We start from the raw sequence: 72089 nt of genomic DNA on the forward strand, positions 1-72089 counted from the left end.
CGGACTTTGTATATTTTCGTGGAAAGAGGGCATTTATTATCGTCACAAATCTTTTTAAATAGTTACTTTATTATAGGGGTCGAGTTTATGTTAAATCCACGCCCGGGTTCCCGGGTTCGATTCCCGGCGGGGTCAGGGATTTTCTCTGCCTCGTGTTGGCTGGGTGTTGTGTGATGTCCTTAGGTTAGTTAGGTTTAAGTAATTCTAAGTTCTAGGGGACTGATGACCATAGATGTTAAGTCCCATAGTGCTCAGAGCCTTATGTTAAATAATCCAGCTCAATATGGCGTTTGAGTTGTCTACAAGACCGTGGCTCTCGCCCGGCCCCAGCTGGAGCGTCCTCTCTGACGTCAAACAAAAGTGTTTTCCATCCCAGAACGAGAGGTCTATTGGAGGCTTGGGGACCTGTCTAGGCTGTGACAGCTCGTCGCTGCAGCGGCGCCTCCTAACCATTAGGGGCGGCTGTGTCACTATACTTTAGACGACCAAGATGCGTTTGGGAAAGCTGTCCTTTCGTCTCCTATTTTTTATTTATCTATACATGCTTTTGTGTTCGCAAAGGACCACCGCTTCAAGACAGATGGCGACCAGCACGTGTCGTGAGACTGCTGGCAGAGTAGCTTACTCCCTCGGTCCTTCCATCCCAAGGTGGATTTTCGGCAGTTTGTGATTGTACGTGGAGGAGAACGCACGTTAAAGTGCAGTGTTTTAGGACAACGATTTTCCCCAGTACATGTGCTGCATTATGATCCATTCAATATGGCTGCTGGTTTTTTCATGACAATAATTAGAATTGTTATACATTTTTTTCCATCAGTTGTGATAGCGTGTGTTGGCTTCGGTTAGCTGGGCTGTAGGTTGATTTTTAGTAGGCATGTGTAGTGAACTCTGACATCAAACAGCGATAGATGCTGTATGCTTGCAGGTAATTCACTTTCTTAGACTCGTCTCTGTCCAACATCAGCACGTTGTCAGTTGAACGTATTTCCCACCAAAATAAATGAAGATAGTACCTTACACCTCATCCTTTTTCCCCGCAACTTGTAGGTGTAAGGTAGAGTTTGAGTGTTTCTGTCGCTGGTTTCGAGTGGTATTGCGAAATTTCTTCCCAGCAGGATAACATCAGTGATATGGTATCATTGCGATTTTAAGCCATCCTTGTGCAGTGCTATGCGTATAGTTGTATAATTAGGACCGATCTTTGTGATTAATTACATAACTAAGATTGATATTTGAGTCACTTAGCCGACCGAAATAAATAAAGTACACTAAGCTAACCTACCTCTCCCACATCTGAACAGTTTCTATGTGTTAGGGGGTGCACGTAGGCTTTCCATCCAGTAGAATCAGGGTTAGAGTCGCTGATACATTGCGTTTTTTTATGTGTCCTGAGCGTGTATGCCCTGCATTATCTTCGGTTGTTTAAGCATTGTGAGCATAATGAAACTTTCACTCTGCAGCGGAGTGTGAGCTGATATGATACTTCCTGGCAGATTAAAACTGTGTGCCGAGTCGAGACTCGAACTCGGGACCTATGCCTTTCAGTGAGGCTGTGAGGACGGGGCGTGAGTCGTGCTCGGGTAGCTCAGTTGGTAGAGCACTTGCCCGCGAAAGGCATAGATCCCGAGTTCGAGTCTCGGCCCTGCACACAGTTTTAATCTGCCAGGAAGTTTCATGTCAACGCACACTCCGCTGCAGAGTGGAAATCTCATTCTGGAAACATCCCGGCGAAAGGCATAGGTCCCGAGTCCGAGTCTCGGCCCAGCACACAGTTTTAATCTGCCGGGAAGCTTCATTGTGAGCATGTTTGCATAGCATTACACAAGCATTATTTCGGTGATCTACGAGTAGTTTGCACGTTTGTATGCTGTGTACTGGATTATTTCGGTAATTTAGGAGTTGTTTGCGTCTTTGTGCATGAGTGTACTACATTATTTACGAGTAGTTTCCAGGTCTGTAAATTGTATATTGTGACCCCAAGCACAGCAGGGTGAGTGTTTTGTATCAGCATAATAAATAAACTAGGTGAAATCCGTCCCTAAATAAATTGTTCCAAAAATAAATAAAATACGCTCCTTTCTCTCTCCAGCAGCCCAGAACAGGATGATTCCTGCCAGTTACCGTGCAGTAATAAGACGGTACCATCGTGGCGTTACGCCCAAGTAAGTCCTCTCTTTTTGATATCATCCTTGGTCGGCCCTGCGCTGGTATTCGGGATACTGTTTTGGTCTCTATAAATTGTTGCCATATCTGAGAAACAACAGAACGATTCACATTAGGCCTTCGGGCCACATCAGTTTGCGACTGTCCTGCTTCCATTCTTCTTATGGCCCTCCACCGCAGAGAGTCTTGTAGGTATCTTCTTTGTGTTATACTGCACCGTCTGTGACTGTGTACACAGCTCGTATGGATGTGGGACTACGTGGCAAACACTATCTGTTTGATAGATGCCCTGTCGTCATCGTTGACATGGCTGTCAATTGACCGGAATGTCATCTTCCGTGAAAAACACGATTGACATCTGTTGACATTTTGTGTGAATATAAGATGAACTAGACAAAAATGGGGAAGTACCGGTTTGTTGCTTTAATTTTGGACACCAGTGTATTATTTGCAAAAAGGCTATACCCTTGCTTCACTTATGTCAAATAATTTTTATGCAGGTCTACCGAATAGTACCTCTCGACTGCCATTCTGACAGCTATCAGGTTATCGACGGCTAGCAGACGTATGCTTTTAAGTCGATTGTGGTAGGAAACGAAATGGACGGTAGTGGTTCGAGCAGTGGAGAGAGCTGTTTTTAACAGAAAGCAGGTAGTCCAGTTAAATTACGAGCCTTAAATCTGTTACCACTTCATATCAACCCTTCCCAGAGGCAGCATCTATTAGTACGCAGTGTGAGGTAACGGGAGAGTTGTGGCGCCCTGGAAATATTCCAAGTTCAGAGCTGGCGTGACCACACAGGCCGCTCGGCAAGCCGGGGCTCGTCAGCGACCACGTGGTGCCGAACAGTAGCCGGAGCAAGTGGGGCAGCCCCAGTGCGTGGTCCAGGCCGACCGTGTGGCTCGGAATTCCATGTTGACACTGTATCAAGGAAGGTTCTTTGTGTCGATGAAGGCGATTAGTATGCTGGGAGTGCCAAAGATGGTAGACTTTGTGAAACCATAATGGCAGACATTTCAAACTTCATGTAGAAATAAACAGTAGCCAGAGGAATCATGATACCTCAAAAAGAAAAATGTACATTACCATTATTTGCATTGCGATTCTGATGGTGTCTTCAGATTTTCAGTATCTCTATTAGTTTAAAGTTTAGTATCTGACTGTCAATTATACAAGTAACACCCAGCAACGATTTCCAAAATCTAAACGGTTCATCCGATTTTGTCGATCGACATATCTTTAGAAAGCCATTAGTGTAAACCTAAGTTGGTATGAAGTACAGGCATGTAACTTGAATAGTACATGAGGGATTGGAGGTCAAAGTGGCCGATTACTACTGATCGCGTCAGGCCATAAGTACTCCACAGTTACACGAAAAAACCGTAGCAGCATGCTGATAAACATATATTTATTCATCTGTGTCTTTGTTTATATCCGATATATACTATTCATGAAGAATTTGCTCAAATATTTGCTGTGTCATAGAAAGCACAGAGACATTAGGCTACAGGCGTACTTATGGCTCGGGCTCTGAGCGCTATGGGACTTAACTCCTGAGGTCATCGGTCCCCTAGAACTTAGAACTACCTAAACCTAACTAACCTAAGGACATCATACACATCCATGCCCGAGGCAGGATTCGAACCTGTGACCGTAGCGGTCGCGAGGTTCTAGACTGTAGCGCCTAGAACCGCTCGGCCACTCTGGCCGGCAGGCGTACTTATGCTTTTATTCCTTTGAGATATGTTTATTTAATTTTGAATGTATTTAGAAATGTGTGTTAGAGCGAGTTTTTGGTCCAGCTGTAGGAATATTGATTTAATTTCAAGGTTTTTAAATGTAAATCCAGTATTTCGCATGTGTTTCAATATGTTTGTGAGTGTGCGTTGGCTTGGAGACATGGTAGGAGCGCTCTAGCCGAACACAGCGTTCGTTACTATAGTAGGCGACTACCGAAGTCAATGGAGACAATGTATGGAAGTGGGAGAGGAGCATTGGGTCACAGGGGAAACGGGAGAGAGTTTTGGATGGGAAGACGCGACAGAGGGTCACCGTAGCTTCTGCAATGAAGATGTAGTATGCGTTCAGAAGTGAAAATCTCGTGAGCTATGTTGTTGTTCATAACTAATTACATGAAGTAGGAATATATTGTTTCGCCGCTATTCAACTTATATTTTATTTAATTGCTCGACCATCGACGCCAGTAAGTGTTTGCAGTAATAAATGGCATTCTTAAAGGTACTTCTGCTATCGTACTCATCATTTAAAGTCATTAAAATAGTACCAGCAGATTTTATTTAATTGCTATCTTTCATGTATAAATTTCTATGTTACATTCAAAATTCGCAATTGCCGAGTGATAGGAACTTTCGGTCATTCGATTCATGTGTGTATTCATATTGTATACTGTCGACACAGCAGTATTTGGCATGTAATGCGGCAACTACGTATCCAAGCCCCTGGGCAAGGAAACCAGCGTAAACTTTTGTATTTCAACTCTATGTCTGAGGGTACGTAGTTGAGGGCCACTTTTTTTTTTTTTTTTTTGAAAGCCCGCAGCACCCATGCGGTAGTGGAAGGCATAACACCATAGTCACGAGAACTACTGCGTACAGGACACTACTAACATTCCATAAACAGTCTGAACCAAACCTGTTGTTACAATAAAGACATACGATTAAAGTATGACATTATAAGAAAATAGAGGAATAGTCAGTTAAACACGTCACATATAAAACGATTCATTTCGATAGTTGAATCAGATTGTAGCAAAAACACTAGCACATATTTGAAAAAATACTATTGTTGTTGTTGTCGTCTTTAGTCCAAAGACTGATTTCTTGCAGCTCTACGTGCCACTCTGTGTTCTGCAAGCCTCTTCAGCTTCGAATAACTATGACAGCTTACACCTGTTTACTGTATTCATCTGTTGGTCTCGCTCTACCTCGTTTACCCTCCACACTTTCCACCAGCATTAAACTGGTGAAGCTTTGATGTCCCGGAATGTGTCCCCTTACCGATTCCCTCCTCTAGTGAAGTTGTGATATACACTTCTCTTCTCCCCAATTCTATTCAGTATCTCTTCAGTTAGTTACGTGATCTACCCACATAATATTCAGCATTCTTCTGTATCACCACATTTCAAAAGCTTCTATTCTTGTCTAAGCAATTTATCGTCCATGTTTCACTTCGATGCTTGGCTAAACTCCATACTTATACATTTAGAAAACTGTTTCTGACACTTCTGCGTCTATGTCTACACGATACCCTGCAGTTCACAGTTAAGTGCCTGACAGAAGGTTCATCGATCCGCCTTTAACCTCTATCTCTAACGATCTCTAAAAGCGCGCGAGAAAACTAATACTTAAATGTTTCCATGCGAGCTTCGATTTCTCGTTTTTTATCATGCTAATCATAACCATAATCATAATCTCCCTATGTAGGTAGTCGGCGGAAATATATTTTCACACTCTGAGGAGAAAAATTGGCGACTGAAGTTTTATGAGAAGATCCTGCTCTTCTTTGAACTTTTTGAATGTCCTCCGTGAATTCTATCTGATGCGGGTCCCACACTGCACAGCGACACTCCAGAAGAGGGCGAACAAGCCGAATTCCTACTCCAGTTTTTTTTTTCTTTGGTTCCCTTTACTGCTTGTCAATGTAGAGATTGAGTAATTTTTGGGATAGATTACAACCCTGTCTCACTTCCTGCTCAACCACAGCACCCATTCCATGCCCTTGACTCTTATAACTGCCGTCTGGTTTCTGTTCGAGTTGTAGACAGCCTTTCGCACTCTGTATTTTACCTTTGCTGCCTTTAGAATTGTAAGGAGCATATTCCATTAAACATGGTCAAAAGCCTGCATCTTTTCTTAATCTGTTCTCTAAGAGAAACCGTAGGCTCAGTATTGCCTCCCGTGTTCCTGCATTTCTCCATCCGTCTGTTAGTAGCTCACATTAGTATTTTGCACCCATGATTTAAACTGATAGTTCAGAAGGATTCACACCTGTCAACGCCTGTTTTCTTAGTATTATTATATTCGTTTTGAGGTCTGAGGGTATTTCATCTGTCTGCTATATTCTCGCATACCAGATCGAAAACTTCTGTCATAATCGGCTCTCCTAAGGCTGTCAGTAGTTCTGACGGAATTTCGTCTACTCCCGGGACTCTCTTTCGATTTATGTCTTTCACGGCTCTCTAATATTCCTATAGCAGTGTCATGTCCCCCATCTCGTCTTCATATAAGTCCTCTTCCATTTCTGTAATACTGTCGTTAAGCACATCTGCCATGTTTGGGCCCTCTATGTACTCCTTTCACCATCAAGCTTTCCCACCGTTGCTTAGGACAATAGGTAGGCAGTTTAAAAGGGTCATTATTGTTTATATTGCCCATACAATATCTCTCAAAGAGCGCTACGAAATTCGTTTTTCTCTTAAATAATATAGCACAACGGACGGGCGCACTCATTTAAGTATTCTGCATCGACTGCTGCTCACTACTCCTGACTGAAGTTTGCGGCAATGACAGTGTGAGACAAACTGGTGATTAATTTGCTCTGAGTAGCACTGTGATACCCGAGAAAAAGTATAATCGGTTAAGCACTATACATACATTGATCAGCCAGGTCATAATGACCACCTACCAGACGCGTGGGATTAGCTGAGCGGTCTAAGGCGCTGCAGTCACGGACTGTGCGGCTGGTCCCGGCGGGAGTTCGAGTCAAATGGTTCAAATGGCTCTGAGCACTATGGGACATAACATCTATGGTCATCAGTCCCCTAGAACTTAGAACTACTTAAACCTAACTAACCTAAGGACATCACACAACACCCAGTCATCACGAGGCAGAGAAAAGGAGTTCGAGCCCCCCCTCGGGCATGGGTGTGTGTGTTTGTCCTTAGGATAATTTAGGTTAAGCAGTGTGTAAGTTTAGGGACTGATGACCTTAGCAGTTAAGTCCCGTAAGAATTCACACACATTTGATTTTTGAACCACCTACCTAATAGCCGGTATGTCCACCTGTGGCACGAATAACAGTGGTGATGCGTTGTGGCATCAAAACAATGAGGTTTTGGTAGGTCGCTGGAGGGAGTCTGCACCACATCTGCACACACAAATAACAAAATACCCGTAAATTCTGGGGAATGGGGAGAGGAGGGGGTGGGGGGGGGTGGGGACGCGCTGAGCTCTGACACAATGTTCAGTCAAATCCCAGATGTGTTCGACTGCGACTGAGTTCAATTCGGGAGAGTTAGGGAGCCAATAATGGGACTCACCACTGTGCTTCTAGAGCCACTCCATCACCTTTCTGGCCTAGTAATATAAGTGTTCAAGGAATAGAAAAGCAACTGAAATCACTCATCAGAGGAAAGGCCACTGGACCTGACGGGATACCAATTCGATTCTACACAGAGTACGGGAAAGAACTTGCCCCCCTTCTAACAACCGTGTACTGCAAGTCTCTAGAGGAACGGAAGGTTCCAAGCGATTGGAAGAGAGCCCAGGTAGTTCCAGTTTTCAAGAAGGGTCGTCGAGCAGATGCGCAAAACTATAGGCCTATATCTCTGTCATCGATCTGTTGTAGAATTTTTAACATGTTTTTTGCTCGCGTATCATGTCATTTCTGGAAACCCAGAATCTACTCTGTAGGAATAAACATGGATTCCGGAAACAGCGATCGCGTGAGACCCAACTCGCTATATTTGTTCATGAGACCCAGAAAATATTAGATACAGGCTTCCAGGTTGGTGTCATTTTCCTTGACTTCCGCAAGGCATTCGATACAGTTCCGCACTGTCGTCTGACAAACTAAGTAAGAGCCTACGGAATATCAGACCAGACTGTGTGGCTGGATTGAAGAGTTTCTAGCAAACAGAACACACCATGTTGTTATCAATGGAGAGACGTCTACAGACGGTAGAGTAACCTCTGGCGTGGCACAGCGGAGTGTTATGGGACCATCGCTTTTCACAATATATATAAATAGCCTAGTAGATAGTGTCGAAAGTTCCATGCAGCTCTTCGCTGATGATGCTGTGGTATACAGAGAAGTTGCAGCATTAGAAAATTGCAGCAAATGCAGGAAGATCTGCCAGGGATTGGCACTTGGTGCAGGGAGTGGCAACTGACCCTTAACATAGACAAATGTAATGTATTGCGAATACATAGAAAGAAGATCCTTTAATGTATGATTATATAATAGCGGAACAAACACTGGTAGCAGTTACTTCTGTAAAATATCTGGGAGTATGCGAACAGAACGATTTGAAGTGGAATGATCATATAAAATTAATTGTTGGTAAGGCGTGTGCCAGGTTGAGATTCATAGGGAGAGTCCTTAGAAAATGTAGTCCATCAACAAAGGAGGTCGCTTACAAAACACTCGTTCGACCTTTACTTGAGTATTGCTCATCAGTGTGGGATCCGTACCAGGTCGTGTTGACGGAGGAGATAGAGAAGATCCAGAGAAGAGCGGCGCGATTCGTCACAGGGTTATTTGGTAAGCGTGATAGCGTTACGCAGATGTTTAGCGAACTCAAGTGGCAGACTCTGCAAGAGAGGCACTCTGCATCGCGGTGTAGCTTGCTGTCCAGGTTTCGAGAGGATGCGTTTCTGAATGAGGTATCAAATTATAGCTTCCCCCTACTTATACCTCCCGAGGAGTTCACGAATGAAAAATTAGAGAGATTCGAGCGCGCACGGAGGCTTTCCGGCAGTAGTTCTTCCCGCGAACCACACACGACTGGAACAGGAAAGGGAGGTAATGACAGTGGCACGTAAAGTGCCCTCCCCCACACACCGTTCGGTGCTTGCGGAGTATAAATGTAGATGTAGATGCATTGTCCTGTTGAAAAATGCCACTGCTATGACGAAACATGATTGCTATGAAATGGTGTAGGCGGTCTGTAACCAGTGTATGATACTCCTTGGCCAACATGGTGCCTCGTGCGAGCTCCACTGGACTCACGACTCCCATGTGAATGTTCCCCAAAGGCAAATGGAGCTGCGACGAGCTTGTCCCGTCCCACAGTACAGGTATCGAAGAACTGTTCCCTGGAAGGCGAGCCGGCCGGTGTGGCCGTGCGGTTCTAGGCGCTTCAGTCTGGAACCTCGTGACCGCTACGGTCGCAGGTTCGATTCCTGCCTCGGGCATGGATGTGTGTGACGTCCTTAGGTTAGTTAGGTTTAAGTAGCTCTAAGTTCTAGGGGACTGATGACCACAGATGTTAAGTCCCATAGTGGTCAGAGCCATTTGAACCTGGAAGGCGACGGGTTCGCTCCCTCCCGTCGGCATGATGAAGAAGTCATCGGGATTCACCAGACCATGCAACGCTCTACCACTGCGCCAACGTCCAGTGCCTATGGTCACATGCCCACCTCAATCCATGTTGCTGATATCGTGTTGTTAACATTGGAACATACATCGGTCGTCGGCAACGGAGCCCCATCGTTAGGAGTGTTTGGTACAGTGTGTGTTCAACACACTTATTTTCTACATGGCATTTAAGTTTAATGTTAGTTCCCGCACAGTTAACCGCATGTCCTGTTTTACCAGTCTGCCCAGTCTGCGATGTCTGACATCAGTAATGAGGGTGGCTGCCCAACCCCAAAAATGGTTCAAATGACTCTGAGCACTATGGGACTCAACATCTGAGTTCATCAGTCCCCTGGACTTAGAATTACTTAATCCTAACTAAACTAAGGATATCACACACATCCATGCCCGAGGCAAGATTCTAACCTGTGACCATAGCAGAAGTTCGGTTCAAGACTGAAGCGCCTAGAACCGCTCGGCCACAGCGGCCGCCCGCCCAACCCCACGACGTTTGTACGTGCCTTTACCTTGGTTTCGCCATGTGCTAAAGTCACTCTCCACAGCACTCCTCGAACACCTAATAAGTCGTGCAGTTTCCGAAATGCACTTGCTGAGCCTCCGGACCATCACAATTTGCTGTGTCAAACTCAAAACTATCGCTCGGCTTCCCCATTCTACACACGGACAACACGCTCACTGATGCTAAATGCACCGTTCGTGTGTCTGACCAGCGCTCATTCCTCGCCAGGTGATGCTGCTATCGCCTGGACTGGTTTACATCGATATTAGGTCAGAGGTCATAATGTTCTTGCTGATCAGTGCATACTGAAGATGTATAATAAACCTCTGCGCATTTGATTTCAATAAAGTTCGGTAAACATTTAAAATTTATTACCTGTGACGTATAGAGTAGACGGTAGTAGCAACGAAAATTAATCCGGTAGTCAATGTGCAGGTTTATGGTAATGTGATCTAGGTAGTCAGACAATAAACATTGCATATCGCCTTTTGTATCACAAATAACTTTCGAATCTACGAAGATGTAAACCATTTTCATCTATATGTATAATGGCTAGGGGCACATGAAACAATATCTAACGTACTTTTGGTATTTTCGACAGAGTTGGTATATTTTTTATGAGACGCTCTTCAATTGTAAAGGAGTGATGCCCATATATATCCGGTTATCCACAGGTTTTCCGTGGTTTTTCCTCAATTATGTGTGCCATATCCCAGGTTGAGATTCATAGGAAGAATTCTAAGAAAATGTGACTCATCGACGAAAGAAGTAGCTTACAAAACGCTTGTTCGTCCGATTCTTGAGTATTGCTCATCAGTATGGGACCCTTACCAGGTTGGATTAATAGAAGAGATAGACATGATCCAGCGAAAAGCAGCGCGATTCGTCATGGGGACATTTAGTCAGCGCGAGAGCGTTACGGAGATGCTGAACAAGCTCCAGTGGCGGACACTTCAAGAAAGGCGTTACGCAATACGGAGAGGTTTATTATCGAAATTACGAGAGAGCACATTCCGGGAAGAGATGGGCAACATATTACTACCGCCCACATATATCTCGCGTAATGATCACAACGAAAAGATCCGAGAAATTAGAGCAAATACGGAGACTTACAAACAGTCGTTCTTTCCACGCACAATTCGTGAATGGAACAGGGAAGGGGGGATCAGATAGTGGTACAATAAGTACCCTCCGCCACACACCGTAAGGTGGCTCGCGGAGTATAGATGTAGATGTAGATGTAGATGTAGATGGTTCCCGCAAATACACAAGTGGGAAGTAATTTGTATACAAATTTCAACGGCGAGTGGAAGACGACGCAAGGTTCCAGGTGGCAGTGCAATAAAAAGACCACCACAACAGCACGAAAGTCCCAGTATTTAAAAACGCTTTTTCACCTTACTCGACTGTCAAATCTAGGAAAGGGCTATGTCACGGGATTTGTCTCTGCTTATAGTTTCTCTGTTTTCACAAAGAAGTACATTGTACTTTCTAAGAAATTATAATATGCGCTGGTCTTTATTTCATTGCCATTTCATGATTCCCTGTTTGGCAAGGTGAAATAGATTAAAATGAATTTAACGCGTCAACAATTATTGTAAGTGCAAACATTTAGCGCCTCGCCCAAAATTTAAAAAATTCATGTTAGGTTCATACAGCTGTTCTGCAAAGAAAACGTGGAAGCTGATTTTTCTTTTCAAAAAATATGGGGTAGGTAAAAGTAGTTTAAGAGAAACTTACATGAAGACTGGACTGAGCGAATGTTTGCAGGACTACTTTTCCTCCTGAAAGGGGAAATATTGCCTTATGACTTTCACCCAACCACTCATTTTCTGTAGTAACTGTTTATTAAAACTGGCGCCACTCCCAAAAATATTTAATATGTAGAAGGTAAAGCGATATCCAGGAAGTCGAATCTTTGCAAGAAGGAGTGAGAAACCAGTTCCAGCACCATTGCAGCATATCGCGTGTAAAGTGTTTCCATAGCCGGAAACTGCCCATTGTCCTCGACTTTGGAGCAGAAGTAATAACGCGTATATGAGATCCCTGACACGACTGCTTATTCTCTGAAACTGCGGCCACATCGCAGTGTTGCGCAAGGATTATCCTTAGCCCATTATACGCCACAAGGGAGTGAGATGGTTGCGTGATAGCCCTGTGTTCGCGCTATTCAATTAACTGTTATCACGCGAACGGTAGCCATACATTACGCCAGAAGGCGGCCGCGAGGCAATAAATTACTTCAGTAGACCTAAATACCGCCCAAGAAGTGACTATGTCCAGCATTAGCTTTTTCAACAGTGTGCACGTATTTAAATATTTTTGTCCTAAGGACAGGAAAGAATGTTGAAAAATTCCGAACGGTACTAAATTTGGGTATGTATTCACTGGACGTATAGATTAACAGCTAGTTATAGCTTAATATCTCACATCTTTAAAAATAGTACCTAGAGTTCTATTATTGTATATTAGCGTCAAAATCCAAAATGAAGGCTTTGAATTTTTTATTGGTTTACCCAGTGAAACCCCTCATTACGATGTCCTTTATTGCCGTTAGCTCGTTGGCCCACATTTCGAGTAAATTACCCCGCGTCACTAACAATGTGGATCCCTACAATGAGATTTTCACTCTGCAGCGGAGTGTGCGCTGATATGAAACTTCCTGGCAGATTAAAACTGTGTGCCCGACCGAGACTCGAACTCGGGACCTTTGCCTTTCGCGGGCAAGTGCTCTACCAACTGAGCTACCGAAGCACGACTCACGCCCGGTACTCACAGCTTTACTTCTGCCAGTATCTCGTCTCCTACCTTCCAAAGTTTACATAAGCTCTCCTGCGAACCTTGCAGAACTAGCACTCCTGAAAGAAAGGATATTGCGGAGACATGGCTTAGCCACAGCCTGGGGGATGTTTCCAGAATGAGATTTTCACTCTGCAGCGGAGTGTGCGCTGATATGAAACTTCCTGGCAGATTAAAACTGTGTGCCCGACCGAGACTCGAACTCGGGACCTTTGCCTTTCGCGGGCAAGTGCTCTACCAACTGAGCTACCGAAGCACGACTCACGGCCGGTACTCACAGCTTTACTTCTGCCAGTACCTCGTCTGGAAACATCCCCCAGGCTGTGGCTAAGCCATGTCTCCGCAATATCCTTTCTTTCAGGAGTGCTAGTTCTGCAAGGTTCGCAGGAGAGCTTCTGTAAACTTTGGAAGGTAGGAGACGAGGTACTGGAAGAAGTAAAGCTGTGAGTACCGGGCGTGAGTCGTGCTTCGGTAGCTCAGTTGGTAGAGCACTTGCCCGCGAAAGGCAAAGGTCCCGAGTTCGAGTCTCGATCGGGCACACAGTTTTAATCTGCCTGGAAGTTTCAATGTGGATCCCATTATAAGAGTATATATCCTATAGTACCGCCAAAATTTGAAAATAAATATTTGTCGTAGTTTAAGCCGATAATAACAGTAAGTTCAATTGGTCCGAGCAGCCATAACAGTATCAATTAACTGCCTTCATCACGTTACATTACTTCACTGAACTGCAAGTGACAATAAAGATCATCCTCCAATAATTATTGGGTTAATTGTGTACGATTAGTTCTTAACCGTAACTATCGAATCAAACGTAACAAATACATACGCTAATTTTCGACATGAAGAGTCTCTTTTTACTGGATATGTATAGATGATATGTATTAACATTAATGGATATTTTAACATTTAGTCCTAATAATGCAACAACCATTATAAATAAGTCATTTCAATTGTTTACTGGCTGACAGTTTGCAAACAAAAATTCGTTTATGGAATACAAAGTGATGTCGTAGTGAAATGGTCTTGGATTACATTAAAAACTAGCGTTCTTACCTGTAGGACATTTTGTGCTATTGGAGAAATAATGAAACATTATTGTTGTTGCTTATTTAACTCTTTCTGAGCCACTGAGAGTTTTAATAATGGGCAATAAAGGTCATTCTGTCTTCTAGTATTGTAGGTATGGACATCACAATTCTTGTGATGCCTTATTTATGACGAATTTCATTGCCAAATATATGTATTGTGATGGTACAGTTAAAATGCTTAGCTCCTTTAAGTAGGTACGCGATGAATGCGGGTGAACACCATATTTTATTCTTGCTGATTGCTTTTATGCAACCAGTACTTTCTAATTTCGGCTCCTGTTCTGTCCGTTATTACACCGGTCTGCGCTTGACCCATAGCGCACTTGTTGTGTAATCTTAAACTCTCGCAGAAGTCTCTGCCAAAGATTCTTTGGGGACTTCTAACTCGTTCCCTACTATAAGAAACTCGTGTTCGACACGCACATCGTTATCTATCAGCATAGTATCGCGGATCCACGACCCTCTACTACCTCTCTACTGATCTTTTTAAGTTTTATTACTTTGGTGTGGCTGCCCTTAGTACTCTTTAGTGCTGACTCATTTATCACATCAACCTTAGCGGTACTGTCAACTACGAAACTAGGGTTTCCCTGCGTGTATATTATGTTTACGAAGTCATTCTTGTTCTTACAGTATAATGTGTGTAACTTGGCGGCATGGTTCTACTGCATACTCGTGCAGTTCTTTCGTTTACCGGGTTCTCAGTCTTCGCATTTGCTAGCCTAAAACTGGCGTTACACTATCGGGCTAAGTGTCCTGGTCCTTTAAAAACGTAACATATCACGGGTCTCGCCTAATCACAAGGCTAAATAGCCTTGAAGACAACATCGGTGACATACAGTCGATCGTATGATTCCAATCTCCCTGTGATGACCTTCATATAGTGTTTCTTATAGCCTTCTCAGCGGTGACAAGGGATGGGGTCCTCGTTTCTTTGCTCCAGTACAACTCGGCTGTACGGCGTCCATTTGCCTGGCGTGTCTCTCTGTACAGTTCCACGCGTTATGGCCACTTACATTTAAAGCAGTAATCTCTTGAGCGACTGGATTCACCGAAATTTTCCTTACAATAGGCGTTTGAGACTCCTACTGTTAACGCTAGTTCCACCAATTGGACTAAAGTTAAACTATCTCCTCTTGCTCTCACGACTGTTTAACAACTTCAATTCCCTGTGAGATTATTGCTCGCGACTGATTCCCGATTAGATCCTGAGTACGAGCGACGTGGAGCAGTAGTTAGCACACTGAACTTGCATTCGGGAATACGACGGTTCATACCCGCGACTGGCCATCCAGATTTAAGTTTTCCATTATTTTCCTAAATAGCTCCAGGCAAATGCCGGGATGGTTTCTTTGACAGGACGTGACCGTTCTTCTTCTTCAGCCTTGATTTGATACACTGCGAGCTTGTGCTCCGTCTGTAATGCCCTCGATGTCGACGCGACATTAAACCTATTGTTCCTTCCTTCCTTCCTTCCTTCGTTAGAGCTTCTGGTACTGTCTGATTCCCTCATTACTCCCTGAACGCCCTCCGGACATCGGTGCTGCTATGTGTCAGCCTAGCTCGCCCATTCGGCCATACTTTCGGCTCTGCTCTGTCTGCAAGTGACTAAGAAACGCTTTGTAGGCTAAAGTGCATTTTAACTCATAGTTTCGCAGTAGAATTGCCTTCACATCTACCCAAGAAGCGGTCGAATCGCGTACGACTGGCTTAATTCGTACTGCCCTCACGGTATTTGTTTTAAGAAATTTTAATAAACACTAGGACAACTGCTTGGCGTTAATTCTATTGCTATGTCACAATTGCCTAAGAACTCGCTAACTTCTTCATTTTCCTCAAAACTTCTAGGAATTAACTTCAATGCATCAAATTTTGATTTTCACAATCAGGTTGCATGTGAAGTGTGATGAGATGTGGTTGGTCTCACTGTCGGGCATGTGAGTGGTTAGGTGCAGGGATCGAGGTCTCAATGGTGGGAGACAATCCTAAATAACTTGGATGTCAGAATAAGGAAGTAGATATGGCATTAATAACGAAATGAGAGTATGGATTTTCCTTTTGACATGCTTTTAATGCTTCGTCAAGTGTTTCAATCAACATGCCAAAGAGCACAGACACTAGTTTCTCATTTGAGTCCTAAGGCTCTCTTAACATACGCGTGAAACACAAAAAAAACTCTAACTTCATGCTATTATTAGATGCTTCAGCCAACTGCCAGAATAAACAGAACACCGGCCTAACTCTCTGTTTGGAATAGAGCACACACAGTAATGTCAAGCGCTGGCATTTCACCCTACGAATGATGAAAGATTCCTATTGCTCTAAGGCAAACCTTGTGTTAATTATACGTCACAATGGAAGTGACAAACAGATAGACATACAAAGTCTGACCAGTCTTTTCTAGTATCAAGTTTAACTAAGTTCGAGTCTCAATCAGATACTTCCTGCTGTCGGGAGGGGATCAGCCGCGGCGCTGGTTTCGACAGATATCGTGGTCGAACTCTGCTAGTGGCTGGAACTCTGTCCTGTTTGTCAAATGCTGGCCCCCTCCAACAAATGCCGCAATGGTTCCTTTCGAGAGCTCAAATGGTTCAAATGGCTCTGAGCACTATGGGACTCAACATCTGAGGTCATCAGTCCCCTAGAACTTAGAACTACTTAAACCTAACTAACCTAAGGACATCACACACGTCCATGCCCGAGGCAGGATTCGAACCTGCGACCGTAGCAGTCACCCTTTCGAGGGTCACGGCCGATTTCCTTCCCCATCCTTGACACAATCCAAGCTTATGCTCCATCTCTAATGATCTTGATGTCGACGGAACGTTAAACCCAATTTTCCTTCCTCCCAGTTTGCTTACAATTTTGCATCGTCTGCAATCAGCGAGCGTGAGATCAGGGGTTTGGTAATACTTATGACGTCATATCTAACTGTCAAAAGCGACTGACACAGTATGTCCGCATCTAAATAAGGAAATTTCCTGCTACTGTTCACACCTAGATTATTTTTAAAAAAAGTTTTCTAGGAATACTGCAAGACCCGGTCATTACAGTAGGTCACTTTATAAACGCTTGACTTGCTAAATTGCTCAGCTGACTGTGAGATGGGATACAGCAATTTCTTCCATGAGTTTTGGTGGTGGACAACATGATCCTGATCTTCGTGTTCTTAAACAGCTTAGCTGCTTTGTCTGAAATGAAACTTACCATGGTATTGACACATGCTAAGTTTTCTATATAATGTTGTGGGTGACGGCGATGTCAGCTTACTTACTGTTGATTTTTGATTTGTGTTGTGACAGTGTATCTATGTCATGTTCATAATAACCACCGTTATGTGCAATGCAGACGATAGTGTTACTTTCAGTGTCACAGTCTTCTTCATTTCGATGCTACTCATAAAAAAGCAGCCTGTTTATGTAAGTTGAAATGTGTGGATGACTCATCAGTGACAGTCTGTTTGTGATTTATTAATCACTGTACGTTCATGTACTGGGATTGGTCTGTATTAGATATGGTCATGTAAAAAATATTTATTTTGTCATTTTTCTGGTGCTCTACGATGGAATGGATACTTAAATGCAAGCTATTGAATCTAATTCATAAAATTTCTCTCTCGCCAGACCCCGGCCTAAGTTGCTTTTCGCGAGCCACTTCACCTCGCTCCCCGGCGGCCGACATAAGATTTTGCTTTCGGTAGAACATCGACTCTGAACGATCCGACACGGCTCAGTATCGATGTAAGGTCATTAAGACAAATTGCGAATAATAGCAAGGGCGCACACCGGAGGGAGTCTGCCTCGTTACGGCAGGAGATCGGGAGGTAGTGTCTCCTTGATGAACTTTTGGGTGCAAAGCAGGGTGAACAGAACGTCACTTCTAAGACGTTTCCACGGTCTCCGGGACCGTACAGAATGGTCCAGTGCACTTTCTCAGTAAGATTCATGAGCCCGGACCTTTCCACAGGTAAATTAACGAGGTTTCACACTAGCCAGCTTAAGGTCGCCACCAGGGATCAGGATGCTGGATAGGCCTCTCATACCTTGCCGCTCACGCCGCCACCTGTTTCGCCATAAGGATGTGATGATTGTGCCGTGTAGGTGCAACATCCTTGGCGCTCAAATATCGATAGTATCTGCCCTGCATATGTCTCTGCCCCATTGCCAGGAAACTAAAAGATGACAACCTCAAGAGGGCGTGAGAGCAGAGGCGGGCGGGATACGGGGGGGCATGCGCAGTATGCAAAAGGTAAGGAACTTGCTGGCAACAGTGTGGAGTCTGAGCTCTTCGTTTACCAAAGACATGTGAGCGCACCATTAGGCAAACGTAACTGGGAGGCGGTGGTTGTACTCCACTGTCAGTTACTCGAACGTTGGACGAAATGAGCCTGATCGTGAAACCGTTGCGTGCCTATAATGTGGACTTCATGGTGAGCCCTTTTCTGTAACAGGCTGCAATTCGTTTATTAACTAAGGTAGAAATAGATAAATTATATGACGATATGGAATGGAAAATTACGAGCTATTAAGTGGGCACAAGACCTTACGAGAAGACCTGGGCCTAAGGGATTTCAGATGCTTCATTCACTGGTATAATACTTGCACATAATTTATGAACGAACCTTCGTTACAATTACATACATCATACGACAAAATTTAATGTAAGGCAAGATATACACTATACAAAAACGAAGTAATTACCCCAAGTACGTCGGCCACGGTGGCCGAGTGGTTCTACGCACTTCAGTCCGGAACCACGCTGCTGCTACGGTCGCAGGTTCGAATCCAGCTTCGAACATTGATGTGTGTGATGTCCTTAGGTTAGTTAGGTTTAAGTAGTTCTAAGTCCAGGGGACTGATGACCGCATATGTTAAGTCCCATAGTGCTTAGAACCATTTGAATTACCCCAAGTAACAAATCACTTAAAAAAAGTTATAAGCATTTATAATACAACGAGGCTAATAATTTTAAAGCAGCATTAACTTACTAGTAAAAGTGACGGATTACTAATACGCAAATGCCCTGGATGACATCAACATACAGTGCTCGTTAATGCACAGTACAAGTTTCAAAACTCACGTTCAAATAACAACGGACTTTAACCGTCCATTAACAAAGGCTTCAAAACAGAAACTTTCGGTTTGATTTAAAAAAGTATTAACTTATACTGCAATTTTAAAGCAACAAGGAATTAAGTTAAATTCTTCTGCCTTAGAGAAAATATCCAGGAATATTCAAAGGAATATTACAATATTGGCCACTAAAATTGCTACACCAAGAAGAAATGCTGATGATAAACGGGTATTCATTGGACAAATATATCATACTAGAACTGACATGTGATTACATTTTCACGCAATTTGGGTGCATAGATCCTGAGAAATCAGTACCCAGAACAACCACTTCTAGCCGTAATAACGGTCTTGATACGCCTGGGCATTGAGTCAAACAGAGCTTGGATGGCGTGTACAGGAACAGCTGCCCACGCAGTTTCAACACTATACCACAGTTCATCAAGAGTAGTGACTGGCGTATTGTGACGAGCCAGTTGCTCGGCCACCATTCACCAGACGTTTTCAATTGGAGAGAGATCTGGAGAGTGTGCTGGCCAGGGCAGCAGTCGAACATTTTCTGTATCCAGAAAGGCCCGTACCGGACCTGCAAAATGCGGTCGTGCATTATCCAGCTGAAATGTAGGGATCGAATGAAGGGTAGAGCCACGGGTCGTAACACATCCGAAATGTAACGTCCACTGTTCAAAGTGCCGTCAATGCGAACAAGAGGTGACCGAGACTTGTAACGAATGGCACCCCATACCATCACGCCGGGTGATACGGTTACACGCTTCCAATGTGCGTTCACAGCGATGTCAGCAAACATGGATGCGACCGTCATGATGCTGTAAACAGAACCTGGATTCATACGAAAAAATGACGTTTTGCCACTCGTGCACCCAGGTTCGTTGTTGAGTACACCATCGCAGGCGCTCCTGTCTGTGATGCAGCGTCAAGGGTAACCGCAGCCATGGTCTCCGAGCTGATAGTCCATGCTGCTGCAAACGTCGTCCAACTTTTTGTGCAGACGGTTGTTGTCTTGCTAACGTCGCCGTTTGTCGACTCAGGAATCGAGACGTGGCTGCACGATCCGTTACAGTCATGCGGATAAGATGCCTGTCATCTTGACTGCTAGTCATTCAAGGCCGTTGGGAACTGGCACAGCGTTCCGTATTACTCTCCTGAACCCACCGATTCCATATTCTGCTAACAGTCATTGGATCTCGACCAACGCGGGGAGCTATGTCGCGATACGATGAAGTGCAATCGCGATGGGCTACAATCCGACCTTTATCAAAGTTGGAAACGTAATGGTACGCATTTTTCCTCCTTACACGAAGCTCACAACAACGTTTCACCAGGCATCGTAGGTCAACTGCTGTTTGTGTATGAGAAATCGGTTGGAAAATTTTCATCATGTCAGCACGTTGTAGGTGTCGCCAGCGGCGCCAACCTTGTGCGAATGCTCTGAAAAGCTAATCATTTGCATATCACAGCACCTTCTTCCTGTCGGTTAAATTTCGCGTCTGTAGCACGTCATCTTCGTGGTGTAGCAATTTTAATGGCCAGTAGTCTAAGTTGAATTCCCCTACCTTAAAGAAAATACCCAGATATACTTTCAAAGGAATACTAACTTACTAAAAATGAACTTAGCCACGATAGACGGCAGTAAGAACGGCTGAGGACCCACTTAAACAGGTAATCGTAAGAGACCCCGGGAAGCCCTGGAAGCGGACACTCGTGGAATGCCTAGGAAACCGATATGTTCAAATCACGATTAACTTTTCCACAATACAGGACAGCGGAAATGTGGCTGGTGCCTCACCTCGGCCAACACAAAATGCCGCAGACGTGTGGCGGCTAGAGAGCAGGGGGCGCCTCCGTGCCTAAGCACGAGGTCAGCACGCTTGCAGTACCAGCTTGGCTGACAGCCTCAGGCCGGCCGGTGTGTCCGAGCGGTTCTAGGCGCTTCAGTCTGGAACCGCGAGACCGCTACAGTCGCAAGTTCGAATCCTGCCTCTGACATGGATGTGTGTGATGTCCTTAGGTTAGTTAGGTTTAAGTAGTTCTAAGTTCTAGGGAGCTGATGACCTCAGAAGTCCCATAGTGCTCAGAGCCATTTCAACCATTCTTTGACAGCCTCAGGCTGAGTGGGCCACCTCCATATCCAACCCCGTCATCGATGATCCTCTGAGAGAGATCTCGATGACACGTCACACCGAATTGTTACCTTAAGATATAAATGCACTACCAATTGAATCCCTTCAAAATAAATATTCTATCGCCAGGCACTCCAAGAGAATGAGAATTGTCTGCTTTACATATAAAATAACAATCTAACGCCGGCCGGAGTGGCCGTGCGGTTTCTAGGCGCTACAGTCTGGAGTCGAGCAACCGCTACGGTCGCAGGTTCGAATCCTGCCTCGGGCCTGGATGTGTGTGATGTCCTTAGGTTAGTTAGGTTTGATTAGTTCTAAGTTCTAGGCGACTGATGACCTCAGAAGTTAAGTCGCATAGTGCTCAGAGCCATTTTTGAACAATCTAACGGCCTCAGCAGGGCCCGCAAACACCAAGGAATCTTTTAATTTTTTTTTTTAATTTGTAGCGTTGAAACAAATTTACAACTAAAATAGTGAATTTTTGTGTCACAGTTTATTTGGTGGAGACGTAGAAACGCTTCTGCGATCGGTTCAGCACTTCATAATCAAGTCAGCACTGCGGAGAAACCTTGAGACGCTGGTATGCAGTGTACTCTGGAACAGACTGCTTACTACGTGAGTCACTGTATGACAATAATCACATATCATTCATTCACGGCAGCAAAAACAAAACCTACTATAATTTTAATTTAAGGCTGATATTTAAGAGTAAAAGCATATCTTGACTAATCACCCATTAAATATGCTGAGACGCCCTGCTAAACCCGCAGGACAGGACAGGTAGTTGGAATTGTGGAAAGGGGCCAAAATGAGCGGCTGTCAGCTACACTCGAACACATATAACTTTATTTATGTGACCAAACAGAACAGTATAGATTCTTGAACTTTGTTATCGGCTGAATACGCCACACTAACATATGCCTTAAGGGCACAACCACTTTAATTTGTAAAAAAAGGCTAAAAGCTATTAACTCAAAATTCAGACGCCAAAGAGAATATTTAGAGGGCAGAAAGCCTCACGTTAAGTACAACAATTTGGCTGAAGGCACAAAATCTAACACTTGAAGAGCAAGAAAAGGCAGTGCAGTTTACGGCGCTCAGAAGTTTCGGGGGTCGGCCACCACTTGAAATACTAACTATCACTTAGGTGAGACAGGCGGTCGGTCCAACCATTCTCGATCCGACGACAACCCAACCAACAGACAGTCAATGGACCCACCGACAAGGTAACTTGCGCTCCACTCGACCAGCACACAACTGGGAGTTCAATGCAAAACTTAAAAGGCATGGACGCCCACGACTAAGCATACATTAAGCTGTCAAACTACACACCGTGCTGGACAGCGACAACATGGTGAGGAAAGGACATTATCTGAATTTACGTCAACGGCCAGGACAGGTAACCGGAACGTTAACGGCCACAAGACAGAAAAAGCCGCTGGTGCACTTCAGTTGCAAATAATCAAATACAGTTGGACTCCACCAGACGAAGGCTAAACCTTCGCCAAATCGAACACACATATTGTTGCTCGCAGGAATGTCCCAACGGCCAACGATGAGAACCAGATGGCAAAATGTGAATAGGCTTGACTTTCTGATAAATTAATTGCAAACTCAACATTCGTGTTCAGGGTCGGTGAACATAGGACCTCGTAGCAATGGGAACAGCGCCACACACTCTGACACTGCGTAGAGACCACCAGCGGACCCAGCCAAACTACGCCCCGCGGAGATTCCCTCACTGCTCCACGCCAACTGACCGACTGCCACATATCAGTATGGAGACAGCACTAAAATAACTGAGCAGTCGACATCACAAGCTATACACAGTTTCACGACCACTTGCACGAAGGACTAGACAATACTAACGGCAGCGACTGTGCAATAACAAGCACAGATCAAAAGTCGGCACACGCAGGAAACCCACAAGCGTTCGCCGGCCAACGTACAAGTCGTCCGACAAGACGACCGACCGACGACCAACGAAGATGGTCCGCACTCAAGTGATGCGTATCGGCAACCATCGTGTGAGTCATGGCTGTCCGGACCTCACTGCAGCCGCTCCCCGACTGAACTTCTGCCGCTTCCTGGGTCAAACACTGCCAGGTCCTAACTGCACAGATAGCGCCTCTCTACTCACTGGCAGATCCGAACTCACCCCGAGCACACGACACCCGGGAAGTAATAGCAGTCAGCAAAGATAATACGCCAGGGCTTATATCGATAAGCGCCGCTGCTGCCACTCTCGGGCAGGCAAGGCGGCAGTGACGCACGGCTCACATGCTTTATCGAGTAAGACCATATTAGTCGGGCTGCACAATTTAGTGCCTACATGGTAAGCCAAAACTAACTCAATTATGAAATTTCATCCTATATGTCAGTCCAGTCAACATCGTCTGAAGCCGATTTTTAGTATAAATTTGGGTCGGCAGTTTGAAGCATCGTACGTGTTTTCGATCGGCCATTGCGCCATAGGGCTCGTTGTTCTTGCAAGCTTGGTAGCCTGTCTGCCATTAGAAGCGTGTCTGGACATCAGATTAAAGTCCTATAAGATAATTATCAATGTTTGCCCCCGGTAGCTGAGTGGTCAGCGCGACAGAAAGTCAATCCTAAGGGCCCGGGTTCGATTCCTTGCTGGGTCTGAGATTTTATCCGGCCAGGGACTGGGTGTTGTGTGGTCCTAATCATCTTAATTTCATTCCCATCGATGCACAAGTTGCCGATGTGGCGTCAAATCGAAAGACTTGCACCCAGCGAACGGTCTACCCGACAGGAGGCGCTAGTCACACGACGTTCGTTCATTATCAATGGGCATGTTTTACTCTTAAACAAATTTCATTCACTCATTGTAAAAATTCTTTACACGGCCGCCGGCCATTGATTCTGTTATGCTGTATCCTTTTTAAATGTTATTAAAGTTTTTGAATAGGGAAGTTTTATTCACATAAGACTGGTCGGTGTAGCTGCCAGCTGGCCTTCAGGGGAGATTCATCTTCATTACAGAAACTTGTATATAAAATTTTTCTTACCTGAAAGAACAAGCCCGTAGTAGGCATTCATCGTTCGGCCTTATGCCGTTTGCGTAGTTGCTAAGTGTAGTTATCAGTTGATCGATTGAAGTTCTTGACGTGTAATTTCTACTAACGAGCAACGCCGTACAGCAGTTAATAATTCCTGCTGCAGCTGCTTAGTATTTTAAATTGAAAATGAAGGACATTTTATTTTCCATCCGCCAACTTGAGGTTCTCTTCGTTTTGTTAAAATTATCACTTCGCACCTGTGCATTTTAGGATTGTATTTGTTGACGTGGTGCGCCCTGGGTTTAACTGCCTTATTTTCCAGCCACTTGAGCTCCCGCTATTACATTGTGTACTTTGCTTATTGTAAAATGTTCAATTGTGTTTTGATAATAAACTGATGTAGGAGTACATACAGTTTTCTTAACATAGTGTCTTACTACTCCCCAACCAAGTCCTTACCGCCTCAGTAGCCTTAGGTGTTCCCTTGGAATGAACGGTGTAGGTCTAAATGGATCCGTTCGGTGCTATGTTTGGAGATGAAGGTAGGTAGGTACAAGGTTGCATGGTGGGAAAACAGAAGGGAGGAGTAGTTTGGTATGAAGACAAGTCTGTGGTATAAGGGGGAGAAAAATAGGAAAGTGAGTGGGATATGTGGGGAAGAGCTACAGTTGATGGGGTGGATAAATATCGGAGGTTTCGGGGGGGGGGGGGGGGGGGGAGCGTAGGATAGTCGTTGGAGGTTCGAGATTGCTTTGGGATAAGGTATGTACGAAGGGTGGCATATGTAGGTATAAGTGCGACAGCGTTGTGGGATTGGTGGTCTAACGAGGAACATTGGGACTATATGAATATAGTTTGGAGTGGATCAGATACACGGAGTTGTTCAACGTGGGTGAGGGTTGGAGTAGACTTCGATGAAATGGTAGATGGTCCAGATGGGAGAAGTTAACCGGATGCGGAAAGCAAAACAGGTTGAGTGGCGTTCATGAATTCGAAGAGACTGATAGAACTTGAGTGGCCTTTTGTATTTGTAATTAGTTTCACTAATGGTTTGCTTCAGCTCATTCGTTCAAAATCCTGCCTACGCAATTCCTGGTAGAGCGGATATCCATGCAGCATTGGAGTAGAAGAGCATAGGGCATAACAACGTGTTGAAGGTGTGGAGTGTAGATGTGTATTGTAATATCATCTTTCACCGAATAGTAGCTTTAGGAACTTTAGTCTATGAAGAAGGTTCTGTATGAAGCTTTGATCATCTGGACAGCTTTTAAAGCTACAGTTCGTCTGCGGGCAGTCAGACCATATGAACTCGAAGCAAAAAAAATTGAACAACGCTTCTACGCTCTAGGTGTTTATCCGCCTTTTCGGTTCCCTAAATGGTTTCTTTTCCTTGATAAAACTATTGATATCTTCTTAATTGACCTTTAGCTCTTATAGTGTAATATTTACCCCAGTCCTTCTGGACGGAACTCTTAAGTTTCACTCATATATGAGAGCCCAGATTAAGATGTTGACTATGAGAGAAAGCGGATGTTGAAAGGGATCGTGATTAACTAAATTTTGTACTAAATGGAGAACAATGTGGTCCTGTCTGAGGTCAGAATCTCTGTAGTACCTGTTTTCCTCGCACTACTGATAGAAAATTTTTCCATCGCCAATATTCTTACCAAATACATCTGACCCGATTATTATCGAAACAGCGTCCTAAAAACTTATAATTTCCCTTCCGCTCAACTATGTTCATAATTTTTTGTATATTTACTATTGTATTCCTAAAAGATATATTAAGAAAACTACAACTAAAGCACAGTGGAGGATAACAGTCAGCAAATAACCTTTAGTCGCCATAAATAAGGATATTTAAAAGCTGATCTCCACTATGTGGATGGCTTTGGAAACAACAAAGATTAGACATATCTCTAGAGAAAAATTTATACAGGGAGGAACAGGTTGAGAGCGGAACACCATCCCAGAATGTATTGGATAAAATCAGGCGCAAACCATGTCTTCCCCACCCACATTTCTCCCGCAGGAACGAGAGCTGTTACGGCCGTGCCCACACGCTTAAGGTTTAGCGCCTCCCCGCTATTGCAACTGGCACGTCGCCAAACACGCCCTTTTTTAGCGATTCCGTAAATAACCTCGTGGAGATGGAGAACGTGAGAACGAAAGAGAGAAAAAGGAGACTGTTTCTGGTCTATCCCGCTACCTTTCAGTAAAATAAGGTGAGACATGCCGCGGGAGATTTACACAGTTTTTAATTTTTCTGTTTTCAGCCATTGCATTGTTTCACTCATTTTTAATGCTGAATCTTTAGCTGAATTTTAGACTACAGTACAGAGCCTTTAATGTACCTGAACGTGTAATTTCATTAATCTGTACATTTGTTCCCTCTCGTGTCAGCATTGTAATCTTTTTCGATTAATGAGGTAAATTTACGTACGTTTACACACCACTAAAGTTATTAATTTACTTGACAATTTGTAAATAACTGTCATCCTATTCTGAACATTTTGCAGGAGGTTGCTCAAATAAATTAGCACGAGTTCTCATCGTCTGAAACCCAATCCCCAGAATTATTACAGAGAGCATAACAACTGTCTTGAAGCAATTCTCATGTGCCAACCCTTACAATGGATACACTGTCCCGTCTCCTAATGAGGTTGTGTGATCCCAAACACTAAACACACAGTTTCCACTTCTCTAGTCTTGTTTGTTTATTTATTTTCTTAGTCATGTATTTTGTAATAGTCCACTGTCTTAATGGCACCATTGGACCTTTACATACAGAATGGCGTGTATGTGAATTTTCATGATGGTCTACTTATTTTCCCTTGCCTGATATTTTTCCTGTTCTGGACAGTGAATTAACTTTCCACGCGTATGATAAAATTATGTACTTGTATTTGTTTCTTTCTACTACTATCACTCTAACATTTAGATGGCTACCTACAGTTCTCCTATGGCATCTCGGTCCACACTCAGTTATGAGTCTTCGTTTACTGTGACAGAAAAAGAGCGATAGATTTTCGTTATTTCGTATTGTCTTGACCCATTTTGCAGTTATCATTATAGCTGTTGCTAATACTACTGTTATAACAGTATATGCTACTGCTACAACAACAAACGGTTCAATTATTAGGGTTACTAAGAGGTCTTCAATAGTACTACTACCACCTAGACCTCTTCTTCGAATACTACAACGACTGAAAATGGTGTTACTGTTACTAACACAAAAACTAATATTTCTACTGCCATTACGCAAAATAACTGCTATGATTGTTAGGGAGACTGAACATCGGAGAACAGTTAAAATGTGTATGGTCTTCTGTACCTTCACCATGTATCTTTATTGCAGTCTGAGCAGGAGACAAACAAATACACAGTTTATTACTATCGAAATGTATCTAGTCTCTCTCTAAGTTCTAAAATAGATCGGCCATCCTTGGGCTTCAGTATGGCAGAACAATACTGTCAGGGCTACTATTTTGGTAAATACTAGTTGTTTCAGAAGCTAATAAACCCTTGCAACCTAATGTGTACAAGTGACATTATTCTTCAGTCAATGTCCTTGCGCCCTTTCTGCGTATTCCTACCTTGATATCATTGTCGATTACAAGCGCTTGTTCAAACTCTTGCTTTGAATGCAGAACGTGGGAGGGGCCACATTTGTATCAAGAAAGATGTAAGTGGCCGCCAGCCTAATGTCTTGATTGTTGTCCCAGTGAAGAAGCAGCGCTCAGGGTATGTTTGTGCGGCTCTCTTGACGTGAGGGTGCAATGAAAGTCTCTTGCGAGTGAGATAAGGCTCTTAACTAGTGAACTAGTGAATAATAAGTGTAGCTTAAAGTTCAGGGTAGCGAGTAGCTTTACTTAGACGAAATAAATTAGCGGACAATGCTGCAAACAGCTTGTAACTGACATAGAAGGTGTATCAAAAAGAATCATTCGATTTATCACGTCTATATTTCTGAAACCGATAAACATATACAATGAATTTTGTTGTTTGATGAACGGGAAACTCTAAAAGTTTTTTTTTCGTAGGTATTCAATATTCCCCCCTTGAGATGCACGGTAAACGTTGAGTGCAGTATTGAAATTGTTCCCACACGGCGGCGAACATGGCAGCTTCCACGGCTGCTGCTAGGCGATGTCTCAGTTCATTCATTGTTGTTGGTAATGGAGTCTTTTATAAACACTTACAAGAAAGGACTACTCCTTTGATTTAAAAATTCCTTCACTTCCAGATGCCAGTGTGGCGATAAATGAAGTCGCTTGAATCAGTCTCAAACTGTGGGAAAGGGAAGCTCTCAAGCATATCGAGATATGTGCTTCCTGTAACAGTGTTCTCGCCAAACAAAAGTGGACCATCTTTTCCCATGAAACAGCACAAAACACATTAAATGTTGGTGAGTCTCTGTCATGTTGTACAACTTCATGTGGTTGTTCCGTGCCCCATATTATCATATTATGACGGTTCACCTTTCCATTTAAATGGAATGTTGCCTCGTCACTCAACACTTAGCGTGGAGGAAAATTGTCATCCTCCATCTTACCAAAAACAAAATTACAGAACTGCACACGTTGTTGTTCGTCACCTACGCGAAGAGCTTGCAATAGCCGAATTTTTTTGATCTCACGTGTAAACGTCGATGCAACACACGCCGGTCGAACATCGGGCGATGTTGAGCTGTCGAGCTGCACGGCAAACGGATTTTTGCAGACTCTTTGTGAAACTATGGTGGATGCGTTCGACGTCTGTGTGAGACACTTGGGGACGGTCCGGCGATTTGCCTTTACACAAACAACCTGTTTCTCGTAATTGTTCATGCCATCATCTAATGCTCTGTGCTGCAGAACAAAACGCTTTCTGTTGTCCCGACATCATTTTTACTAGAACTGAATTGGGCGCACACTGCTACCTAGCGGGAACTATGTAAACTTCGAGAGTTTCGTCTTTCCAATAGTACGTTGCTCACGCACATGTCTCAAATAACATAAGATTATTATTTTGTTAAGTCGGATGATTCTTGTTGATAAATCCTGTATGATAAATGTTCGATTATGGGTCACACGTTATTGTTCCTGCAGTTAGCAGTGTTAACACAATTCACAACATTATACTGGATGTACATTTTAACTGAAGACATTGAAATATCTCGAAAACTACATACCTCATCAAAAAAGTTATCCTTCCAATTTTTTTGCCTCGCAGGGGAATATCCAACGATACTACACTCGACCCGCCACTCCACCCCGTGCGTGGATGGCGGGAACAACATTAAAATCTTCAAAGCAAACCCCCCTTTTTATGTGGAGTGCTCAAAAAGTCTCTACGCAGTTCCGTATGATTGTTACCCGCTCGTGTCGTATGATTGTTCGCCTGCCTGGGTTACTTCCCAAGAGGACTCTGCCAACATTCCACTGTTTCGTTCATCTCAGCCAGCGTCAGTAGTATCGTTGGTGTGTGTCGTTACGTGTTGACGTGAACGTATAAGTTTAGTTCCTTTGTTCGTTTGTTTCGTGTTTGTCACTGTTAAAATGCTAACCATTGAAGAACGTGTGTTTTTAGTCGAACAAGTGTTCGAGGGTGGCGGTAAATACACAGTTTCAGTTTGTCAGACATTTAATTCAGTTTCCCCGGTGACAACACTCCCACATCGCGATACTGTGCGAGATTTGATTAACAAATTTCGAAGTACGGGTTCAGCGACAGATGCACCGAGAAGTGGTCGTCCTGGCGTTTTGTCTGAGAATAAACTACTCGATATTTCGGATAAAATGTCCATGAATCCGAACAAGTCAGTAAAAAAACTCGCCCAGGAAATCGATGTTAGTGTTGGAACGGCCCACACAGCTGTAAGGAAAAAATTCGAACTTTTCGCATAGAAAGTGACAGTCGTGCAAGAACTGAAAAATACTGAACATGGCAGAAGACTGCATTATTGTCAATGGTTCAAAAATGGAAGGGTTATTCTCGATGAAACGTTTTTCACTGATGAGGCGTGGCTTCATTTATCCAGGTACATGAACTTGCAAAATTCTCGTATGTGGAGTACTGCAAATCCATTGTGTATTCATGAGGAATCACTTCATTCTGTGAAAATAGGAGTTTTGGTTGCAACTTCTAGACGTCGGATTGTGGGTCCATATTTTTCAACGAAGCAATAAATGAACAACGATACTGCAGTGATGTTCAGTACCCATTCATAGGAAAAACAATGGCTCTGAGCACTATGGGACTTAACATTGGAGGTCATCAGTCCCCTAGAACTTAGGACCACTTAAACTTAACTAACCTAAAGACATTACACACATCCATGCCCGAGGCAGGATCGAACATGCGACCCTAGCAGTAGCGCGGTTCCGGACTGAAGCGACTTGAACAGCCCGGCCACCGCGGCCGGCCATTCATCGGAGAACTTGTGTTAAGTGAAACACAGAACGGTTATTTTCAACAAGATGGTGCAACCGCGAATACAGCTCGCGTTCCAGTGTCACTGCTTGCTGATGTTTCTGGTGATCGCAAAATTTCACAGGGATTTTGGCCTCTACGATCGCCTGACGTAACACCACCATTTTCATCTGGGGATGCAGCGAAAGCAGCTGTCTATAAAAACCGTCCAAAATCCATCGATGAATTGAAAACTGAAATACGCACTTTCACTGCTTCTGTTACAGGAGAAATGTTACAGCTTGTGCTTGGAAAAATGATTAGACGAATTGATTTGTGTATTCAACAGAGGGGACACTTTCAACATTTAATGTGAAAATTTGTAGGTAAAAATGAATATCCAATAAATTAATAACTAGCCGGTTGCTGTGGCGGAGCGATTCTAGGTGCTTCAGTCCGGAACCGCGCTGCTGCTACGGTCGGAGGTTCGAATCCTACCTCGGGCATGGATGTGTGTGATGCCCTTAGGTTCGTTAGGTTTAAGTAATTCTAAGTATAGGGTACTGATGACCTCAGATGTTAAGTCCTATAGTGCTTAGAGCCATTTGATCCATTTTTGAAATTAATACCTTGTACTTCACTTAGTTTCATTTCGGTATATTCACTGCGGCATACGGCATGCGCGGCTAACAATTATACGGCACTGCGGAGACACTTTTCAAACACCCTGTATTACCGATTACCATTCTACGGCAAAATCTACATCAGTCATGTCTGAAGCATTTTCTTCGTTTCGCCACAGATGAGGCTGTAATGGGGGGAACAGAAATGGGTACACTATCGTAATTTACGGCGTGCTGCTATTCAATAGCCCTTGAATATCCAATGGCACCTGGGAACATAGCACCACGCTGCGAGGGTAGAACTGGCCAGTATTTCATACCTTGTATTTGGAAACCCCATTCACAACGTTGTATTCCTCCGGCATACCGAACAGGGGACTACTCGACGCCTCACTTTGGCTGTGACTCGAGGAGAACGCTACTTTACTTTTCCAATTAGAAAATGTTCAAATGTGTGTGAAATCGTATGGGACTTAACTGCTAAGGTCATCAGTCCCTAAGCTTACACACTACTTAACCTAAATTATCCTAAGTGTAAACACAGACACCCATGCCCGAGGGAGGACTCGAACCTCCGCCGGGACCAGGTGCACAGTCCATGACTGCAGCGCCGCAGACCGCTCGGCTTTCCAATTAGAGTAAGTGTCCGAATTTCAAAATACTTAGAGATCCGCTTTTCAAATGACCATACATACGACAGAGGCATATCTGTGGGAATGTCAACACAGGCATTTCTGATGCGGTCGACCATGCCTTCACTGCCTGTTGGCACTTGGTGGTACGCCTTACCTTTTGAATAGCCTCACAGAAAGAAACCCGGCAACGTCAAATCCGGCGATCTAGCAGGCCAATTAATAGGACCACCCCGGCCGATCCTCCGGTCAAATACCTCCAGTGCTTCAATACGTAATGCTGTGACGGCAACAGTCATGCAGAAACCACATACGTTGTCGAACGTCGAAGGCGATATCCTGCAATAATATCGGCAGTTATTGTTCGAAAGGCGTTTGATATTTGCGTCCAGTGGACGGCCGTCGATAAAATATGGAGCAATGAGTTTGGCGTAACGAGTGTGGCTTGTCTACATTTCAGTAATCCATGTTACGTCTGATAACCTTACCATGATTTGTGAATGTAGATTCATCGGAAAATAGTACCTCAGCAAATAACGTGTGGGTCGTTTGCATTTGTTGACGTCCCATTCAAAAACGCTACCCTTTTACGGAAATGTGCGCCATGAATATCTTGATGCACTGACACATGGTATGGATGACGCTTATAGCGATGCAGTATTGTCACAATACTGCCTACGGACATATCGGAATTGTGTAATTACTGTGGGCTTAGCCGCGCGGTGTAGCCGCGTGGCCTAGAACGTCTTCCCACGGTTCGCGCAGCTTCCCCCCCACTCCCCCTGTGGTGTCACCGCCAGACACCACACTTGCTAGGTGGTAGATTAAATCGCCCGCGGTCCATTTAGTTCATGTCGGACCCGCGTGTCGCCACTGTGTGATCGCAGACCTAGCGCCACCACAAGGCAGGTCACGTGATACGAACAAGCACTCGCCCCAGTTGTACGGACGACCTAGCTAGCGACTAGATGTACGAAGCCTTTCTCTCTCATTAGCCGAGAGACAGAATAGCCTTCAGCTAAGTTAATGGCTACGAACTAGCAAGGCGCCATTAGCCTTACAGTGATTGTAATTAAAGTCTCCTGTGTATAGTCAAGAGCGATGTACCACAATGATTGATTAAAGATAAGTATTAATCCAGCTACGTACTTTTCTTCATAGCATTAATTACGTAGCCTGTTCCAGTACTTCACGCCCGTCTGCGTTAGTCTAGCGTGCATTTTCAGCCATCTCGAACTACAAGGTGTTGGCCCAGCTGCCGACACATCACCCCCTCCCCCCCCCCCCGTCATCACCACCCCTCGGAGGTTCGTGTCCTCCTTCGGGCATCTGTGTGTGTGTGTGTGTGTGTGTGTGTTGTCCTTAGCGCGTAAGTTATTTTAAGTTAGTTTAAGTAGTGTGTCAGCCTAGGGACTGATGTCCTCAGCAGTTTGGTCCCAAAGGAACTTACCACAAATTTCCGAAACTGGGCGCTTACCCGTAGGTTGCGGTGCACTGCCGTTAGTGTAGCTACCGCGGATACAGTTATTGCATTAGCTTTTCCTGTAACATGTTTGCTTGTTTTCCTTTCACTGGTCTATATGCAGCCATCAGACGTAAAGGGGTTGACAAACTTGTAAAAGAACGACGGAAAGTGAGGTTTCTATGGAAAACGCTCGGCATACAAGGCAACAACAGCCTCAGCATTTCATCTACATTCTCCGTGAATCAGGTCCATTTCAAGTTTTTCTTCTATAGTTTCAACATTTATCGTCAACTTGCACGTTCTGTTCTCCAAATGATAGATAATGTGCAGGCAATAAATACTGCGCAAATATTGGAATGTTTAGGGCCACTGTTTGTTATATGTCTCGGCGAGAAGTGAGGTCTGGTTCCAGTTTACTACCGGTTATGATACCTCCTAGTTCGCTAAACGGCCACAGTGGCGCGTCGAATAGTTCCCTGTGCGATATGTCGAGGGAACACAACGTTGCGAATTGGGTTTCCAATTAGAAGTTATGATGAACTGGTCTGTCCTATCCTCGCAGCATAGAGGTGGGGTGCTAGGTGACATTTAATATTCAAGGGCCACTCAGCTGCATGACGTAAATTACTATTGTGTACTCATTTCTGTTCCTCCGATTAAACGAAGAAAATACTTCAGACAAAACGTATGTAGATTTTTAAGTAGAATCTTAATCTCCAATAAACAACGGGGGTTCCCACTGATGATTTCAAACCTACTCACCACCATCAACGCACTGGCGTGGGGTGGAGGCGGGGCGAGTGCGGTATCATTGGATGTCTCTCTACGAGACAAAAAATTGCAATTATGACATTTTAGATCCAATATGTAGTTTTCGAGATATTTCAATGTCTTCAGCTGAATAAACACCCTGTATATAAAGCAATTCATAAAGTAACTCCTCCTTACACAATGTGCTTTGAATTGTGAACAGAGCAATGATCCATTAATATTTGCATAATCGATGACCAAATAATATCCTATCTACGTGGCATTGCCTACACCGAAATGTGTAGCCACAGCTAAAAGTGCGTTCACCAATTCACGCCCCTTGCGAAAATAAATCATAATATATCTTAAAGACAAAAAAAAAAAAAAAAGAATGGCTCTGAGCACTATAGGACTTAACATCTGTGGTCATCAGTCCCATAGAACTTAGAACTACTTAAACCTAACTAACCTAAGGACATCACACACATCCATGCCCGAGGCAGGATTCGAACCTGCTACCGTAGCAGTCGCGCGGTACCGGACTGAGCGCCTAGAACCGCGAGACCACCGCCGCCGGTGGTACAAATACTATTAACATCAATTTGTTAGACAACCCATTACCAACATCTGTGTACAGTTTCTAGGATGATCTACAGCCGACCCAAGCTAATGTGCATGTTATGCTCTGACATTCAGCGTCATTTTGTGAGATATACTTAGTCTGCTGCGATTCTCTTTGGCAGGACACAAAATCAGCTAATTAGCAAAATCCATGCAATCGCACGTTTATTTACTCATACATACGTATAGTACATAAGCTGACGCCCGGCATTTCCGTTGCCTAACAGTAAAATCACGTGCATTACATCAATTCAAAAACTCAAGTACAAAAACTTGACGTAAAATTTAAACGTGCTTTCGTGCAAATTTTAGCAAATCTCTAATGGGTATCGAGGTATACAATAGCCATGGGATACCTGCTAATATCGTGTCGGACCTCCTCTTGGCCGATGTAGTGCAGCAACTCGACGTGGCATGGACTCAACAAGTCGGTGGAAGTCCCCTGCAGAAGTACTGAACAATGTTGCCTCTATAGCCATCCATAACTGCAAAATTGTTGCCAGTACAGAATATTGTGCACGAACTGACTTACGCGATTAAGTCACAAAAATGTTGGATGGGATTCGTGTGGGGCGATCTGGGTGGCCGAATCATTCACTCGAATTGTTTAGAATGTTCTTCAAACCAATTGCCAACAACGGTGTCTTGGTGGTCTAGGTACATTGTCATTTACAGAAACTGGATCGTTGTTTGGGAGCATGAAGTCCATGAATGGCTGCAAATGGTCTCCAAGTAGCGGAGCCTAGCTATTTTCAGCCAGTGATCGGTTCAGTACGATCAGAGGACCCAGAACGCTCCATGTAAACACAGTCCCACACCATTATGGAGCCAACACCAGCTTGCACGGTGTCTTGTTTAGAACTTGGGTCTATGTCTTCGTGGGGTCTCGGCCACACTCGAACCATAGCATCAGCGCTTAACAACTGAAATCGGGTATTAACTGACCAGGCCACGGGTTTCCAATAATCAAGGGTCACACCGATATGGTCAATGAACCGTCGATTTACTTTCAAAATCTTTTCTTAAAGAATTTATTTTATTTACTAGCGATTCATCAAGAACATTAACACATGCAATCACACTATGTGAGCGTGGTAGTAGCTGCCAGTGGGTAACTGATAAAAGCAAATTTCTTTCAACAAATGGAAATTTTATTCCTAAAACCCTTTCTTTAATAAAAAAACAGATTTAAAAATTATAGTCAGAAAGCGACCTCTAAATATCAAGATACAATTTATTCAGAGGCAGAAATAACAATCTTTTTTTGACAGTATGAGCTTTCGGGCTGAGAACCTTGCCGCTCCCTTTTAACAAGGCCGTAGTCACGACCGCTCACAACAGCCTCTGAAAGACTACACTGGTGCAAATCTGCAACACAACAGGTTACTTTAAACTAAAAATTATAACAACTCCCACAAGCACATAAACTATGCACCCTGTAGGAGGGATGGAAATGGTGCAAAACACTCACATTAAAAAAATTTCTTGCCACCGAAAGTGCAACTTGTTTTTAAAAGAAAACTCTTACGGTGGAAGGGTGACAACTTTATGTACTAAAATGACCATTTACATAAAATGTACAAACATGCTCTACATTACACATACACCGCCTCTCAAGATGACAGGCAAGATAAAAACATATTTTAGGAATTCGGCCTTTACACCTTAAGCAATAAATTCGTTAACACCGAATCCGACAAACATGACAGAGACAGTTATTAACGTATGGCAGATTAACTGAGCAAACCGAACCGCAGATTGCTCTAAGCTGCCCCTACTCCACAAGGGAAAAACGGACCACCCAATTCATAAATAACCACCTTCCCGCGGGTGGGCTAACGGAGAATGGTGGGACGACCCCAAAACAAATCGGCTGGTGACCTCACCAATAAAACAAGTAGAATTTAACAAGTAAATGAAACAACATATCTCCAATCACTTAACTTCTAATAAACTGCGATTTCTGGCGAAGACCTGGCGCAGCACCCCCAACGCTCTCCCGAACCGTCCGCTGCCAGCCGCTTCAACGGACGCAGGAAGGCGCGCCGATCTCCCGTCGCACGGCGTCGCAGCTCGCACCGGCCAGCCCGATGTCTCGGTTTGCCTCCTGTTGCTCTCGTGTCGACCACGAAGCCACTACCCCTTTCTACACGGCGCGGCCCACTGGACTCACGTGGGGACCGACGCTCAAGGCGGACAAGTCATCTTGTGTCTCAGTGCGGGACCGACCAATCGATCGATCCAACCGCCAATGACCGTTGCCCGAGCAACTCGAGCAGACTGGCGGCCTAACGCGCAGACTCAAATGCAGGAACTCAGCCCCGACCGGGCGACCACTAGCTGAGTTCTGTTACTGGCGGAGTGGCAAGACTCTCATTTTCTGGCTTTAAAGTTTGATTCAAACGACAGACATACTAGTACTCCGACGACAGACAGATACTAACTGCCGCACAAATGCGAACGAGAGACAGACCAGCAACTGGTGACGCGAGACTGACCCAACCTCACTCCGACTGACCAACTCTCCCTTGCGAGCTTATAGCCCCCCTTAAATGCTCGTGAACAGGCAACCTTTCCCCTTTTCCACCAGAGGGAGACACCAAAGCTGCGATTACCACAGTCGCGCCACCGCCAGAAACGGAGGGCGACTGCTATACACAACGCGCTGCGGCGAGCTCTTCAAAACAGCAATTAGTACCACGGCTCAGTCAAGAGCACAGAAGAGGCACTGTAGGCGATGTCGTGCTGTTAGCAAAGGAACTCGCATCGATCGTCTGCTGCCGAGACACATTAACGCCAAATTTCGCCGCACTATTCTGTCGGATACGTTTGTCGTACGTTCCACATTGATTTCTGCGGTTATTTTAGACAGTGTTGTTTGTCTGTTGTCTGAAATTGGTATTCTCGGCACACTCTTGACGCTGTGGACCTCTGAATAATGATTTCCCTAACGATATCCGAAATTAGATGACCCATGCGTCTAGCTACAACTATCATTCCGCGTTCAGAGTTCTTCGTGCAGCTACAATCACGTCGGAAACCTTTTCACATGAATCACCTGAATAAAAATGACAGCTCCACCAACGCACTGCCCTTCTATACCCTGTGTACGCGATGCTACCGCCGTCTGTATATGCACATATCACTAATTTTTGTTACCTCAGCATATCGTGGAGTGTTAATTCGTCAATTAAAAACATATCCTGCGCTTTTTAGGAACGTGTTAAATTACACAGTGCTATGTTGTCAGCTCAAAGGTTAAATGTGTTTTTTAAAAATCTTGAACACAGTATCTTCGTTCATATACAACAGTTTTGCAAATTTCGTAGTATATTTACGTGAAAAGGGTAAAATTTGGGAAGTTTCGGACGCTTGCAAAAATCTTTGCAATGTACGAGCGTTTTGTGTAACCTGATTCGTAATAAATTAGTGTTTGTAATTTACAGTTACTGTGAATAAGTAACATAGTGTCATATTACTTCTCTCAGTAATAGGAGTGTATATTGTCTACATTCCTCGTAAAATAACGCTGCAATCGGACTGTATTAGTAACAATAACCTGAACAGCTCTCCAGAGAAGTGGTGCAAATTGTACCAAGCTTTCCGTTGACGTTATAGAGAGCTCGTGATTGGTTATAAATTACTTAAATTGCAAAAGGCTACTGCTAATATTTGAATCATAGCAAACTCATGTATTGAAACAGGGTCAGCGAGCTTGGTAGAGAGATATTCGTTTACTATTCTATAAATTACTGCAGCAGGGATAAGTAGTTTACTGTACCAGGAGTAATGAAGACCCACTGTGTTTACTGTTCTCAGGCAGGGGATCAGTTGGTTGATATTCGTAAGCCGGTAGAAATCGCTCTGATCACTGTCAAGCGATCAAGCGACTTGTAGCAGATGCGGATTGTTGTGGGAGGAGTGCTATTAAGAGTTGTGTACCAGAGGCACCAAATATGTTGAGTACGATCCTCTGGTTACTGTCTCTGCTACAGGAAATACGAGTCCCATCATCACCCGTCCACCTGACTGTGAGTGGTGTCAATGTTGGGTCTAGGCGCCCTGTGCAGGGTAGAAAAGGACCAGAGAGGACCGATCTCTTTACCGAAAACGTTCGACGTGCTGTATGTCACTGAAATTGAAACTGAGACATTGGGAATCACTTTACAGTTTTTAGAGAAACCTGCTTTGTCCCATATCAAGAAGAGGAAAACACATTAGCGTAGCGGTCTATTAATCATTGGCGAATAATGATATAGCTTTGCAAAACTGCAGCAAGGGACGGGAAGAAATACCAGGTACACTCAGTGTGTGTGTCTGGCGGCCTGATTCAGTGTGCTGAGGAGCCACTTTCGGCAGCCATTGAGGAAGAGCATGCGACCAGTTACATGCTGGGGCGCACTTTAGAACAAATGATGCCTGACGTCTTGGCTCCGACACATACCTGATCATTCCAGCAGCTGCAGAGTTGTCAACAGACACAGATCGTGGCCTTCTGCTTCTTAGTCGAGTTGAAGGCTTGAACCGCAGACTAGAGGGCTCTATGAGAAGCCAGGCTGTGACTTCCTAGACTTGCACCACAGGGTTGACAGTTGTAGAGTCCCCGAAATGTCAGACGTGTGCTGCACGTCAGAGGCAGCTAGCCAATTAGCTGACTGTGTGTGGGCTGCACACGCCTTTTAGATTAGCCAACTCTCCATCCAGTCCAGAGAACGATAGCTGTGGGAAACCCAGAAGTGTCAGTGTAAGATCCAAAGAAATGGCTCTCTCGGACTCCAGTGGTTAACTGGCGAAGAATTCCCAAAAAACTGCCAAAATTTGAAGCGCTCATAAGAAGCACTGAAGCTCACAAAACATTAGGCCCAGAAAGCTTGTTAAATCCTGAAGTTGACAGGATAAAAAGGAAGTGGAGATGGTGTCTCTGTCGCACTGAACAGGAAATAGCAATTGAAGCTGCATGTGAAATTGTTTGGGCGAGAATCAGTATCGAGCGTGCGCAAAATGTTATAATAGCGTCCTTCTATCTACCACCAAAGCCTCTTCCTGCTGTAACCGAAGACTTTACAGAGAACCTCAGCTCACTTGTACATAATTTCCCTAGTGAGACTGTAATCACTTGAGGAGATCATCATCAGATTGGGATGATTACAGTTCTGTTAGTGCTGGGAGCGACAAGACATCTTGTGAAAAGTTACTAAGCGTCTTCACTGAGAACTACCTCGAACAGATCAGAACCCTGTTCACGATGGAAATATATTAGATATAATGGCAAGAAACAGACCTGACCTCTTTGAGGAAGACCACATAGAAAGTGGTATCAGTGATTGTGGGGCAATTGTAGCTACAACGAATACCAAAACACAAAGGCAGCTAACAGAAGCTGAAAGACTTAGATGTTCAGCGAACTAGACAGAGAAGCAATAGTTTCATACCTCGATGACGAATTTGAACCTTTTACCACAGGACAGAAGCATTTACAAGAACTATGGCTCTGGTTTAAAAGAGCATTTGACCATGCAGTGGATAGATATGTACCCAGGACGACAGCTCAAAAGGGCAAGATCTTCCATCGTACACAGTTACTGTAAAGAAATTTTTAAAGAAACAGAGTCTATGGCATAACATGTATAAAAGAAAACATAGAGCTATAGACGGAGATGCGTATGGCAGTGAAGAGAGCAATGCACGAAGCCTACTGTGACTACTTTCATAAATACCAAGGAAATTCTGGTCATATATAGAGGCTGGTGGAGGCTAGAAAGTTTGTGTCCGGCCACTTATGGACGAAACAGAAAATGTGATTGAGAGCATCAGAGAAAACGTAGAAATGTTTTAAAATGCTACTTTAGAAAGGAAAATTCAGGGGTATTGCCTCCCAACTTGATTCTCACACCACTGATTTAGGGTTACTCGCATTTAGAGACAAGTGAAATCGTTAAAACTGAACAAAGTTTCCGGGCCCGATGGAATCGCCATCAGAGTCCATACTCAATTCGCGACTGTTAGCTCTTTGTTAAGAATCATTTGTGGTAGAGTCCTCGAACAAAAGCCTGTGCTCGGTGGTTGGAAGAAATCTCAGGTCACACATATCTACAAGAAGGACAGCAGAAGTGATCCACAAAAGTACAATCCTCGGCATTCATTTGTTGTAGAACCTTAGAACATATCCCGAGCTCAAATATAATGAGTTATCTGGAGCAGAAAGACCTACTCCATGACAACAAGCATGGATCTCAAACCCCAACTCTTTCCTTTCTCACATAACGCCCTGATAGCCATGGATAAAGGCAGTCAGGTAGATGCAGTATTTCCAGATTCATGAACAGCATTTGACTCAATACCACACCGACGCTTATTGTCAAAAGTGCAATCATGTTGGGTATCAAACTAAATATGAGCCGGAATTGAAGATTTCTTGGTAGGGAAGACGCAGCTCGCTATCTTGGCTGGAGAGTCATCGACAGATGCAGAAGAAGTGACCTCGGGTGTCCCCCAGGGAAGTGTGTTGGGTCCTTTGCTCTTCTTGTCGTATATTAATGGTCTTGCAGGCAGTATTAACAGTAACTTCATATTTTTTGTAGATAATGCAGTTATCTCTAGTGAAGTGCAGTTTCCAAAAAATGCATAAATATTCAGTCAGATACTGATAAGATTTCAAAAGTGGTGCAACGATTGGCAGCTTCTTTTCAATGTCAAAAATATAAAACTGTGATCTTCACAAAACGAAAAACATAGTATCCTACGAATATAATATCAGTGAGTCACCACTCAGATCTGTAAACTCATACAAATACTTGGGTCTAACTCTTTATAGGGACATGAAGTGGAACGATCACGTAGGCTCAGTCGTGAATAAAGCAAGTGCATGACTTCGGTTTATTGGTAGAATGCTAGTATAATGCTATCAGTCTACAAAGGAGAGTGCTCACAAATCACTCTTGCGACTCATCCTAGAATGCTGCTCAAGTGTGGGGGCCCGTACCAAACAGGACTAACAGGGGATATTGAACATATACAGAAAAGGGCAGCCTGAATGGTCACACATTTGTTTGTCCCGAGGGAGTCTGTCACTGAGATACTGAAAGAACTCAACTGGCAGACTCTTATAGACAGACGGAAACTACTAACAAAGTTTCAAGACCGGCTTTAAATGATAAGTCTTAGCATATATTACAACCCTCTACATGTCACTCTCCGAGGTATAGTGAGGATAAGATTACATTAATTAAAACACACACAGAGGCTTCTGACAATCGTTTTTCCCGGGCTCCATACGTAAATAGAACGAGAAAAAGCACCAAGAACTTATACAATGAGGCGTACCCTCTGCCATCCACTTCAGAGGTTCGCAGGGTATACATATAGATGTACTTAAAGATCAACGGACTCGTAATCTGTACTACCTGTTGTGACGTCCCCTCTCCCTTTTGTTGTCGTTGTTGATATTGAGCCGCTACTGCTACAGCTCGGTTGGTGTGGAACAGCACCTGAAAATCTCTAAAGAAAATTGTTCCTCGCGTAATGTATGAAAAGTCCGTTTACGATTCCACACAGTCTTCTCAGCGATGCGAACTGCTGATTTTAATTGTCTGTTATGGTTTTATGATGATTTGCTATGCCCGGTTAGTTAGTTATTGCAGTATTTAGTGAATCAGTCATCACCGGCTTCGTTTCACACCACTGCGAGGAAGAATTCATTTGCGGTTCAGTATCAGTAGTTGTTGTTACGTTGCTAGGCAGAATTGTTCACTACGGCACGACACAAATCCAAAGATAATCTACAATGCTATCTTGCTTTCGTCCGTAGTGATATTATTTCGGCAAAACACTCCTTTCAATGCTCAATGTTCATCAAGTCATTCTTTCAATTAAAATGTTCACAGTTAATTAATTTTGATCATCAACTAGCCGGCCGGAGTGGCCGAGCGGTTCTAGGCGCTACAGTCTGGAACCACGCAACCGCTACGGTCGCAGGTTCGAATCCTGCCTCGGGCATGGATGTGTCTGATGTCCTTAGGTTAGTTAGGTTTAAGCAGTTCTAAGTTCTAGGGAACCGATGGCCTCAGAAGCTAAGTCCCATAGTGCTCAGAGCCATTTTTTTTATCATAAACTATCACACAGTTCAGTTAATGATGGAGCCAACACGTGAGATTTCCATTACTGACGACCAGTTTTATTGTTTCTTCTTAGCAGTTAGCTTATAATCATCACACCACACGCAAACCAATGAATCAGATCAGTTACGATTCTTTTCAGTTCGGTGATCGTGACAATTACGACAACTTTTACAATCGGCGTTTTTGTATTATCTTCGTGTGGTCGTATTAATGTTTCCTACTGCAGGCTAATCAGGTATTGCAGTCTTCGATACTATGTCCATTCATCGTTGTAACTGTTCGCTTGTTCCAACAATAATATCTTCAATAATTAAAGTTCATTAACTCGTCCTACACTACGAGAAGATCACTTCAGTTCAAGTTCTCAAGTCACAATAGCTGAGAACAAAGCCCGCGCATCTCTGTCACACAATATTACTTTTGTTTGAAAAGAAACAATCTCCTAGCGGTTCGTTTGTAGTAGTATAACAAACGGTGCTCTCTCTCGACTTGATAGCAAGCAAGCTAGCAAGCGACTAACTTTTCCATGATCGAGCATTGTAGACGCATTGAATTTCCTTTTCGCCGCGTTTACAACTTACTGTCAAAGTAGTCGTACCTGCCAGGATAACACTGTTTCCTACTTAAAATAATCATGACATTCTTATTTGGGTTTTCGGGTTTCTTGGGGTGTTACTAAAACTCACTTGGCACTCTAGCAGCTTCACTAACTTGACAGCAAGAGCTTCAAGTTGCTCGTTACTTACATCACGGTGTCAACCAACTTGTTCATTTGTTTTATCTGTTATTTTATCCTGAATTCAGCGAAATTTTCCCTCAACTTTTCCGATTCCGTTGATCGGCTTTGGTTTAACTTCATCATAACATGACTGTTCCTCATTATCGTTCTGATATGACGACGTATCATCTGGCTAAAAAGGGGTCTTGAAACTGATTCACGCTACAAAATTCACTTACCTCATTTTAAACACTAATAGTTTCGTTAAAAATTTCTGTTTCTCACAATTTTAGATCAACATCATTGGGACTGTTTTTAAATTGACTTAGTTCCATAGGTTTAGGCGTTAGTGCTACTAATGTCCGCAATTTCTCTTTACTGAGTAGCTTACTGTCAAAATAATATTCACCGAATGCTTTTTCATTGCCAATATAACTATCTCTGACGTACTTAAAGTCACATAAAGAAACAAATCTCTACGTTCTACGCTTTCCACATCAAAATGTTTTTCACCTTCGCCTTTCACCTACGATGAATCATTGTCCTTACTGTTACATAACAGCACTGATTAGCTTCGCATAGTTCTGCTTCTACCTGTTCTATAATTTCTCTCACTAAAAGCATCAGTTCCAATGTGTTAATTTTCAAAACTCTTCATAATATTCACCAAATTCTTTTTTTTGACTTCACTGTGACCTTCTGCCTTCTGTGAGTATGGCGTACATATAAAGATTAAACATTCCTTCAACATCATTTTTTTTAACATAAGCTTTATCTATGATTCTCTCTTCTGGTATAAAACTACATATTTCCATTTTGAATAATTTAAAAGAATCAATAATATGGGAACAAAAGTTAAAATACAGTTATTGCTGCATGGTATGCTATTATAGCTACCAATTCACTTAGTTATTTTTGCCAGCTGCTGCTTGGTTTAAGTACGACATGCAAAGCGTAACTCACATTAATATGAATGTCTCTGCGTCCTTGCAGTGGGAAGATATTCGTTGCATGTGTATGCGTGATGCCGACGTGACGTCACGTACTGTTGCCTTGTATGCGTTCACACCCGGTGTCTTGACAAATCGTCTCGTTTGCTGCAGGCTGTTCGCCCTTGTTTTCTTCTGCGATGAGTAGATACGCTGAGCGATGAAATCTTCGTAATTATGCCACTTAAGGAATCCAGTGACCACGTAAGCAAATGTTAATTACAAAACTTTCAATAACATCTACATGATTACCCTGCAATTCACAGTAAGTGTTTGGCAGAGGGTCCATAGAACCACCTTTAAGCTACTTCCCAAGCGTTCCACTCTCGAACAGTTAGCGGGAAATACGAACACTTAAATCTTTCCGTGCGAACTCTGATTTCACATATTTTATTATGATGATGATTTCCCTCATGCAGGTAGGAACCAATAACGTATTTTCACACTCTGAAAAGAAAGTTAGTGATTGAAATTCCGTGAGAAGGTCCTGTCGCACCGAAAAATTATTTTATTTTAATGACTGCCACCCCAGTTCGTGTATCATACCCGTGACCCTGCCTCCACTATATCGCGACAATACAAAACGAGCTACCCATTTTTGAACTTTTTCGATTACCTCCGTCGATCTTATGTGATGCAGATCCCACACCGCACAGCAATACTCAAAAGAGGACGGATAATGGTAGTGTAGGCAGTCTCTTTAGTAGATCTGTTACAGTTTCTAACACACAAACATCCAGATGTCAGTCACACATATCGGTACTAAACGTTATATGTAAATAGAGTTTTAATCAAAACACCAATTTAGTTCGTGCTATGTGCTTGCGTCCAGAAGAACATGCGTAAACGGCAATTAAAAATAGTACCAGAGCACAGATAATCATTATTTGTGAATGTTCGCTATGTATTTCTTGCGTGGGTGTGTTGGTGGTGTTGATTTTTTAACTCTTTATGCGTGAAACAATTAAATTGAAGAATATTTTCCTGACATGTAAGATTATTTTTCGGAGTATCCAGTACTGAACAAACTCTCAATCAGGTTAGTGAACAACGTAATAATCATATTACAGAGATAAAAAAAATGGAAGCCATATTAAAGAATGGGGATTCTGGAGTAAATATGGTTGACAGTGAAAAAGGAGATTTTGTTGAGGCAACCAGTAATGCAGTACAAGATAAAGTTTTGAACTATAACAAAACACCAGAAGTACACACCACATATTTTGACACAAATTCAGCCACCATAGACTGTTGCCCAAAACAGTGAAATGTCAGATGAAACACACAAAACTGCAACCAGAAAAATATTTCGATGCAAGTGTGAAAATCTTCCAGAACTCCACATTGAAAATATTTGTAAGGCAATTGGGAAAATTATTTTTTTTATTAACTGAGTCTAGTTATACGAATCCCGTGTCAGAATCTTTTACGAACATTTACTTTGATGATGACTGAAATAAGTTGAAAACTACATTATGGAGAGGGGTGTGTAAAGCAGAGTTGTTAATAACAAGCTTGTATGTAGATACGCACAAGGTTCGGTTGAAAGAAAGTTAGGTGCTTTTCTTGTCAGTGTGTTGAGAAAGTAGAGCGCAGTGTTGAATGTAGGATTCGCTACTATAATTAAGTCAGTATTTGTAGCACGTGGGATCGAAGCAAGTGAATTTGGTGAACAGGAGTATTGAAGTCCCTTGAGGGTCATGAGTTCTGTTAGTGAATTAGGTATGGCGAACTTAGGACCTCGAAACTCATGCAGAGTTACTTCTAATATTTCCATTCTTCTGTGCTGAACGTTTTCTCCAACTCATCTGGCAATCCTTAATATGATCTTCTGTAGTCAGGCTATCTCCTTCTTATTGTATAGAGATCATTTATTTAATGTAGATATTTCCCATATTCAAAATAATCTCACAGCATTGGGAATTTTAATTTTACTTAATGTTTGAATCTCTTCAGTCTAAAGATTTTCTTGGATCTTAATAGAAAAATTCTTGGTTACTGTTGGCATTCGAAAAGTCTTTGTATATGGAATAATATTTGTTGGATTTTATATATTTACACAATCTGAATTTCAAGAGTTTCATGTGAATAAAATGTGGGTTATTTATGTGAAGGGTTTATGATCTTTCCAAATAAAATATGCACTTGCTCTAAATTATTGAAAAAAATGGGATGTGTTGTATATATTCTCCGTCGCGACTCTTAAAAGTAAATTGATATGAGTTTTGGCCACTTTAGTGTACTTTTGTGCAACTTCCAAAAGAAATTTGGCTTTTACAGTGATAAGTCAGACTTGAAATTCAGCTGCAATTTTGTAACTGTAGTCGGCTCTTTATTAATACTTTTGTGAAACCATTTAATGTGTTAGAGAGAAATGTTGATGGTAATTGAAATCTTGAAGCTATAATTTTCCAAACTGTATCAGCTTTGCTTCTATCCTCGTGGCATAGCAAGACAGAAGGTAAGTAGAGAGAGAAGTTTGTCAGATATTACTATAAGACAGCATACGTGAATTACAGTATATGTGTGTACTTACAAGTGAATTTTGAAGAATAAGTGGGTATGTGAGAAATTTCTTGGTTGACGTATATACTGTGATACCCTTATCCCCTCCCCCCCCCCCTCCCCCATGAACCATGCACCTTGTCGTTGGTGGGGAGGCTTGCGTGCCTCAGTGATACAGACACCCGTACCATAAATGCAACAACAACTGAGGGATATCTGTTGAGACGCCAGACAAATGTGTGGTTCCTGAAGAGGGGCAGCAGCCTTTTCAGTAGTTACAGGGGCAACAGTCTGAATGATTGACTCACCTGGCCTTGTAACATTAACCAAAACGGCCTTGCTGTGCTGGTACAGCGAACGGCTGAAAGCAAGGGGGGGAACTACAGCCGTAATTTTTCCCGAGGGCATGCAGCTTTACTGTATGATTAAATGATAATGGCGTCCTCTTGGTTAGAATATTCCGGAGGTAAAATAGTCCCCCATTCGGGTCTTCAGGCCGGGACTACTCAGGAGACTGTCGTTATTAGGAGAAAGAAAACTGGCATTCTACGGATCGGCGCGTGGAATGTCAGATCCCTTAATCGGGCAGGTAGGTTACACAATTTAAAAAGGGAAATAGATAGGTTAAAGTTAGATATAATAGGAATTAGTGAAGTTCGGTGGCAGGAGGAAAAAGACTTCTGGTCAGGTGAATACAGAGTTATAAATATAAAATCAAATAGGGGTAATGCTGGAGTAGGTTTAATAATAAATAAAAAAATAGGACGGGTCAGCTACTACGAATAGCATAGTGACCGCAATACTGTAGCCAACATAGACACGAAGCCCACACCTACCACAGTAATACAAGTTTATATGCCAACTAGTTCCGCAGATGACGAAGAGATTTATGAAATGTATGATGAGATAAAAGAAATTATTCAGATAATGAAAGGAGGCGAAATTTTAATAGTCATGGGAACTGGAATTCGATAGTAAGAAAAGGAAGAGAAGGAAAAGTAGTAGGTGAATATGGAATGTTGATAAGGAATGAAAGATGAAGCCATCTGATAGAATTTTGCACAGAGCATAACTTGATCATAGCTAACACTTGGTTTAAGAATCATGAAAGAAGGCTGTATACATGGAAGAGGCCTGGAGACACTGGAAGGTTTCAGATAGGTTATATAATGGTAAGAGAGAGATTTAGGAACCAGGTTCTAAATTGTATTACATTTCCAGGGGTATATGTGGACTCTGACCACAATCTATTAGTTATGAACTGTAGAGTAAAACTGAAGAAACTGCAAAGAAGTGGGAATTTTAGAAGTGGGGACCTGCATTGCTTGAAAGAACTAGGGGTTTTAGAGAGTTTCAGAGCGAGCATTACGGAACGATTGACAGGCACAGGGGACAGAAATACGGTAGAAGAAGAATCGGTAGCTTTGAGAGATGAAATAGTGAAGGCAGCAGAGGATCAAGAAGCTAAAAATACGAGGGCTAGTAGCAATCCTTGGGTAATGGAAATGTTGAATTTAACTGATGAAATGGAAAATATAAAAATGCAGTTAATAAAGCAGGGAAAAAGAATACAAACGTTTCAAAAATGAGATCCACAGGGAGTGGAAAATGGCTAAGCAGGGATGGCTAGAGGATAAATGTAAGGATTTAGAGGCATATATCACTTGCAGAAAAGAGAACCATTTCCATTAATATCAAGAACTCAGATGGAAAACTAATACTAAGCAAAGAGGGGAAAGCAGAAAGATGGAAGAGGTATACAGAGAGTCTTCACAAGGGCGATGTGCTTGAGGGCAATGTTATGGAAATGGAAGGGGACGTAAGTGAAAATGAAATGGGTGATGTGATACTGCGTGATGAATTTGACAGAGCACTGAAAGACCTAAGTCGAAACTAAATCCCCGGAAGTAGACAACATTCCATTAGAACTACTGATAGCCTTGGGAGAGCCAGCTATGACAAAACTCAACTATGAGGTAAGCAAATGTATGAGACAGGTGAAATACCCTCAGAATTCAAGAATTCCAATCCCAAGGAAAGAAGGTGTTGACAGGTGTGAAAATTACCGAACTATCAGTTTAATATGTCACGGCTGCAAAATACTTACGCTAATTCTTTACAGACGAATGGAAAAACTGGTAGAAGGCGATCTTGAGGATGATCTGTTCGGATTCCGTAGAAATGTTGAAACACGTGACGCAATACTGTCCCTACGACTTACCTTAGAAGATAGGTTAAGGAAGGGCAAAACTACGTTTCTAGCATTTGTAGATTTGGAGAAAGCTTTTGACAATGTTGACTGGAATACTCTGTTTCAAATTCTGAAGGCGGCAGGGGTCAAATACAGGGAGAAAATGTCTATTTACAATTTGTACAAGAACCAGATGGCAGTTATAAGAATCGAGGGGCATGAAAGTGAAGCAGCGGTTGGGAAGGTAGTGAGACTGGGTTGTAGCCTATCCCCGATGTTATTCAATATGTGAACTGAACAAGCAGTAAAGGAAGCAAAAGTAAAATCTGCAGTTGGAATTAAAATCCATGGAGAAGAAATAAAAAGTTTGAGGTTTGCCGATGACATTGTACTTCTGTCAGAGACGGCAAAGGACCTGAAATAGCAGTTGAACGGAATGGACAGTCTCTTGAAAGGCGGATATAAGATGAACATCAACAAAAGTAAAACGAGGATAATGCAATGTGGTCTAATTAAATCAGGTGACTCTAAGGGAATTAGATTAGGAAATGAGACACTTGCAGTAGTAGATGAGTTCTACTATTTGGTGAGAAAATTAACTGATGATTGCCGAAGTGGAGAGGATATAAAACGTAGTCTAGCAATGGCAAGACAAGCGTTTCTGAAGAAGAGAAATTTGTTAACATCCAATATAGACTTAAGTGTCAGAAAGTCTTTTCTAAAAGTATTTGTATGGAGTGTAGCTATGTATGGATGTGAAACATGGACGATAAATAGTTTAAACAAGAAAAGAATAGAAGCTTTCGAAATGTGGTGTTACAGAAAAATGCTGAAGATGAGATGAGTTGATCTTGTAACTAATGAGGAGGTACTGAATAGAATCGGGGAGAAGAGGTATTTGTGGCACAACTTGACTAGAAGAAGCGATCGGTTGGTACGACACTTTCTGCCGCATCAAGGGATCACCAATTTAATGATCGAGAGAAGCGTGGAGGGAAGAAACGTAGAGGGAGACCAAGAGATGAATACACTAAGCAGATTCATAAGGGTGTTGGTTAGAGTAGTTAATCGGATATGAAGAAGCTTGCACAGGATAGAGTAGCATGGAGGGCTGCAACAAACCAGTCTCTGGACTGAAGGCAACAACAACAACAATGATACCACGGATAGCGCGTGGAATTTATGTTCAAAGAAATTTTGCAATTGACTTAGTACGATGAAGTGTATGAAATTTTGAAGACTGTGTGGAAGTTAGTGATAAATCTGATGTATCTCATGTTTTCTCATGTTTGTGATGAGATTAGGAGAAATTGGTTGCAATAATGACAATGAGTTCATGATGGGTTCGTTATATCTTATGTATTGTTGTTTTACATGGTCATTCTTCCAGCGTAGTTTGTACTTTGCATTTCGTTGGTGCTTGGTGCGTACGTTCGTAGCTTTATTCTTTTTCATGTTGGTATTTCGGTTGCTATGGCTTTATTTATCGATTGTCGTTTTTTATATGTAGTTCACTGCTGTCATTTCAATTTACGTATTGTCATTTTGTCACGAATTCGGCAGAGGGTTGAGAGCAGCGGAGGTAGCCAGAAATATTTGCGCCCTCTACGGTGATATGCCATTGGACGTAGCACGTCAAGAAAATTGTCTTGTTTTAAGGATGCTTATTTTGACATTAGTGACTCCCTGCGTTGGGGAAGACCTTCGCGGTATGATGAAGATCGTTTAAACTCGTTCATTCACTATAATCCACGTCACCGTACTCGATAACTGGCAAATACAAGAACCGTGATTGTTCCACCATCGCGCAACATTTGCACGGAATTGGGAACATTCAAATATTTAAAAGAGTCAGGTGTATGGGTACGGCGTGTTCTAGAAAAAGAAACAGCGGTGGCCATATCAGCATCTCTGCTTGCTTGTCATTAATTGGCTTGTGAACAGCATCGATTTTTTCTATTCTCTGTCATTGATGTAAACTGAGCTAAGATGCTTACTTTACAATGAAACACAATATGTGTCTTTGAATTGTGTGTGTATTATGAAAAACTTTTGATCACAATGTTAAAGTAAGAATCTTCCAGTTTTGCGACATTACCAATATTTCCCATCTAACTGTTTCCATACTACGAATTTGTAACACTGATATTCATTCTTATTACGAACAAATATTCTCTCAGTTACAAATAATTTTATCAAGTAATAAATTTCTTGTCTGTTAAGTAGTTTTTTGTCCGCAGCTCGTGGTCGTGCGGTAGCGTTCTCGCTTCCCGCGCCCGGGTTCCCGGGTTCGATTCCCGGCGGGGTCAGGGATTTTCTCTGCCTCGTGATTACTGGATGTTATGTGATGTCCTTAGGTTAGTTAGGTTTAAGTAGTTCTAAGTTCTAGGGGACTGATGACCATAGATGTTAAGTCCCATAGTGCTCAGAGCCATTTGTTAAGTAGTTCCTTGTTAAAACAGCTAGCTGCAGAAATAACCAAGTACTGTTGGATAGCTACAAGAAATTATTTTGTAGTACATAATATTTCAGAAAATTATGTAACACTTAATATATTATTTGTTTAATCTGGATCCACTCAAAATGCACAAAGTGGCTACAGCCAGACAACTATTAAAATGTATGCCAGTTCAAATGGCTCTGAGCACTATGGGACTTAACATCTACGGTCATCAGTCCCCTAGAACTTAGAACTACTTAAACCTAACTAACCTAAGGACATCACACAACACCCAGTCATCACGAGGCAGAGAAAATCCCTGACCCCGCCGGGTATCGAACCCGAGAACCCGGGCATGGGAAGCGAGAACGCTACCGAAAATGTATGCCAGTCTTTCGTATCAACACACATGTAGAGTTTGTCAGATTTGGATGTAGCATATTGACAAATATGAAAATGATCTCAACAAAATATGTGACTTATGTGAATGCGAAACAATCTAACGAAGAAAAGCACTGCTCTGTTAACAGATTCTTGTGATGAGCATAAAAACTTTTTATTTTGCTAATTAAACGAAATGTTTGCTGTAATCTTCGAGTTGAAACCACTACGGACCGTTCAGAACCATTCGAAGAAATTTGAAGGCGATCCGAAGCTTCCTCAACACTATGGTTTTCCATCCATCTGTGGCGTGATCACACGGAAGTGTAACGTTAACGTGTGCATGAATCAAACGACAAAGGGTCACTCTAAGACGTACTAGTTTGACAACATCGGTGGTGACACCTATGTACCTTTGCCGAGCACTTTAGAAATTTAGCTTAAGTAATTTCGACAATAAATCAGCTTGGTGAATACTCTAGCTCCTATGGTTTAGGCAACTACTCGATATCCCTTGAGTGGGATTTGCTCACCTTCAGGTGCTAGAGCAACCGGCAGGATGGACTGGTGTCTGAGCTTCTGGCATCAAGGGTTTGGCCGAAATGGGGAGGGGGGGGGGGTGGGGGGTGTCTTAGAGACATCCTTTGCCAGTTTCTTCTCACATATGTTAGTGTTGCACTCCCACGTGATGACACCATACGAGGGCGGAAAACAGGAGGGTAGAAATATCGTAAGTACCTTTGCTGCTTTGGTTCACGTTCAAAAATAGTGGAATTGTTTTGAACAGTTCCTAGTAGGTCCAAATTGTACATTAGAGTAAATATTGCTGTCGCGCTGGACTCCAAAGGGGTGCGATCACGTTCAATGTGATTGCATTCCCACAATGCTCTTACACGAGAGCCGAAACGTCAGAGGGTGTCAGCATTGAGACAAAAATGCGGCATATTTTGACAGCGGCAAGATCATCTTGATACTATAAGTTACAGGCCACATGTTTTGTGAATTCACCTTACGTGTGATTAATGCAGTGGTTTTCATTGCCTTCGTGCATCAGTATGTATTGGAAGTGGGAAATATGACAGAAATATAGAACTAAATATTAATTACTATCAAAAAGTCACTATACAATATGTTATCCCGATTCAGCATGACAGGTTACATCTATCAGCCACTAACGCAAATTAGGACGAGTCGTAAAATCACTGCAGCAAAAACTGGAATGCGTTAATAGAAGTGTGGAATTCCACTCCAGACTCTTGAATTCTCGAGCGCCTCTAATAAGCCCTTAGTAAGGATAGGAAAATACCGCCACCATGAGTCAGATGAAATTCCACTTTTATTGGACTTCCCGATATTAAAAATCTTTCGTCCATAAATGACCGCTTGGATGTAAGGAGACTATATTTGTAAGCTTTTCGTAGGCCGCAAATGTCAAATAACCAGTAGCAGAATTTGCAGCGCGAGTGAGGATTTAATATGTTTGCCAAAATTGTTCTGATTCATAATAATATCTCAGATGATTTTCGCGTGACACTGAAAGGCTACGAACCACCTAGTTTAAATTTTGGTGTCAAATCAGGCAACTTATGTACAAATAACCAAGAAAACTGTAACATTTTAGCATACTATTTCGGGGACCTTCTCAACTGTAAAGAGCCTCCATAGGAACCGGAATTCCAAAGTCCAGAAGAAATCCCTGCAGAATCACATCCACCAACTCTAGATGAAGTCCGGCAAACTATAAAATCCCTCTACATCTACATCTGCATCTACATGATTACTCTGCAATTCACATTTAAGTGTTTGGCAGAAGGTTCATCGAACCACAATCATACTATCTGTCTACTATTCCACTCCCGAACAGCGCGCGGGAAAAAAGAACACCTGAACCTTTCTGCTCGAGCTCTGATTTCTCTTATTTTATTTTGATGATCATTCCTACCTATGTAGGTTGGGCTCAACAAAATAATTTCGCATTCGGAAGAGAAAGTTGGGGTCTGAAATTTCGTAAATAGATCTCGCCGCGACGAAAAACGTCTTTGCTTTAATGACTTCCATCCCAACTCGCTTATCATATCTGCCCCACTCTCTCTCTCTATTACGTGATAATACAAAACGAGCTGCCCCTTTTTGCACCCTTTCGATGTTCTCCGTGAAGCCCACCTGGTAAGGAGCCCACACCGCGCAGCAATATTCTAACAGAGGACGAACGAGTGTAGTGTAAGCTGTCTCTTTAGTGGACTTGTTGCATCTTATAAGTGTCCCACCAATTTCGCATTCGGAAGAGAAAGTTGGGGACTGAAATTTCGTAAATAGATCTCGCCGCGACGAAAAACGTCTTTGCTTTAATGACTTCCATCCCAATTCGCTTATCATATCTGCCACACTCTCTCCCTATTACGTGATAATACAAAACGAGCTGCCCCTTTTTGCACCCTTTCAATGTTCTCCGTGAAGCCCACCTGGTAAGGAGCCCACACCGCGCAGCAATATTCTAACAGAGGACGAACGAGTGTAGTGTAAGCTGTCTCTTTAGTGGACTTGTTGCATCTTATAAGTGTCCCGCCAATGAAACGCAACCTTTGGCTCGCCTTCCCCACAATATTATCTATGTGGTCTTTCCAACTGATACTTCAGTAATTTTAACTCCCAGGTACTTAGTTGAATTGACAGCCTTGAGAATTGTACTATTTATCGAGTAATGCAATTCCAACGGATTTCTTTTGGAACTCATGTGGATCACCTCATACTTTTCGTTGTTTAGCGTCAACTGCCACCTGCCACACCATACAGCAATCTTTTCCAAATCGCTTTGCAACTGATACTGGTCTTCGGATGACCTTACTAGACGGTAAATTACAGCATCATCGGCGAACAACCTAAGAGAACTGATCAGATTGTCACCCAGGTCATTTATATAGATCAGGGACACCTGATATCACTTCAGTTTTACTCGATGATGTGCCGTCTATTTCTACGAACTGCGACCTTCCTGACAGGAAACTACGAATCCATTCGCACAACTGAGACGATACCCCATAGGCCCGCAGGTTGATTAGAGGTCGCTTGTGAGGAACGGTGTCAAAAGCTTTCCGTAAATCTAGCAATACGGAATCAACTTGACATCCCGTGTCGACAGCGGCCATTACTTCGTGCGAATAAAGATCTAGCTGCGTTGCACAAGAACGATGTTTTCTGAAACCATGCTAATTACGTATCAGTAGATCGTTCGCTTCGAGGTGATTCATAATGTTTCAATACAGTATATGCTCCAAAACCCTACTGCAAACCGACGTCAATGATATAGGTCTGTAGTTCGATGGATTACTCCTACTACCCTTCTTAAACACTGGTGCGACCTGCGCAATTTTCCAATCTGTAGGTACAGATCTATCGGTGAGCGAGCGGTTGTATATGATTGCTAAGTAGGGAGCTATTGTATCAGCGTAATCTGAAAGGAACCTAATCGGTATACAATCTGGACCTGAAGACTTGCCCGTATCAAGCGATATGAGTTGCTTCGCAACCGCTAAGGTATCTACTTCTAAGAATAACAACAAATCTTCTGGTGGACATGGAATCATAGCTGATCTTATGAAACTAGGCGAGGAAAAAATAGCACTACACCTGCGTACAATTATTAAGGAAATTTGGAGAACCGAGAAGATCCCAAAAGATTGGAGGACAGCACTTATACATCCACTTCACAAAAAGTGTAAAAGATCAGACGTAAACAATTACAGGGGGATTTCCCTTCTATCCGTTCCATACAAGGTCCTTTCCAAAAAGTTACCAAATAGGATTGAACCAGCTCTCGATGATAGGAGAATATCAAGGTGGATTTAGAAAAGGGAGGAGCTGCTCGGAGCAATTTATTAACCTTAAAAACTTAATTAGAACACGTGCTGGTCAACCACATGTTACGACATTTATTGATTTTAGAAAAGCGTATGACTCCATACACAGAGAAAGGCTCATTAGAACTCGGGAGGAATTTGGAATTGACAGAAAAACTAGAGAGATAGTAAAGCAAACACTGCCAGTTACTAAGTCCAAAGTCAAATTTAGAGACAAGGTTTCTGAACCTTTTAAAATATAAACGGGTTTGAGACAAGGAGATGGACTCCCCTCAATTCTATTCAACATCACTTTGGAATAGATTATGAGGGAGTCACTGGAGGAATACACATAAAAAAAAGTAAAGGGAATTTCTTTTGGAGAATCAGTTGAAGGCCTTACGATACATGCACTAGCTTTTGCAGATTATATTTCTCTCCTATCCCCAAATATAGCAGATGCAATTAATCAAATAGACACCTTAGCAAAGCATGCAGCTAAACTTGGTTTACAGACATTACAAGAAAAAGACTAAATTCATGTCTAACAAATATAAGGAAATCGAAGAATTGCACACAATTATTGCATGTACCGAAAGGGTCAAACACTTTAAATATTTGGGACAAACAATAACGGATATTGGCACAGGAAAAGAAGCTGTGAAACTTCGAGTAGCTAAACTTAAGAGGACACACATTTTAACACAGAAGCTGTAGAACAAAAAATGCCTATCTCGAAAAGCAAAGTTATTACAATATAGTGGCGAGAACAGAAGTTCAGTATGGAGCAGAAACACTCTCCCTCAAGAGCAAAGAACTAATACATGAGTTGGAGAAGAAGGAAAGAGTCATTCTGAGGAAGATTCTTGGTGGACACAAAGGAATTGGAGAAAAATGGGTAAAGATGAGCAATGAGAAGATCTACAAATTTATTAATCCAGTCACAACGGAAATGAGAAGGAGAAGGCTGATGTTCTCTGGCCATTTGGTGGGAATGGATGATGGCAGGTTAACGAAGAAAATCTTCAATATAATTCGGCAGAGGAAAACACCCAACTCTTGGTTGCAAGGAGTAAAGAACTCGGTGAACTTGGGCTTACTGAAATGGACGAAATGAATAGGAACAAATACAGAAAGGCAATAACTGAATTCGAAATTTTTCAGGAGGTTCCAAAACCGAAGACCAACAGGAAACTATCAGCTGAACATCTGGAAAAAACGGCAGCAGTCAGAAGAGCAGCCCGAGAGAAGAGAAAGAAAAAAAGTGAACATGAAGTAAAATTTGTAACGCAGTCCTTAGATGGCCAATTCGTGTAAATAAATAAATAAATAAATAAATGGTTAGTTTGTGCTAATAAGGATGTGACAATAAAGTTGCGATATCGCCTTAGAGATACGATATTTCTGATTTCAACAGATTCTTGCGTACTGACGTATTCAGATTTCCACATTTTCACAACCTGTAATATTTTTGGCAGGACAGTTTTGGAAGAAATTGTACCACAGGGGCTTTCATAACTCAGGCACAGCGTTCCAGAAAAGTACTGGTATGCAAAACTTAAGGATGAAAGTAACTAGCGCTTGATGTGTCAATGCAAAATTACGTAGTTTGATGAAACTTGGGTCGTACCTAGAAGTAACTGTTAGAGTAGAGTACAGAAAGTTAATTAAAGAATTGCGTAAGGAGACGAACAGCAAAAAAGACAATAATTACGATGAAGTGACCGCGATTTCTGACGGTCCTCTGACGGACATCACGAAAGACGCGGCATGGCTCTTAAACGGTGTGTGATCACCAAGACGCCAATGCATAGTCTGTGACGTGCTCCCATGTTGGCCATGAGATTGGTAAGGAGCTGCATTCATCCACTATCGCATTTGACAGTTGTCGGATGGTCTCTAGCGTATGCGGTCGTGCCGTAATACACTCCTGGAAATGGAAAAAAGAACACATTGACACCGGTGTGTCAGACCCACCATACTTGCTGCGGACACTGCGAGAGGGCTGTACAAGCAATGATCACACGCACGGCACAGTGGACACACCAGGAACCGCGGTGTTGGCCGTCGAATGGCGCTAGCTGCGCAGCATTCGTGCACCGCCGCCGTCAGTGTCAGCCAGTTTGCCGTGGCATACGGAGCTCCATCGCAGTCTTTAACACTGGTAGCATGCCGCGACAGCGTGGACGTGAACCGTATGTGCAGTTGACGGACTTTGAGCGAGGGCGTATAGTGGGCATGCGGGAGGCCGGGTGGACGTACCGCCGAATTGCTCAACACGTGGGGCGTGAGGTCTCCACAGTACATCGATGTTGTCGCCAGTGGTCGGCGGAAGGTGCACGTGCCCGTCGACCTGGGACCGGACCGCAGCGACGCACGGATGCACGCCAAGACCGTAGGATCCTACGCAGTGCCGTAGGGGACCGCACCGCCACTTCCCAGCAAATTAGGGACACTGTTGCTCCTGGGGTATCGGCGAGGACCAGTCGCAACCGTCTCCATGAAGCTGGGCTACGGTCCCGCGCACCGTTAGGCCGTCTTCCGCTCACGCCCCAACATCGTGCAGCCCGCCTCCAGTGGTGTCGCGACAGGCGTGGATGGAGGGACGAATGGAGACGTGTCGTCTTCAGCGATGAGAGTCGCTTCTGCCTTGGTGCCAATGATGGTCGTATGCGTGTTTGGCGCCGTGCAGGTGAGCGCCACAATCAGGACTGCATACGACCGAGGCACACAGGGCCAACACCCGGCATCATGGTGTGGGAAGCGATCTCCTACACTGGCCGTACACCACTGGTGATCGTCGAGGGGACACTGAATAGTGCACGGTACATCCAAACCGTCATCGAACCCATCGTTCTACCATTCCTAGACCGGCAAGGGAACTTGCTGTTCCAACAGGACAATGCACGTCCGCATGTATCCCGTGCCACCCAACGTGCTCTAGAAGGTGTAAGTCAACTACCCTGGCCAGCAAGATCTCCGGATCTGTCCCCCATTGAGCATGTTTTGGACTGGATGAAGCGTCGTCTCACGCGGTCTGCACGTCCAGCACGAACGCTGGTCCAACTGCGGCGCCAGGTGGAAATGGCATGGCAAGCCGTTCCACAGGACTACATCCAGCATCTCTACGATCGTCTCCATGAGAGAATAGCAGCCTGCATTGCTGCGAAAGGTGGATATACACTGTACTAGTGCCGACAGTTTCACATTCCAGTATATTTGGGTAGTCAGAAAATAATATTATGAACGCTATTAAGAGTACATGATATTTATGTTATTAAATTAAGGCGATGTGTAGTAACTTATTATGAGGACACGGTATTAAATATGTTGTATCCAGTGTATTTAATGTGCCTATTCAGAACCTCATTTACTGCCATTTCTTATTGAGCTCTATTTTGAATATATTAATTATATAACAAGAATAATACGATGAAATGCCTTGCGCTATTCTCTAAGTGATAAACTGGAATTTATTTTCTGCTTAAATATATGAGGAATTTCTTAAGATTTACTCAGATCTGTACTATTGCTATTGGCACACTCGTAAAAGCTTAGCTGTTTTGACGAAATTTTGGTACGTACTCAATGCCAGGGGTGAAAATTGGCATTGGAAGCCATAAAATGTACTTATAATTTGTAGTTACTAGTGGCACAGTAGAAACTATATATATAAAGAAAAACTATGTATAATGTATGTACTTTTAATTTTCAATACTATAAAGAAGAAGAAAAAACATAATTGCAAATGAGGCCTAAAATTATAAAATAAAATTCGAAATAGCATTAAATAATAATGCGAAGGAAAATAAGGCTAGTGGTTTTTAACAATATTCCAGGTGAAAAGCTTCAAGTATTAAACTTAGAAACAAAGCAATTCATATACGATTTAATCATGTAAGTTATCAATAATGAGTGCGCAGAAGAGCAAAGCAGATACCTCTGGAGATTACAAAACATTACGCTTCCTAAGACACCCCTCGAAAATGCTGACAAGAATAATACAGATACTCATTAAGAACAAAAGTGAAGGGAATTTAGCTGAAGACCAATTTCGCTAACGAGACGGCAGAGGCACTAGAGAAGCTATCCAGTTCCTTCGAAGTATAATTAAAGAAAGCTTTAGGGTCATCACTAAAATTTACCTTTCTTTGGTAGACGTCAAGGGAATCATTCGACACTGCTAACTGGAACTAAGTAATGGAAATTGTAAAACTGATTAATCTAGTCTAAAGAAGCAAAAGAACAATTAAAGAACAAGCTACAACTCTTAGAGGCGATAGAGAACGACACAATGTGTCCCCTCCCTTACCCAACATCTATATAAGAGATGCGATATACAACTGCAAATCATCGTACGGCAGAGCTCTGAAAGTTCCAGGTGAAACAAATGTCCGAAGAACGTTAGAAGTCATGGATAGAGTAGTTTGCTAAGAGATGAGAAGAAAAACTAGAACAGAAACGCTCACGCATTCCAAGGAATCAAGAGAAGTAAACATTAAAATGAGGGGAAACAGACTGAAACAAATAAGACCATTCCACTATTTACAAAGTAAGATAACAAAAGATAGGAGTAGCAAAAAAAAGACAGATTGTTAATGGTGATGAGGTTCGTACAAACCAAGGACTAGAACAGGGCTCTATTTAAAATGTCGTGTAACATACACAAGTGTTTGTCAGTGTTGTTAAAGGAACCAACGACTTTTCCAGTGAAATTGGTGTACAGAAAGGTGACTGTATAATATATTCTGAACTGTTTTCAGTAATTCTAGGGAAAGCAACATCTAATTTTATTAAATTGGAAAACAAAGGGAATGTAGGTTCTGGGAAAGAGATAATTAAATGGCTCTGAGCACCATGGGTCTTACCTGGTGAGGTCATCAGTCCCCTAGAACTTAGAACTACTTAAACCTAACTAACCTAAGGACATCACACACATCCATGCCTGAGGCAGGATTTGAACCTCCGTCCGTAGCGGTCGCGCGGTTCGAGACTGAAGCGCCTAGAACCGTTCGGCCACTCTTGCCGGCGAGATTAATCAGTCTGAAAACTGCTAATGATGTTGTTCAATGTGCAAATACGAGGGTTGCAACATAAATAGTGGCAACAATTTATTCACAACCAATAGAAAAGAGTTACATGTTTGCACCTGTTACTCTCCTTAAAAGTCGTCACCAGCGTTGTGTAGAACCCGTTGCCAGCGATGTGGAAGGCGTAGTATATCGTTAGCAGAGCCTGTTCTGTTGAGGGTCCGAATGGAGCGGCCTACTGCCTGTCGAATCTCTGGAACAGTTCTGAAGCGAATGCCACGAAGTGGTTCCTTCATCTTCGGAATCAAATCAAAGTCACAAGAACTTAAGTCCGGGTAGCATGGTGGATGGTACAGTACTTCCAAGAGTCATCGACCGAACAGAGCAGCCACAGCTTGCGCTGTAAGCGCCCGCGAATGGTAGTGCAAAGTGAGGGGTGGGTTGCGCAGAAAGTGTCGCCGCTTCTTTCGCATATCTGGTCGCAGGTGATGTTCCAAAAAAAACAGTAATAGTGTTCTTTGACTGTGTGCCGTGGGGGAACGTATTGCGTTAGGATAGCACCATCGCAGTCGTACACGAGAATCACCATAACTTTAGACCGCAACATTCGCACCATCAACAGAACAAGCTCTGCTAACGGTATACTACGCCTTCCACATCGCTGGCAACGGGTTCTACACAACGCTGGTGACTACTTTGAAGAACAGTAACAGGTGCAGACATGTAACGCTTTTGTGTCGGCTGTGAATAAATAGTTGCCGCTATTTAAGTTCAGACCCTCGTAGTAAAGAAGAACTTCAGATATTAGTTATAGAACTTGGATTAATCTGCTCTGAAATTGGTCTAAAAATAAACCAAGACAGAACCAAGATTTCGGGGAATGAATGAACACCAGAGGGAAGTATATATTGGAAATATAAAAGTGCAAATGCTCACGGACGATATCTGTCTGGATCAAGCTGCAAATGCGAAGGGGTAAATCAAAGCCAGAAATTTTTCGACGTGTTACATAGTGCTGGAGAGCTTGGGGATGATGCTCTTCTGATTTCAAGCTTAATACATCGGAGGCAGCAAAGAAAACAGATTTGATCGACGTACACCACCAGTAATAACTTACGGCTCTGAGACATGGACGTTAATGGTTCCATTGATAGAAACCCATAGAAGCTCACAGATCTATAAAACGATCAAAATTAGTACAAAAAGAAAGACAGAGAGAAAGCGGTAGATGTCAGACGTGCAACGAAGTTCAGTGAGATAATGGAAATAGTAAATATGTCAAAACGGCAGTGGGCTTCTCATGGCGCTCGTGTACAAGATGGCAGATGGTAGAATCTAATTCTAGACTGGAGCCCAATTTACCAAAACAGACCAAGGTGAAGGCTACCGGATGCACGAGACGGAGACTTGCGAAACCTGAAGATCGGCAATCCTATGTTTCACGACAACTCAACAATCCCACATCATCTAGTGCTTCAATCAGCTGACGATGATAGTAACCATGACAAGAAGAATGAGAGAAGGTATAGGTCTATGGGTAGTTTGTTAAATAAACTGTAACTTGTATAGTTTGAAAAACTGTATTTGCGATTTTGATGATTAATCGATGTTCACGGATTTAATGTTGGGAGAAAAGTTTTGGTAAGGACTGCTGACTTTTTGCAATTGCAAACGTGTTGTATCGTCATAGGCGAAAGCGGAACAACGACATAGATTTCGTCACACTGTGTAACCAGCAGCGTTGTTGCACCGAGTTACGCTCCACTGGCGTCGTAATTTCTCCTTTGTATTACGTAAACAAGTCAATGCCGCCTGAGTCCCACACTTAATGAGGCACATCGCCGCTGACTCTCAAATGACACCACCACCCCGCTTGACTCACATCATGCACTCGAAAATGATGCCAGGAAAGAGCATACAGGAACAAACTATACATTCAATTCAGATAAAATAAGGATTATTTTGGAACAAATATACTAGGTGTTTCAAAAAGAATGATCTGATTTTTGACGGTAGTAATTGCGAAACATGGGACGCGCCGGCAACTAAAAGTGTGGTGTTTGGATAGGAGTGGCCTAGAGTTGACGAAATCGCTGTTAGATGTCAGCCAATGCGTCTTCTCAGTTGGCGGTCACTAAGAAGTAAGATGGTGTCCGCTCAACAAAAGGCGTTTTGCATGCTACAATTTGCAAAGAGTGAATTAGAGACCGCTTCATCAGCGGCGTTTAGCCACTAATTCACCGGCACTCAAAAACTTTCGTCGTTGATGCCCCCAGTTTGAAGAGACTGGATACGTCTGCAAAGGTAAGAGTCTAAGTCGACCTCGCACCTCTGAGGACACTGTGGACAGAATCCGGCAAACGTTTGGGTGGGGTCCACGCGACCACTCGCCGTGCAGCCAGAGGACTGTCGATGCCTCATACGACTGTCTGGCGAACGTTAAGGAGTCTTTTGGTGTATAAACCATATAGACTACAATTAGTGCAAGCTTTTCCGGTTGGCGATAAAAGGAAACTTGTTGACTTCAGCAGTGAGCTGCTGGAGGACTGAGAGGACGGTACGTTTTTGCTATGGCTAATTTTCAGTTATGAAACAATATTTCTTGTTAGTGGTAAGGGAAACCGACATAAAGGGCGCATGTGGGATCTCCAGAGCTCTCATCACATTACTAAGCACAAAAGAAACATTTTCTGAGCCGCAAGTCGTGAAATAGTGTACCGTCCCTTCTGTTTTGAGAGAAAAGCAGTGACTGAAACGGGCCTTCTTCAAATGCTGCAGTAGTGGCTTTTTCCACAGCTTCGGGAGTATTGCGACGACTTTTTCTATTGGATGGAGCTCCACACTCTGGCACCACAACGTACGTCAGTATTTCAGTGATACACTGTCTACGCGCTGGAGAGGGCAAACGAATCCCTGAGACACTACCTCGCATTCTTGCCCTTCAATATCGCCGGAAGCGATCTTTTGGTGATATGTGAAAGAAAGTGTGTTGATCTCCCCTTTACCTCATGACACGGAAGAAATGAAGAACAAAATAACAGCCGTCATAACTTCTGTAAGAGTACATAAATGTGTTACGTTTATGACGAATTTAGCTAAGATTTTGTTCTGTACTGCTGCTAGTGAACACATACAGAATTTGTAATAGCGTAACTACAACTTTAAGATTTTGTGAGTATTTCGCAATCCACTCCACGCTTGTAGTACGTTTTTATCAATAAATATAGGGTTTTTTTGGACGCCGCATATGTTTTTTAATCACGAATTACAATGTGAAACGCTATGTATGCCAAAGTTGAACTTGCTCAAAAATAAAAAGTTCCTGCTACGCTGATACCTAAGGCTTTCATTTGCAAATTCCATATTACCTGCCTCGACCAAACACGTCTCAGAGTGGGGGTATAGCTTTCAATTCCACAGTCCTCTTCCTCCTACTCTTCCAAACACTCTAGAAGTTTATCCATGTTTTAATGTGTCCAGGGTGGTTATTCCATCTTTACCAGTATGACCTGCTGCCAGATTCAAAGGATTAAGCCATCATCTTCAGGTGCGTGTTAAACTGGATTACGTCACTGAAATACTCCAGTAGTAAATTAACTGTGAGTAATTAAAATTAGTTCCACTAACATAAAACCTTTACTGGTCATACAGCATCACAGACAAGTAGCTATCCGACAATCGAACATAACATATTCTGCACATAAAATTATTTAATCCCACAGCTGCAACAATTCATATTTACTTCCACTCAGAATAGAAATGTCACTAGCAAATCTTTTTTTTAATATCCTTTCACCTTGAATTTTAGTCTCGCTTTTGAAACTTTCTTTTAGCTACTTCATTACTTATTTGATATAAAGATTGAATCATAGCGTCCAAAGACAGTATCCCTGTCTTACAAACGAGCATTATGTTCCTCATCCTCCGTCCATATTGTTTCCTCTTGTTTGTTTTACATTACCGTCTTTCCCTGCGGCTTAATCTTATATTTCTCAGTTTCTAACATACTGCCCTATTATACACCGTCGAACACATTTTCCTTTTTTGCAGATCCCTTGAACGTATCTTAATTTTTATTATGTCATGCTTCCATTATTGATCGCTACCTTCTCTGATGCATTTAAATTTCCGAAAACCAAAGTGATAGTCATGTAACACGTACCCAGGTTTCTTTTCCATTCTGCTGTATGTTTTCTTTGAATGCATCGGTCGTTAAGCTGATATGCGATAGCTTTCACACATATCCGCTCTTGCTGTCTTGGTGACTGTCTGAATGGTATTTTTTCTGGAGGTCTGAAGGTATGTCTCAAAATATGTAGATTCTACTAGCCAACTTGAATAGTCATTTGTCTGTACTCCCCCAGTGGTTTCTGCCTTATTTGATCTCAAATCCTCCAGACCTTAATTAAATTCTCCCTAATACTGGACCACCTACTTCTGCTACACTGGCTCCCATTTTTTTCTTACATAACATGATCACACAAGTCTTCCCCACGTAATGGCCTTCAGTATACTGTTTCGATCTAACTACTCACTCTTCTGCGCTTAACAGTGGAGTTGCCACTACACCTTAATTTTGACACCCATGCTCTTAATTTCACTGCAAGTTGTTTTGACTTTTCTTTATGTTGAATCCGTATTTACCACTACCAATTCTTTTTCGCTATCTTCATATTTTTTCATGTAACTATTTCGTCTTGGCCTAGGTACATTTCCTATTTATTTCAGTCTAAAGTGACTTTTATTTCTATATTCCTGAATTTTCTACATTATTTTTGTACTTCCTTCCTTTGTAGACCAATTGAAGTTTCTCTTATCTTACCTAAGGTTTCTTCGCTGTTACCTTCCTTGTACCTATGTTTGTCTCTCCAACTAATTCGAATGCCCTTTATAAAGATGTCCATTGCTCTTCAAATGAACTGTGGTGTTCCTATCTCGTTCCTGCTATGAAGTCCATTTGATCCCTTAAGTCTATCTTCTACTCATTCCCTTACTACAGCGTCCAGACCACCCTCGATTATTAGATTATCATTTGCCTTTTCATACTGAAGTACCTGTCCAATATCGTAAAATTTTCTGTTTTTTGACTTCGGCATCTATACCTGAACTAATGTTGTTGGTATGATTTGTTATCAATTTTGCTGAAGACAATCTTTTCACCAAACTGTTGGCAGTAACTCACTCTCTGCCCTATTTTAAGTTTCATAACAAATCATACTACCGTTACAAAATTTTTTTGCTGATGTTGATATTACCCCATACTTATTTCAGTAGAAATACTTATCCTCCTTCATTTAACTTCACTGACCGCAATACCTCATCAGCATTGCCTCATTGTACCTTCAATTCAATACCACGTTCAGACACTTGATATTTCGCACTCAGACAAGTAGTATGTTACATTGGTTATTCAGTGTTCTCTTATAGTTACCGCCTCATCTACATTTCCTTGCGGTAGATCCTAACTGGCAACAAATTTGGAATGTTTTGCCATTGAGGACATTATCATCGCCCACTTTTTCATTTACAGGCCACACATCCTGTCGATTCACCTTATATATTGTAATACGGGAGTTTATTTTGCCTCCTTCATACTCATGCAACTCACCATTGCCGCTATTTAGCGGCAGTTTCAAAGCCCAAGGGCTGTGCTTTTTCAGTGAAATAACGTGAAAGCAGTTTGTGGATAATTGTTGTTGTAGACTGTCAAGAATTCTGGTGTAATGTAGAAAGTTTACTATTAGAGGCCACCAATCGTGGTCACCACGTCGAGAAGCAATGGACGCTACTTTCATTATGCCGCTCATGACGTGATAACCGACACCAAAGATCGGAGGAGTCCTAACTTATACAGAGACTGTCTTGGCTTCCACCTGAAGTTAAAAGGAATCTAGATTTAATCAAGGAGAGATGAACTTCATTGTAGCCAAAAAACTACAGGGAATGAATCAACCATGTACAGCACATTCAGTAACGCGGATCTTCACGCTGTCGCTAGTACGCTAAATGAAATAACGTATTGCCCCTCTTCATTCACGTCATTTCACGCCACGGACAATTAGCGCAGGGAACTGCACAGAGTAGATGTCAAAGATATGGTTTCATTCATCCTGACAGTAACTATGATGCTATCTGCTTTTCACTTGACAACGCAACACGAAGTTCTACGGTACGGAAGTGTTTCCGTTTCCTACCTCGCTGAATGGACCTTTTATTCAGTGGCACCTGACATCGTTTGGATGCTGTGTAATAGGCTGCTTTCCTGTATCGTCGTTCAGTTTTTTACGTTTTATTATTCTTTTACACGAGATTCATTTTGTAATAGGTGTATGAGTTCGAGGTGATGTATTAATATCTAAGTGACGTCATATATACAAGGGCACAATTCTTTGTCCCTTTGTTTCAGACATTCTCACTGCTGTCAGTAAAGCTTGGAAAGTCTTATTTGTTACTCTGTATGATAAAGTATTGCCAAGTGATAGCATAATGACATGATCATAAATATAGTTAATGGACTCTGCACTCCATAGCGCGATGAAATCGTTATTTTTCCTTTGTGAAACTGCTTTTTGTAACCAGAACAGTGAATAGATAAAGAATAACGCTCAGTAACACTTTATTTGTGCAAAAATTTCTGGATGTACTAACAAGGAGGCCATAAGGCAATTGGATTTTTGTAATTTTTCTTAATTTTTAAGATATGTGAAGTTCAGAAGCGAAACATCAGATTTCTAAAGTACTCCGATGCAACTCTAAAAATTTCTCTAGGAAACAAAATCTTTCCGACGGTCGATAATAGGAAGTGGCTGTGGTAGTATGCTCGCTTTTACCCTGGATTCGATTTCAGCTGATGCAAATTTTTAAACAAAAGTGCATATTCTGCCAGCATTTCCGTCAAGGGTAAAATACATAAGGACGCAAAATTAATCAGTAGCGCTCCGTGCTCGCAACCGCTGGTTTAAATCTTGTTTTGGTCATTATTTGTTTCCTTTCAGTTGGAATACCTACGGCAATCAGTCATCAAATATATGAAAATGCAAATCTTCTTAGGACACTAAAATCCACTTTTTATCGAAAATACACGAGGTGCGACAATAAAGTAATGAGACTGATGTGAAAAAAAATTTTGCTTACCGTTTTAGTCAGATTTAGTGTTGTCTCCTTCAAAGTAGTTCCCTTCTGATTGAACACACTTTTGCCAGCGCGTCTGCAATTGATGGTAACATTTCTGGAAATCATCTCTTGTAATATCCTCCAAGACTCTTATCACAGCCTTTTGGACAGCTTGTGTTGTTTGAAAATGGTGTCCCTTGACCGCCGTTTTGACTGTTGGATACAGAAAAAAGTCGCACGGAGCGATATTTGGTGAATGAGGTGGCTGTGGTAGTACTGAAATTTGTTTTAAGGTTAAAAATTGCTGTACTGACAGAGCAGTATGGGATGGGGCCTTATCGTGATGCAGAATCCAATTATGAGCAATGTTGGGACGGACAAGAAGAACTCTTTTATGAAGTGTTTCTAAAATTTCTTTGTAGTAATATTGGTTAACTGTTTGTCCAGGAGGTACCCACTCTTTATGAACAATTCCCTTTGAATCAAAGAAGCACACAAGAATTCATTGCTCTTTTGACTTTGACATGCGAGCTTTTTTTGGTCTGGGTGATACCTTAGGGCACCATTGCGAACTTTGGCGTTTTCGTTTCTGGATCGTCGTGATGTAGCCAGCTTTCATCAGCAGTGAGAACATGGCTCAACAATTCTGGATTGATTTCAGTTTGCTCTAACAGATCGGCTGCCAAATTTTTGCGTGTTTCTCGCTATTGTGGTGTGAGATTTATGGGGACAATTTTTGCACAAATCTCTCTCATACCAAGATCTTCAATTATTACTAGACGAACCGTTTCTCAATTGAGGTTCAGTTCTTCTACAATCATTTTCACGGATAATCTTCCATCACGTCGTACGAGTTCACGCACCCTCACCTAGTTGACATCCGTCCATGAGGGTGATGGCCGTCCACTGCGGTATTCATCTTCGTCATTCGTTCTGCCTTCACTAAATATTTATGCGAACGAAATCTTGAGCTCTTGACACAATCTTCTCTCCAAAAGCCTACTGAAGCTAACCGTAAGTTGTCGTCACCTTTTCACACAATTTAACGCAAAAAGAAATGGCATACCGTTGGGCAATATTATGCGGCTCCATCTCCGTGACGAGAGACACAAATATGTCTTAATTTATTACAGCACAATTCATGACCGAGCAGTTACATCGATGTGCCGCTTGGACTAGAAGCAGCTTATAGACCAAGGTCAAAGTTATTGTGCCTACGCAAGCCTGCAGGATTGTCACATCTTGCAAAGAAAATTAGTCGTATTGCTCTATTGTTGCACCTCGTAAGTTCTTAATCACTGAGCTTTTTAAAAAGGCTGTTGATATACACTGACAGGAAAAAATATCGCAGCACCAAAGAGGAGTTGAGTGACATAAACTAAAGTGGTAGGTGTGTTGCTACATCTGAAAGATTATACCTATTAAAATTTCGCACCACTCGCATAAGAGTGGTGGTGGTAGCGCTACAACGCGGTTGCAAATGAGGTATATTTTAAATACATACTGGAACGGTCATGAGCGTTAGTTACCTTTGAGACTGAACGTGGTGAGCTGATGTTAGTCAAGAAAGCCTTTAAGGCGACAAAGGCACCATTTTCAATCCCCTCACTGAGATTAAACGAGATCGTGTACAAGCTACGAGAAGGTAGGTATTTCTTCTGCGATATTGCAGAAAATGTAGCAGCCACGTGGCAATACCGAAAAATAAGAGCTTTGTGTTCTGCGTATGGCTCTGGCGCATCGTACTGCATCTGCAACAGCAATGTGAGTAGTATTTGCACCACAGTGACACGACGAACTGCTACAAATCGATTACTTCAAGGGCAGCTTCGAGCAAGAAGGCCTGTATCGTGCATTCCATTGAAATTTCGAAAATTTGTGGTAAGATCTTATGGGACCAAACTGCTGAGGTCATCCATCCCTAACCTTACATACTATTTAGCCTAACTTAAACTAACTTACGCTAAGTATGACACACACACCCGTGCCTGAGATACGACTCGAACGTCCGACGGGGCATTCCACCGATCCCAAACCACTGACATTTAATACTTCAGTAGTGTCAAGCGGGAGCTCATCTGGGAGTATTTAGGAGGCCTGTTGTGTTTTCTGATGAAAGCTGGTTCTGCCTCGGGGACAGTGACGGCCGCCTGTCGGTTGAAAGGAGACCAACTGATGGCCTGCATCCAGCCTGTCTGCGTGCTAGACGCACGGGACTTACAGCCGGAATTATGGTCTGGGGTACGACTTCGTTTGACTTCAGGAGCGCTCTCGTGGTTGCCCCACGCGCCCTGACTGCAAAACTATGTGTCAGTCTGGTGATTCGATCTATTGTGCTACTATGAACAGCATTCCAGGGGCAGTTTTCCTACAGCATAATGTTCTCCAAAATACAGCTGTTGTAACCCAACATACTCTGTCATATTGCCTCCACCTGCTCGAACACCAGATTTGTCTCCAATCTAGGCCATGCGCGACATCATGGGACAGCATCACCAGTGTCATACACAAACAGCATAATCGTCCCTGTGTTGACCGATAAAGTGCAACAGGCGTGGAACTCCATACTGAAACTGACATACGGCGTCTGTACAACACAATACATGCATTTTAGCACCCTTCTATTCAACATTCTGGCAGTTACACCGGTTATTAACGTACTAGAAATTCGCATTTGCAATGGCTTATCTCGTGCTTAAATTAACCTGTGATCGTGCAGGGTCAATCACTTAATTATATTCCCCAGTCTGGTATATTTACGAAATTTCACCATTCTACATTAACTGTTTCTTTCCGTCAGTGTAGATCCTTAAATTTAAAAAAGAAACATTGTAAATTCAATTATTTTTAATCAAGGATTAATTTACGCCCTTCACGGAAATGCACCTATGTTTAAAAATTGGCTACAGGTGGGAATCGAACCTATGTCGCCTAACTGGAATGTGAGTATTTTACGAAACAGCCACGAGCTCCTTCCAGCAATAATTGACTTGCTTCAGCGTATTAACGATGACTGAAAAATCTTCAAAATCGATTTTCTCGGGAAATTTTTAGAGTTGCATGTGATTGCCTTGGGCGATTAATACCTGTGTTCTGAACTTCACCTATCCTAAATATTAAACAATGTACAAAAATTCGATTGCTGTGTAGTCTTTTTGTAAGCTCTCTTAACTGCACCAAGCTGGGTAGGCTATGGGTTAAAACATAGTGATAATAAGGTCCCATACACCAAGAAGCGTAGGGGCGATGCGCGAGATCCGCACCGCTGTACTAGGCAAGGTCCCAGCGGAGGTGGTTTGCCATTGCCTTCCTCCGACCGTAATGGGGATGAATGATGATGATGAAGATCACACAACACGCAGTCATCTCAAGGCTAGAAAAGTTCCTGATCCCGCCTGGAATCGAACCCGAAACCCCGTGAACGGGAAGCGAGAACGCTACTCTTTTATTTTCTTTTTTTTCTTCTTTTTTCTTTTCTTTTTTTTCTTCTATTTTTCATTTTGTTCGGTATGGTTCGTTGTATTTTGTCGTAGCGGACGTCGTATGACGTCCGTTGAAGTTCGTTGTTGATCGTTTCACTCAGTTTTTTTATTGCAGAGGCCAGCCAGCTCTCTGACCGAACACGCTGAGCTACCGTGCCGGCATACTCCAAGGTTGAAACATGGGTTAAAGCATTTGTTGAATATCCGAAAGGTCGGTTCAGGTTCTCTTCCGACAATTGTTTTCTGTGATTTTTTTTTATGACGTCACTTCCGCGGCCTGACTCAAGGGAAACCGGCACCACGAGAGTTAGCAATCGTGGCAAACACTGTGTAATTTAATACGGACTGCACAGAATCACTTGCCTATTCAATAGTGGACATCAACAAATGATGAGTTGCTGTACCAAGGGGAACCATCTCGCCACCACTCAACTCGAGTATCGAGGCATACCGCGCATCACAGACCAGAGACTGACGTGGTGGGGGTGGAATTACATTCTCATGCAACGAATGAGTTGAAGTACACGTTGATACAGGCCGTCGGCAGGGTACGAGGACGTCGAATACCACATGAAGCGATCTATTCCGTTCGGAAACTGGACTCATTTCAGTTCCCCTGAGGGAAATGTTCACGTGGTGTCACCTGATGCGTCTTTCATCACCTGTCACTGATAAACGAT

This window comes from Schistocerca serialis, chromosome 1, assembly GCF_023864345.2.
Source record: "Schistocerca serialis cubense isolate TAMUIC-IGC-003099 chromosome 1, iqSchSeri2.2, whole genome shotgun sequence".
In the NCBI taxonomy this organism is placed as follows: Eukaryota; Metazoa; Arthropoda; class Insecta; order Orthoptera; family Acrididae; genus Schistocerca; species Schistocerca serialis.